This window comes from Copadichromis virginalis, linkage group LG2 (assembly GCF_057382275.1).
Source record: "Copadichromis virginalis isolate Kocher_CV1m ecotype Utaka linkage group LG2, C_Virginalis_male_GT1.1, whole genome shotgun sequence".
Classification (NCBI taxonomy): domain Eukaryota; kingdom Metazoa; phylum Chordata; class Actinopteri; order Cichliformes; family Cichlidae; genus Copadichromis; species Copadichromis virginalis.
In genome coordinates, this window is record NC_140619.1 from 2,381,795 (window position 1) to 2,446,535 (window position 64,741).

The 64,741-nt window shown below is 41.8% G+C and overlaps 2 protein-coding genes across 3 annotated transcripts in view; one reads left to right on the forward strand and one right to left on the reverse strand.

Annotated features, from left to right (window-relative positions):
• hars (histidyl-tRNA synthetase) overlaps positions 1 to 21,288 on the forward strand; it is a 22,170-nt gene extending 882 nt beyond the window's left edge. The window contains exons 2-14 of one of the 2 annotated variants that reach the window (XM_085467760.1): positions 626 to 992; positions 1,112 to 1,198; positions 1,998 to 2,117; positions 8,653 to 8,748; positions 8,992 to 9,117; positions 11,182 to 11,289; positions 11,360 to 11,458; positions 15,092 to 15,185; positions 15,448 to 15,575; positions 15,996 to 16,268; positions 16,373 to 16,489; positions 20,469 to 20,615; positions 20,721 to 21,288. In XM_085467760.1, the coding sequence (XP_085323886.1) occupies positions 801 to 992; positions 1,112 to 1,198; positions 1,998 to 2,117; positions 8,653 to 8,748; positions 8,992 to 9,117; positions 11,182 to 11,289; positions 11,360 to 11,458; positions 15,092 to 15,185; positions 15,448 to 15,575; positions 15,996 to 16,268; positions 16,373 to 16,489; positions 20,469 to 20,615; positions 20,721 to 20,777 (1,644 nt within the window). In that variant the 5' untranslated portion in view covers positions 626 to 800 and the 3' untranslated portion in view covers positions 20,778 to 21,288. The remainder of the gene's footprint in view (positions 1 to 625; positions 993 to 1,111; positions 1,199 to 1,997; positions 2,118 to 8,652; positions 8,749 to 8,991; positions 9,118 to 11,181; positions 11,290 to 11,359; positions 11,459 to 15,091; positions 15,186 to 15,447; positions 15,576 to 15,995; positions 16,269 to 16,372; positions 16,490 to 20,468; positions 20,616 to 20,720) is intronic. The other variant, XM_085467768.1, reaches the window with a different exon arrangement.
• A 9,288-nt stretch (positions 21,289 to 30,576) lies between these two features.
• dnd1 (DND microRNA-mediated repression inhibitor 1) lies at positions 30,577 to 41,679 on the reverse strand. Its single transcript, XM_085467778.1, has 5 exons — positions 41,601 to 41,679; positions 38,989 to 39,094; positions 38,172 to 38,497; positions 36,571 to 36,703; positions 30,577 to 31,329 (listed from the first exon to the last, which is right to left on the reverse strand). Exons 1-5 carry the CDS (start codon positions 41,619 to 41,621, stop codon positions 30,773 to 30,775), a joined length of 1,143 nt encoding a protein of 380 aa, XP_085323904.1. The 5' UTR covers positions 41,622 to 41,679; the 3' UTR covers positions 30,577 to 30,772.
• Between the last annotated feature and the right edge of the window lie 23,062 nt (positions 41,680 to 64,741).

Consider the following 64,741-nt stretch of genomic DNA (forward strand, 5'->3'; position numbering starts at 1 on the left):
TTTACTATTAGCAAACACTAAGACGATCAAGACATCTTCTAGGGGCCAGTGTTTGTTTTAGCCCGTCATAAATCCTCGTAGAACAACATGAATTAAAAACGTGCCCTTTGTGTTATTCAGGAATCTTCTAGACTGGACCATAGAGCATAATCTTATTTCTCAGAGAAGATGCCTTAGCCGAGTCGTTCAGACAGCAGTCTCATCCATTTCCTGTCTTTTATCTGAATTGTTTGATGTTAGTTCTGACTCGCTTTATGAAAATGACACCATAGAGATTTATTGAGACTAAGTTACAAATGCTTGCTGACAGGTAGAGTTTGCTAAATGCAATAACAGGTTAAAGCAGCAACAGTAGACATGTTAACCAACTTTTTGTGGCTGTGGACAATAAGTGAAGGAAAGCGCTATACAAATACAGGGAAAAAAAAGGAATCATAGATTTTTTTAAACAGTTCAAGAGGTGCATCTGTGCACTTGTTGTCTAAATCAGTTTTTATCACATTAGTGAAAGACTTTGTTTGCCGGGTGGGTGGGGGGCTGTTGGGCTGCTGTGATTGACTTGCTGCATCTCGTGTTCTGTTCTCCTCACTGTGGTGATGATGCATCATGCCCCACCCTCTCCTAGTGATAGGGTTGCTTACCACTTTTCTCCTGTTCTTCCTGCCTGACCTGTGGTGACCTTGGCCTGTCACACGATTCATCATCTCCACCATCTACTTCACCGTCTGGTTAACCCAACCCTCCTGACTGGCTGCTGCGGCTGGCTCTGTACAACACCACTGGATTATGCTGCACTCTTGATGCACTCTGATCTTTTTTTGGTCCTACTTTACTTTTTTTTTTTTTTTTTGGAAATCCATACCATTTTCCTGCACTGTGGAATAACCATGCTGGGCATGATCTGGGTTCGTGCCTGCTCCGCTCTGGTGGGCTTTCGGGCTCCCACATGTGTCCGATCTCTTCACTCTTTCCCTGGGATCACTGTGGCTCAGGTAGGCTGCTGTCCATGTGTTTATTTGACAAGATGTATTCATAATTTTTCACGCTACAGTTGTTAAATACAGTATAAAACCTCTGAACACTTTATATTTTGTTCTGTGTTCTCATGCAGATTGATGAAGAGGTAGCTAAACTGCTGGCACTAAAGGCTCAGTTAGGAGATGATGGCAAAACCCAATTTGTCCTTAAAACACCAAAGGTAAGATTAAAGTACTGTTGTATTTAAGGAAATACACGTTTATATTTACAGAATATTCTGTGGCACAGGCCTGGTATCGTCTGTATTAGGACAAGACAAACACAACCATTTAACTTTATGTCACATGTGTAAAGCTTATCTTACTATCTCAGCAGGACTTGGTGGAATAAAAGGAGCTCTCAATGGCAAAGTACCCGCTACCTTTATATTCGGGCACATACCATTTGATTAAAAGCTTGTTGTAAGTAGAAGCAGGCGTAGCTTTGGTTACAGAGAAGCCTGTCTGTGAGATCATTGGCACCAAGTGGCTGCATTATAATTAAAAAAATATAATAGCTCTAGATAGCTTGTTACCAAAGATCAGATCAAAGAACCCCTTCATAAGAGTGGGTTTAACGAATCAAACTTTAGTGTCGGTAGTCAAAAATGCAAGGATCAGACTACCCCAAATTGTGTCATCAAAGTACATGATGCTTTATGTGGATATCTGCTTATCCTTTAATCAATCACATCTCTTCTAGAGGACCAGAAAATGTCTGTATGGTAAGCTTTCCAATGGTGTGTTACAACCCCAGTGGCTCTAAGTTAGATTTCTTTTTAATGTAAAAAGTTACATGGATTCAGTCACCCAGGCCTAGGACAGCGACCATTTACAACCTCTGGTAGGCTGAGTGGTTACTGGTTACCGCACGGTGAAATCTGTTACAAAGAGGATGCTGAACAAAAAAATGACAACAAACAACAAGTGCATACATATTCTCACAATAGAATTATTTGATTGACAATGTGTGTTTGTCAGGGAACGAGAGACTACAACCCCAAACAGATGGCCATCAGAGAAAAAGTCTTCAACACCATCATCCGCTGCTTTAAACGACATGGAGCCGAGACCATCGACACACCTGTTTTTGAACTAAAGGTAGAGTTTGACTTAGTTTAACAAGTTTGCTGCTTGAAAAATAGGAATGGGCATCGGGTATTAGTTCTTTTAGCAAACCGGTTCCCAGTAGTTCAATTCCTTGCAATTGTTAGTCTGCCAGACTCTCAATCCCGCTTATCGGTTCCACTCGTACTTATGCTACAATTAGCTGACTACTTTCATTTTTATTGCACAAAAGAACCAGAGCGCAATGGTGAAGTGCAAACTGCATTCAGGACCGAAACAACAGCTAACTGCTAAATAACGAAGTTGTGCCGCTAACACAACTTCGGCTCTTTGCAAGCACCTATCCGGTCTTTAAGTGATGACGTGATGAATCCTGCTTCCGGGCCCAAACTACCCTGTGTTTAATGACGCTTTTGTGTTTTTAACATGTTTTAATGCTTTGTATCTTGTTCTATTTAATCTCAAAAGCCCCTAAAAACAGTCAGTGATCACTGTCGGCCTCTCTCGGTTTTTATTACCGCTATTCATTTTAAAGCTCAGCTTTTAAAACCATCGGGAACCCTCAAGTTAACTTTTATCGAGTGGAAAAAAGTTAACGTTCATCCTCCAGCTTCACTGTTTATGTTACGCTAACATAGCTGTGTCGCTAGCCACCACGTAGGACATCGTTATATACCAGCTAGCCCAACTTCAGTAACCCTACAAGTGTCACTGCTGTTTACTTTCATTTATGTTGGAAGTGACAGCAGAGCTGTACGTTTGAATTTTGTCAGAAATCCCTCAGTCAGAACATGCTACATCATGTTTAGGTGGTAAGTAGCGAGCTAACTTCCTGCTAACTTCTAACTCCGTTAAATGTATTAAATTCTGTTTTCATGGATGCCTGGATGTTAAACTTAAGGCTATTGTTAAACTGGATATTAAGAGTTTTACTCTCAGTGATGCCGCAGTGTTCGTTTGACTTTGGGCCCAGACACAGCTAATGACGTCAGGCTTAAAGGCCGGATACAGACAGTGTGCTAATCAGTTTTCAGTTTTATTTGTCATATGCAAGTTAGCACAGGGTCAACATTGCAATGACATGTATTTGACGAGCAGAAGACAGTCACTCAGCAGAATGGTACAGTAGAAAAAAAATGGTTAAGAGCAAAATATTAATAAAATATAGTAAAAGAAAAAAGATTAACAGTTAACAGACTAAATATGTATATTTTGGGGTGCAACGATACACAAAATTCACGGTTCGGTTCGATACTTTGGTGTCACGGTTCGATATTTTTTCGATACAAAAAAAAATGTTCATGCTTTTTTAATTTGTCATTTATTAAAATTATAAATATATATTTTAACTCAAAAGTACAGTTTTTAAATTTAATGTTGCTGAAACAACAAAATAATAAAAAAATAAAAAAAATCTGACGGAGAAATCACTCATCTTTGGAAAAGAGAGTTTATTACAGAGAAATGGCTCTTTCAAAATAAAAGCTCTACTATACGCTTCTTCTGGGCTATATTCTCAGCAGCATATTAAACATATCAGGTCCCCATAAGGAGAATCCTGTGCTAACGGCTGTCTAAATGACTCGGGTAAAGTTTGTAGCATGCGTGCTTGTTGTTTTTGTCTGCTTCCACTTGTCTTTGCACTAGGATGATGTCGGAGTAAATGTGCAGTCATATTCGTTGTGTTCCCACTAGTGCTGTCAGCGTTAATCTGAAATGACGTTAACGCCACAACACGGCAAATCTCCGTTAACGAGCTACTGCGGATCGCCGCGTGTGTGGGACTGGACGGCGTCAACACGTTAACGAGCTAACTGCGCTAACACACTAGCTCCCACCCATGTAATTGAGCATTGCGTGGCACATCCAACATACTGTTTTACTTTAGTCCATGACTCGCTTACCTTCAGGGTCATACGTCACATGAAAACCAAAATAGTTCCAAAGGCCAGATCTGAATGAGGGTGGGGGAGGTTCAGTTTGCCATGTTGCAAGGAGAGCTTAACTTCTGTCTTGCTAGCTTGCCCTGCGCTCAGGGAATCTGCGTTCGACTACTCCGCCTAGGCTGCACTGTCGAGCGCAGATCCACTGAGCGCTCAACACAGACAGCATCGTCGGAAGGAAAGTTGATAAAATAAATAAAAAATTTTGTATTGTTTGATACATATGGGTACCGAACCGAAAGCACTGTATCGAATGGTTCAATATCGATACGAGTATTGTTGCACCCCTAATAAATATATAAATATATGTACACACTAGTGATTAAATAAAAAAAATCTTAAATAGGAATGTGACGGGGGGGATATTGCACAGTGGCAGGAATGAGCAGCAGTACAGACTGAACAGTTGGTACAGTATTGCACATTTTCTGCCTAATATAAATACCAATAAAGTGGCGTGACCAGTGCAGATTGTGCAGAGTACTTGTGAAGCTGCAGGGTAGCTTCTGAGTGCGTCCTGTGGACTGTGTTGTGTGTGTTTAAGTGTTGTGGTTGAGGTGTCGTATGGCTTAGTGGTAAAAACTGTTTTTGAGTCTTGTAGTCCGAGCAGACAGACTCCTGTAACGTCTGCCAGATGGTAACAAGGAGAAGAGCTGATGTGCTGGGTGGCTGTGGGCCTTGATGATGCTGTGTGCTTTGCGGAGGCACCGTTGAAGATAAATGTCCTGAATGGCAGGAAGCCTCGTGCCAGTGATGTGCTCTGCTGCCTTCACCACCCTCTGTAGTGATTTCCGGCTGCTGGCAGAGCAGCTTCCGTACCAAACTGTGATGCAGCTCGTCAGTAAGCTCTCGACTGCACACCTGTAGAAATTTGAGGTGATATTCGCGTTCATGTCAAACTTCCTCAGCCTCCTCAGGAAGTAGAGTCGCTGGCGAGCTTTCCTGATAGCAGTGTCTGTGTGAAGGGTCCAGGAGAAATCCTCGGTGATGTTGACTCCAAGGAATTTGAAGCTGCTGACCCTTTTGACCTTGACACCGTTGATGTGGATGGGCTGGTCTTCCCTGACTGGTTGTTTCCGGTAGTCCACTATCATCTCTCTAGTTTTGCTGATGTTGAGAGTCAGGTTATTTTCCAGACACCACTCGTACAGCGCCATCACCTCCTCTCTATAGGCCGTGTCATCGTTGTCTGTGATGAGGCCTATGATCGTTGTGTCATCTGCAAACTTGATGATGGTGTTGGACTCATGTTTAGCAACACAGTTGTGTGTGAACAGGGAATAAAGGAGGGGGCTAAGCACACAACCCTGTGGCGTTCCTGTGTTTAGGATGAGTGATGAGGAGGTGTGCTTACCAACTCTCACCACCTGGGGCGTGTTTGTGAGGAAGTTTAGAATCCATCTGCAGATCGGTGTTCCCAGCCCAAGGTCGACGAGCTACGAGGCAAGTTTTGAGGGGATGATGGTGTTAAATGCCGAGCTGTAGGGCTGCCACAAACGATTATTTTGATAGTTGACTAGTCACCGATTATTTTTGCGATTAGTTGACTAATCAGAGCATGCATCCATTGAGCGTAAAACCTACAGCTTATTGCACCAGCAGCATCTGCTCTTATATAACTATCATTAGCTTACAGCTTGAAGTGTTTAAGGTGCTAACTAAAAATAAAGACAAGATGATAGTTTATTCAATTTTAATGAAGTTTTCAGATTGTTTCGGTGAAGTTTAATAAACTCCTTGCTATCTAAAATATAACAGGACACCGGAGTATATTCTCCAGCATCTCACACTTCTGATAATCAGCTGTCTGCTTGACGTTTATTCAGCTGTGTAAAAACTATAACTTTAATCTCAGACAAACTGATTTACTCAGGAACAAATAAAATACTGAAAAAAGCCAAACAATAACATGTTTAAGTTATCTAAGTGACTTATATATCATGTTTAACCTGAGTAGCGAAAGACGGCGGTGGGTTTGAAAACGATTTGCCGGGAGTCCGGTGTTCTCACGGCTCTAGTTAGCCTTGCCCCCGGCTAGCTATCGAGCTAGTGGGTAACAGACGTCTCCGAAAACGTCGGAGCGCTTTTGAAAATATGTGGTGTCCTGATAAACTGAGCAGATATTTGAGGTTTACACAGCTACATTCTCGCCTGAAAATATGTTAAACGTTTATTTTGTGACCCAGAAAGAATAATAAGAGTAATATTAAAACTAACTAGCTGCCGCCATTGTTGGAAACTAAGCAGGGCGGTGCTATGAATTTTGGGACACAGCTACTTCTTCTTCTTCGGGGTTTAACGGCAGCTGGCATCCTTGTACATGCAGTGCTGCCATCTTCTGTTTCAGTCCGTTATTACACTCTTAAATCCTGCTACTTATTCCTGCGTCTTTTGGGATCTAACAAAGCTTCAAACGACGCTTCGACTATCAAATTGGTCGTCGACGATTCTGATAGTCGACGTAATCGTGACTAGTCGACTAATCGTGGCAGCCCTACCTAGCTGTAGTCGATGAAGAGCATTCTTGCATATGTATTCCCTTTTTCCAGGTGAGTGAGGGAGGTGTGCATTGCCAGGGCGATGGCATCCTCTGTGGTTCTGTTTGTCCGATAGGAGAACTGAAGAGGGCCCAGTATGTCAGGGAGGGAGGAGCAGATATGACCTTTGACCAGCTGCTCGAGCCACTTCATGATGATGGATGTCAGTGCAACAGGACTGTACTCATTCAGACAGGAGACCACAGATTTCTTAGGAACGGGAATGATGGTGGATGTTTTGAGGGACGTGGGGACCACTGAGTGCCTCAGGGAGAGGTTAAAGATGTTGGTGAACACCTCTGCCAGCTGGTCGGCGCACACTCTGAGAGGCCGGCCTGGGATGCCGTCCGATCCCGGAGCTTTGTGAGGATTGACCCTTTTGAAAGACCATCTTACAGCTTCTGTTTTGAGAGTTAGTTACAGCCTCACTGTCCTCATGAGGGTAGAGGATCTGCTCTCTGTTGTCTGCATCAAAACGAGCATAGAAGTTGTTAAGCTCGTCTGCAGCTTAACAACTTCTCGTCCAAATTCCCCGGAATTTGGATATATGCGGACGGTGGTTTTAGTGATGGTATCGTCCATGCATTTTCCAATATATCCAATGACAGAGTCTGTGTAAAGTGTAAAGTGTAAAGTGTGCGTGTTAGTCCCCATAGGGAAATAGTTCCTCTGCATTTAACCCATTCACCCAGTGAAGCAGTGGGCAGCCACCAGTGCAGCGCCCGGGGAGCAGTGTGTAGGGACGGCACCTTGCTCAGGGGTACCTCAGGGTAGCCGTTCAGTGGAGTCGAACCCCCGACCTTCCGATCATGGGGCCACCACTCTACCTACTGAGCTATCCCTGCCCTGTGAGTTCATTGATGTTGCCATCAGCTGCATCCACAAATATCTGCCAGTCAGTTGTCTCAAAGCAGTCCTGCAGGACCTCCTCAGCCTCACTGTCCCATTTGTAGATGACCCTGGACGCTGGTTTTACCTGTTTCAGCCTTTGTCTGTATGCAGGCAGCAGCAGCAGGAACAATGGTCTGCCTTACCAAAAGCTGGGTCTCCCAGCTCAATAAAGGCAGCGTCAGGATTTTAATTCTCAGGTCCAATAATGATGTCATACAGTTCGTCCACAGCCGAAGCTTTATCAGCGTGTGGGGGAATGTAAACAGCTGAGAGGAGAACTGAGCTGATCTCCCTCGGGAGGTAAAAAGGCCTGACTTTAATGCTCAGCAGCTCGAGGCTCTGAGAGCAGTAAGTTTTTAAGATACACACATCTCTATCCCACATAGAGTTAACCATAAAGCACACCCCTCCTCCCCTTTTCTTGCTTGAGTCCTTCGTTCGGTCTCCCCGGTAAACAGTGAATCCATTCAGCGTGACGGTGCGGTCGGGGACGCTGGGCTCCAGCCATGTCTCCGTGAAGGCCAGAACGCAGCAGTTCCTGATGTCTTTTGGGTGTTTAATCCGTGCAGGCAGCTCGTCAAGTTTGTTGTCCAGAGACTGGAGATTTGCGAGCAGGATGCTGGGCAGAGTTGGCTTGCCGTTTCTCTGTCGGGATCGGCTCAAAACTCTGGCGCGTTTCCCACTCTTTGTTTTCCCACGGCGTCGTGCAAGTAAACGAAGGATCCCAGGCATCCACGGTGTCGAAACCTGCTGTAAAGTCCGAACTGGCTGACGAACATTGCTCCAAAAGCGTTTGTCCGTCATACGATCGCACTGTGCGCACAGAAATAGAAAGCAGTACAAAATAAATAATAACATTTTTGCTGAGATGACTGGGAGCTCTCGGCCGCCATCTTACGGCGCAACCGGAAGTCAAGTTCCTCGATTGCTTTAAAGCTTTGTGCTGTTGACTTTGTGTTTATACCTGTTGTTAGCTAGGATTTGTGTTGGTGTGTAGCCTGTAGGTTTATATTGTTAAATGTTAATTATGAGAATTATATATCACATATTCTGTGTGAGACATTATTTTTGACACACTGATCACAAGGAGGTGAAATGCCTTCAACATTCACAAACATTTGACCACACAGCACGCAATTGATTTGCAGGAATGTGGAACACATTGCACGGAAGTGACCTATTTGTCTGTTTGCACAGGAAACATTGACGGGGAAATATGGAGAAGATTCCAAGCTCATCTACGATCTCAAAGACCAAGGAGGAGAGCTGCTGTCCCTCAGATATGACCTCACTGTATCCTTTAAATAGACACAGCCAACTGTACTGTTCTCATTCATGCATTTCCACAAAAATGTTAGAAAGGATTAAAAGAGTGGTGGTACTTTAGACTGAGCATTCAACAGAGTCAGAATACGCAGTTAAATGAACGGGGCTTCTTATTAACCAAGTGCAGCTTGTGAAAAGGTTACATTGTCATGAAAGTAGCAATACATTGTTACTCTGTGGTGTTGTTATTCTTGACCCGCCCTCTTTCAGGTACCATTTGCCCGCTACCTGGCCATGAACAAGATAACCAACATCAAGCGTTATCACATTGCTAAGGTCTATCGTCGTGACAACCCAGCCATGACCCGGGGACGTTACAGAGAGTTTTATCAGTGTGTAAGTCAACTGCAGATGGCATGGACTGAGTTCTTTTTCATAGCATTAATTTTGTCTCACTATGGGAATATCTACTCTGACCTCATTAGAAGGTCAAATATCACAGCTCCCTATAGGCTGGCTCAGTGATGCCTGTGTGAGGAGGGGCGAGGGGTCCCCTATATAATCTTGATTCAAGCAGAAGCCGTTGACAGCCCTGCTGTTTGTGCTAAACTGACACTGTCCATGAATTTTAGTGCAGAACGCTCTGTTCCCTACATGCCAGTGTATAGTAGCTCACAAGCAGTAGCAATACAGTCCTGTAGGTAGTCCGGGTGTTTGGTAGCAATGCTTTTACTCCAAAGCATCGTAGCAACACTTTACTAATAAGGCACTGCCAGCATCACCAACAGGAAGCATTCACGCGTTCAACACTCATTAGCAACAGCGCTTAATGTAGAAACTGCCCAATATGCAGCAAAACCTCCAGAGAAGTAGCACTACCTTTCACTGCTAGGATTCAAAGTCCACTAGCTACCCGAGGCTACAGCTAGCTACCCGAGGCTACAGCTAGCTACCCGAGGCTACAGCTAGCTACCCGAGGCTACAGCTAGCTACCCGAGGCTACAGCTAGCTACCCGAGGCTACAGCTAGCTACCCGAGGCTACAGCTAGTGTCACTACCCGATCCGTACCGGAAACCCGATCCGTACCCCGCATGCACAAATCTTACGTCACTTCCTCTCTTTGCCAACATTGCGACATTCAATATATTTGAATGACACGGTTAGCGCCCAGTTAGCTCCTAGCATTTCTCAACAGCTCTGACTCCTTTTCGACTACCGGGACATTTAAACAATGGATAATCCGTATGCAAACAAATTCATGCTTTTCTCCTCAACAGAGAGCGTCCCCCGATTGAACAACAGCGCCGTAAAATAAGAAGAATGGCGCCTAATTACAGAGTTAATAATACAGACTTTGTAATGTGTCACGTGAAGATTCAGCAGCCAGATGAAGTGTTTACTGACAACTGACAGTGATAGCGCACATCATCATCATTATTCCAACAATCCTCTCCACACAGACGAGCATAAACACACTCGACTGTCACTAAATCAAATTTAACACACGTTTGTAATGACGCTAATTCAGTTTACAATAGGGTTTATTCGCTCAGTCAGCAGGTGGCAGTATCCTCGTACACTGGGGAGTAAACTGCCATTAAACGAAGAGAAGAAGACGAAAACCCCTGCACATGCGCGGTACGGATCGGAGAGTCCTGATCCGTAACTATCTTTTTATTTTTCGTTTTCGTCTACATTATATTGAAATGTTTCATTATGGGAAACATTTTAAGAGATACTTATTATTCTTAACATCTTAACAGATACTCTGACCCGTAACTATCGTAAAACGCTTCAACCGGAAGTAGACACCTTTCGTGCATGCGGGGCACCGATCGGGTTTCCGGTATGGATCGGGTAGTGACAGCTAGCTACCCGAGGCTACAGATGTGGAAAACTATTGTTGAGGAGTAGCAGGTGGTTGGTGTACTTTGGTAAACGGTCACTGCTCTGATGTAATAAAAAAATGTGACTGTTAAATGCTGTCCACACTCCTTTCCCTGATCGCCATGGAGTGCTTCAGAAGGGTCGTCGAGGCCCACATAAAGGATTCCATCAATGTCACTGTGGGCTACAGGAAAAAACGTTTTTGCAGATTGTTCCTGGCTCAGACTCGGGTGCAAAAAGTCTCAACCTGAGCTTCCTCCTCTACAATTTGGTCCTGGACTTCTTAACCAGCAAAATCCACAACATCTCTTCCTCCTGCATCATCCTCAGCACTGGCTCCTTCCAGATCTCTGTATTAAATCTCACCTTCCAGGTCACCCTGCTGACATATGACGCCAGAGCATCAAAGCTGTCGTACAGTCTTTGTAGATGATGCAACACTTTGCACAATACATTTTTATGTATTTTATCTATTGACTATTTCAGTTTACACTGACATCTGCTGCTCGTCACCACTGATGACTGACTTAGAAGTGACAAGGTTAACATGTGTGTTTGTGTTTGCGTTTCAGGATTTTGACATAGCAGGGCAATACGACGCCATGATCCCAGATGCTGAGTGTCTAAAGATTGTACATGAGATCCTCAACGAGCTGGACCTCGGAGACTTTCGTATTAAGGTTTGTCACTTAGTTGAGCTGAGTGCTGCCGTGGTGAGTGAGTCTCTCTAACCACATCTTCTACATGCAGGTGAACGACCGACGCATCCTTGATGGAATGTTTGCGGTGTGTGGCGTTCCAGATGACAAGTTCCGAACCATCTGTTCAACGGTGGATAAACTGGACAAGGTACTGAGGCTTACTGCAGTGAACATCCAACTCTTCTAATCACTATACTCAGTTCTCCTGACCCTCGTACTTATGAGAATGTTTTCAGTTGTCAATATTCAGAAACCAGTATTGTGGAGGTAAAAAGGAATGGCATTTTTATTTGTGACACCTCTGATGTAATCTAACAGCACTGTAAGCGTCTCCTTGGAGAGCTGCTATGTTGATGCCATTTGCATGAAAATGTTATGTGCAGCTGCTCAACAAGAAATAAGAAGTGAGATTAATCAGATGTGACTCTGGATCAGATCCGCCTCAGATGTACCACAGGCTCAGAAGAGTAGGTCCAGATCGGAAATCACTTACAAAACAGGATTGGACTGGATCAGGATGGATGAACCTCAGTGTGTGAAGAGGACTCTCCATTTACATGCACAAACTGGAGTCTATTAGATAGATATGATACAAACCACTGCAGTGCAGTACCTGTAATACCTACAGCATGTTCTAATCGCTCTAATAGGATATTATGGTCGACAGTATCGAACGCTGCACTGAGGTCTAGCAGGACAAGCACAGAGATGAGTCCACTGTCAGAGGCCATAAGAAGATCATTTGTAACCTTCACTAAAGCTGTTTCTGTGCTGTGATGAGCTCTGAAACCTGACTGAAACTCTTCAAATAAACCTCTGCAGATGATCTGTTAGCTGTTTGACAACTACTCTTTCAAGGATGTTTGATATAAAGGAAGGTTGGAGATTGGCCTATAATTAGCTAAGACTGCTGGGTCTAGAGATGCTTTTTGAGTAAAGGTTTAACTACAGCCAGCTTGAAGGCCTGTGGTACATAGCTGATTATTAGAGATAGGTTGATCATATTTAAGATCGAAGAATTAATTAATGGCAGGACTTCTTTGAGCAGTTTTGTAGGAATGGGGTCTAAAAGACACGTTGATGGTTTGGAGGAAGTAATTATTGAAGTTAACTCAGAAAGTGTTTGAGAATTATACCACGGAGTCAGGTACTTCTGATTAGAGACCTTAGTTTTCACAGGAGCTACAGTATCCAGAGTCGTACGTAGTGAGGAGGTGAAATTATTAACAAGATGATCGACCTCTGGAGCAGCGTTCAGATAGCTGCTCTGCTCTGTGTTGGTACAGGGCACTGAAGATGATAACAGTGGGTGGATTATATTCTTAGGATGTTCTTGACAGACGTCTTTGCAACCATCTAACTTCACTTAGGAAAACATTTGCACATCAAGAAAGATTCTTCTTCAGCCACTTTAAAGCCCTTTGAGTGCTCGGTCAGTAGAATAGTGCTATATAAGAACCGGTCCATTTACCATTTATTTACCAAGAACTCAAATATTTACTGATTAGAGCATTTTAATGATTTATAATCCTATCTTCCATGCACTTGAGCAGCTCCTCAGTGTATGATGAAATAGATGCTGTAAGATGAAGAGATATTAGCCACAAATGGTAAATGGCCTGTATTTCTATAGCGCTTTACAGTCATCCACCCATTCACACAAATGTCATTGATTATCACGGTTTAGATAAGTGTGTTTGCATTTGTGCAATTATTTTGAACTGTGGGTGCTGATTTTAAGTACAAGTAGCAGTGATGTCCCGTCTGAAGCTGAAGCTCCAGCGCGTGCCCAAAAAACGAACACACTGCTTCAGAAGCCCTGTGCCGAGGCGAGGGTCGTCTGAAAAGAGTCACGTGATTGATGACATCTGAAGCTTCATTTGTCAAACCCCCGATTCAGTGGTTAATGACGAATTGAAGGGAGGATAAGAAGGACAGACGCAACAACATTGTCATCCCCTATGTAGCCGGTGTATCAGAGAAACTCAGGAGAGTTTTCTCCAAGCATGACATCCCAGTGTATTTCAGACCCAGCAACACGCTCAGACAGAAACTGGTTCACCCGAAAGACAAAACGCCAAAACACAAACTTAACAATGTGGTGTATGCTGTACAGTGCAGCGAGGAATGCTCAGACCTCTACATTGGAGAGACCAAACAGCCACTTCACAAGCGCATGGCACAACACAGAAGAGCCACCTCCACAGGACAAGACTCAGCAGTCCATCTGCATCTTAAGGACAAAGGTCACTCTTTGAGGATGCCAATGTTCACATTTTGGACAGAGAGGACAGATGGTTTGAAAGAGGAGTGAAAGAAGCCATCTATGCCCACTGTGAGTGACCATCTTTGAACAGAGGCGGGGTTTACGACACCAACTCTCTGCCATCTATAATCCAGTTTTGAGATCCTTCCCAGACGCCTTAACGCCCACTCACATCCTGGGCCATCTGACCTCAGGAATTCACATGATAAGGTGGGGCCAGGTTTCACAATGAACTCACCCGAAACTCTGGCTGATTGGGACCCACACCCAGTTTACACCTTGGCTCAGGCGATTAGAGGATCATCAGGGGGTCCTTTTGTCCCTCTGTGGGGGGTCACTCCCACTAGGTTTATATCTGGGACTCTCCACCATTTGACCTTAGAACTGAAGAAGCTTCTCGGATGAGAGGTGAAACGTCTTCAAGTAACTTAAAGAAGTCCAGACGCTTTTCTTTGCAAGCTCCTTTGACTACGGTGACCTGGATGACTGAGAACCTTCACAGACATAACGAATTGAATCATTGGTGATTTTTTTTGCGACAGATAGCGAACTAGTGTGCGACATAATGAGAGTTATAATTTGTAAGAAAACACAGCTGCAGTATATCTAAACGTATCACATGGAGGCAGGGACTTCACTGCACAAGCATACTCCCAACCTATTGTAACATCGTGTTGTACTTAATTAAAAAAAACAAACACTATATATTAATACAAAACATCAAGAAGTCCCAAGCAGAGGGAGAACACACCATGGTGCATGGTTACATGAGGAAGGTAAAAAGCACCACATCAGCCCGATGTCAGACTGAACTGTCACATTATCATGTTAAACAGAAGCTGTCATTTCAGCTCTGAGTGGCCAATCATAATGCAGCACTTCACTTCAAGTTGTAGATTCAAGCTGCTCGTCATATTTTTGGCACCAGGTGTCACCAAAGAGCTCTGTGTTGAACAGTCTTTAAATACAAGGCTCAGTGCTTCGGTGCTTGGCAGGTTATGATGAGGGTGTGGCTTATCAGCAGATGGGTATAACTAGTGCGCCACAGAGCTGCCATGTTATGTTGGTAAATATAACAAACGTGGACTGTGCTGTAGTCCCGTCTATGCCTGCAATGATTGCAGCCCTGCTGCTCACGGTCATTCGTTACAAGGCTGCTGAGCGTTTCTCCATCTCTCACCTCTTTTTACTCACCGTGTGTTTATGCACCACTCTGACATTAGTCATTAGTCAAACACACAACCGGTCACAGGAGATGGACTACCTGAGAGATGGACTACCTGAGAGATGGACTACCCGAGAGATGGACTACCCGAGAGATGGACTACCTGAGCCTGGTTAAAAGGGAGTTTTTCCTTCTTCTGTCACCAAGTGCTCACACAGGGTCATCTTCATGTTGGTTTTTTTCTGCATTATTGTTGGGTCTTTATGTTACACTATAAAGCACCGTGTTGTTGTGGTTTGGCGCTATATAAATAAAGTTGAATTGAAATCCTTACCCGTGTCCTCCTCTAGATGTCCTGGGAGGACGTGAAGAAAGAGATGGTGAATGAGAAGGGCCTGTCAGAGGAGGCTGCCGACCAGATTGGGGAGTACGTCAGCATGCAGGGTGAGACTGTGCCCAACATCCACACAGCTGATGTCTGTAGAACAATCAGCGTGACCTGAACTGTCAGCTGTTCAGCGGAGGCATTTTTTAGCTCTTTTTCTTCAGCATCAAATAAAATGTGGTCCAAGCTTATGCTGCACTCCCACAGACTCAGAAACACAACATTAAACATTTTATCTTGTACCACCACAATGATGAAATAGAGCATGCCAAGGGAATCGCTTGTGCAACACACAGACTGACTGTGCTGGATGTAATGCAGGTGGAATGGACCTGGCTGAGCGCCTCCTTCAGGACCATAAAATGTCTCAGAGTAAGCAGGCCTGCGCTGGCCTCTCAGACATCAAACTGCTCTTCAAGTACCTACAGCTCTTCCATGTCACAGACAAGGTGAGAAACTGATCTTGGATTTCTCTGGTATAGGATTCCAGTATGAGTGCTCTATAGCAATGATCTGGTTTCCATGTGGACAAAAAAGGTTTTATACTGGTCATGCAACCCTGTGAAAAACTAGCACACCCTTACTGGTTTTCAGGGTTTTCCATTAGGTCATGGTACCTGGTACCATTAGCATACTAATTATGTCACGGGACGCTCGGCCATGTTGCTATAGCAACAATCACGCACTTTAGGTGGTACTCGATTGTAAGTGAAAACCAGTCGATCCGAGTTGAGTGAACCTTGGCAAGTGAATCCGAGCAGGTAAATGGAAAAGGGGCTTTTGTTTCGTCTCTCTGTTGTTTTTCTTTGTTTTTCCGTTCTTCATTCTTCCCTGCCTGGATACGGACTTTGAAATTCTGCCTTCTCTAGGTGGTCTTTGACCTTAGTCTGGCCCGGGGTCTGGACTATTACACTGGAGTGATCTATGAAGCCGTGCTGACTCAGGCAAGCGCAGTCTCAGCCGCTAATGAAGCTCAAAACGGCGCCAATGCAGAAGAGAGTGTGAGCGTGGGCAGCGTGGCGGGAGGGGGCCGATACGATGGCCTGGTGGGCATGTTCGACCCCAAGGGGAGGAGAGTCCCCTGTGTGGGTGTCAGCATAGGTATCGAAAGGATCTTCTCCATCATGGAGCAGAAGGCTGAGGTAATGTCTCGCCTGATATCTGTGAAATAAAATTTAAGCTGGAGCAGCTTTACTGTTCTGTGAATGATGCACAAGTTCAACAGTGACATGGTTTTATTGTTCAGGCCTCACCGGAGAAGGTGCGCACCACAGAAGTTCAGATCATGGTGGCATCTGCTCAGAAGAACCTGCTGGAGGAGAGACTGCAACTCATCTCTGAGCTCTGGAATGCTGGCATCAAGGTAGGTGTGTGGCAGGGGGTGTCAGGACAGATCAGGGGGGAGATACTGTCAACAACCCCACCCTAAGAGTTTGGGTACCTTGTGTATCCACCAGGGGGAGCAGTGTGGCTGCTTTATCCGGTCTTTAAGTCTGACTTCATCAGCTGTTTCTGTGTCCAAACTCTGCTTCAGCTCCCAAAGTCAAACGAACACTGTGGCATCACTGAGAGTTAAACACTGTTTAAATTCATCTTTAATCATCAGTGTTGCTGCTTTACCAGGTGTAACAATTAAGTTTAACATCCGGGCATCCATGAACACAGAAGTTATTACATTTAACGGAGTTAGAAGTTAGCAAGCAAACAATTTATTTATATAGCACTTTCAGAACAACTCCCAGCTGAACACCAAGTAGTGTACACTTGACATGCCAGAAATGATACACAGAATAAGTTAAAATAAAATAAAGTTAGCAGGAAGTTAGCTCACTAGTTTGCACCTAGACATGACGTAGCATGTTCTTACTGAGAGATTTCTGAAACAATTAAAACGTACAGCTCTGCTATCACTTCCAACATAAATGAAGACAGAAAACTAAACAGCAGTGACGTTTGTAGGGTTACTGAAGTTTGGCTAGCTGCTATATAATGATGTGCTACGTGATCGCTAGCTACACAGCTATGTTAGCGTAACATAAACCACAGGTTCCCAAAGTGTGTGTGTGTGTGTGGGGGGCAGAGCCATTGCAGGGGGGGCGCGGTATGAAAAGAAAAAAAGAACACTTGGACACTGCTAGCATCATGGACAAGTGTTTGATGGGGCGCCTACAGAAACGCAAAGCAGGAGATGAAGCGTCGCTGAATATGTTTCCAAACCAAAGACTAGAAAATATGGTGAAGCAAATCTTCCCTTTGGCTTCACCAGGATTGGTTTTCCCTGCGTCGGGAGCAGCGCTGGGCTCTTCAAATCACGGACAAACAGGATCCCACATTCTTGATCTTTAGTTCACAAACACTTGTTGTAATGACTAACTACTCCTGACATGTTGGAGATGTTTGCTCTTTATACAGTAAAGTTACAGCAGGATACAAATAACATCAGGCTGATCCTGCCACGATTTGTTCCCTCGGTTCAAACAAACAGGATCCCACAGCTGTTTATATTTTTAAACCCATTTTGCACAGAAAAGCATTTTTTGAAAAATGTATTGATGTTGAATATTATTACACAGGAAAAAACAACTACACGTAAAATAATCCCACGGTGACGCCTCTGCCTTTGTAAATGGAGGGACAGTAACTGTGTGTAAGCCTGTAAAACCTGCAGACAGTCAGATTAACAGCATTTCGTCTCTATCATTCTGCAGTTCATCTCATGTAAACAATAACGTGGCCACAGCGTGACGTGGAACAAAACACATACCTTTGGCGTTGCGTGACGAACTCTGTATTCCTCGTCCACACGTAAACACAAAAAAGGGGTTTTAAAAAATCTCCGTTTTCGGTGACTCGAAACGGCGTTTAAGTGTGGGCGAAACAGCTGCGCTTTCAAAAATACCCGTGTAGGTGCGGACGCAGCGTGACAGAGTTAGTAGTTTATTTTCTTACTACCTGCAGATTACTTGTATTTGCTTAATTGTTTACTGAATGTTTGAGGTGTGAAATAAACCGCAATGGAGCAAAATATGGGCGTGTGTGGTTGGAGGATGTGTTAGTGCGTGTGTGCACGTGGGGAGGGGGGGCGCGAACATTTTTCTTGTAAAACAAAGGGGGCCCAGCAAAAAAAGTTTGGGAACCACTGAAAGATACAAAACATGAAAACATGTTAAAAACACCACAGCCTTAACAAAGACTGAAGCAGGGTTGATATGTCATCACTTAAAGACCAGATACTGCAGTCATAATGATGATGGAGTCATTATGTTCAAGCCTGTCTTAATGAGCAGGCCAGCTGCTCTCCATCCCCACAGACTAATATTTTTTAAACTATGCAATCAAGAAATTATTAACAACTGGTGGAAGCTTTTTAAGAGTGACAATGAATAAATAAACACAACACATAAATCAACAATTTTAAGGGCAGCTTTCACAGACAGGTAAGACAGCCCGGTCATTAGCATTACAGCACATGTCCGTGTTGTCTATTGACCAGCGATCGACTACGGTGGTGTGAAAAAGTGTTAGCCCCCTACCTGATTTACTGTATGTTTGTCACACGTGAATGTTTCAGATCATCTAACAAATTTAATGTTAGACAAAAATAGGGCTGCTCGATTATGGCAAAAATGATAATCACGATTATTTTCACTGAAATTGAGATCTCGATTATTTGACGATATTTATTTAACCCTTTAAGACCTACTATAGAACCAAGTCCGCCAGAGCTTATATTATTTTTTTACATGCTGTAGTGCCATTTGTGGGAGCATTTCAAGTTGCTATACATCAATACAACTGTTATAGCCCATATTTTAATAATATGTATGCATTAAGTCCATAGTAATTACATTAATTGCAAACAAGTGCAATAAACTACAAAAAAATTGAAAATCGTTTTTGTTTTTTTACATATATTTCTACTTGGAGAAATTTAAGAGGCTTATCCCTCAAAACTTTAAATACAATAAAGTTGCAAAAAATAGTTTACAACAACAGGAAATTTATTTTGAGTCTCTTCATAGTTTTATTTTTGAGATACAGCAATTTTTATATACTGCAGGAAAAACAAAAAACAATCCTATGATGCACATTTGCAAAGAAAACAGCAGGTGCATCAAAATAAACTATTTCCAGCAGTGCAATTCGAGTTCTAAGCATCCCAGCAACTATTCAGAAAAGTCAAACATGACTTATAAAAACACTAGTATAGGCTTTTAAGGCCTACAAGTAAAAAACTAGATTTTCTGCGAAAATGACGTCACTTCTGGTTTCGGGCAGGAAATGCGACAGTTCACGTTGACGTCTTTTTCAAAGTGGGAAGTGTTAAGAACAGCTGATGGATCGGCAAAGCCTGTTTCTGGAATATTGTGTTTTTGTTGCTGCAAGTGCTTTTTATGCAATTTTTGCAAAACTTCATGTGGAAGGAAACTGTGACCGAGGACAAGCTGATGGCATCAGATGTAAGTACAACTCCTCCGGTTTCATATGCAAAACAAATTATTGCGCTAGCTTACACGGTTCAGGTTCTACAGGGATTTAAAAATAGTTACACAAAACGGAGCGTGCTGCTCTGACCGGCTTTAAAGGGTTAACAATAACAATGTGTTGAATAATGACTTTAAAAAATAATATAAAATAGTGTGCAAATACTGATAACAGTGCAAATGTTTGCAATATAAGAAATAAATGAAAAATGTAAACATCTATGTTTAGTGAACTTTGCAGTGTTGCTCTGTGGTGCAGCTACGACACCGTAGCAAAGTTTACACACTGTGTCTACTTGATCCACGTCTGACTGAACCCATAATGTTTCCACACCACTGAAGTTTTGTTTTTTTTACCTCTCTTTTCAACCAGCAGCAGTCACTCTCCTCTCCAAATAACTTCTGCTTAGCTTTCCGAGCTTCCCTCGGGTCCTCTTAATTGTTGTGACGCGTGTTCGAAATGGAGAGAGGTGCGCTTGACTTACCACACGGAGCAGCGCGAGAGTAAAGTACGAGGGAGGGGCTAATAATCGGCTCAGTCATTTTTAATGATCGTTGAAAGCCCAGATCGTAATCGTGATTAAAATTCGATTAATTGAGCAGCCCTAGACAAAAATATTACAAACTGCATTTTGTGTTTACGTATATCATCTTTGTCTAATATTTAAATTCGTTTGATGATCTGAAACATTTAAGTGTGACAAACAGGAAAAAATTAAAATCATGAAGGAGGCAAACACACCACTGTATGTGTACTGGTGAGATGACATCGGAACAGTAAAGAGCGTGTGTGTGTGTGTGTGTGTGTGTGTGTGTGTGTGTGTGTGTGTGTGTGTGTGTGTGTGTGTGTGTGTGCAGGCTGAGGTGATGTACAAAAAGAACCCCAAACTGCTGAGTCAGCTGCAGTACTGTGAGGAAGCAGGAATCCCCCTCGTGGCTATACTGGGAGAACAGGAGCTGAAGGATGGAGTGGTGAAGCTGCGTGTAGTGGCAACCAGAGAGGAGGTATGATGCACGCACACCAAGTCATTGTAATTACACACATAAAGAAATGCTCACACACACGTCACGTTATCTTGCTGCCCCCCCCCCTCTGCTGTTTGTGCACAGGTCGATATATCCAGAGCAGATCTTATCAGTGAGATCAAGAGGAGAACTGAGGCTTAGCCGCTTCCTGCTTGTTTAGCCATAAACCAGCCACGTTATCTCATGGGCTCTTCAGAACTGTGTACAGAATTCCTTCCCTGGTCCACTACAGAGCAAAGACACAGCAGCCACGTGGACTGGTGTTACACAGCATGTGGTGCTCATGAGCACAGCAGGAAGCTAACAGGGAACATGTTTAAATGAATGATGTTGCTTGTAATGTGCTTTCGGGTGTGTAAAAGATGCCTCACTCGTTGTCATTGTTCACATTGTTCAGTAGGGTCTCTGGTGAAGAGATGGTAGATGTAAATCACACCAAAACAGTCAGTGCACTATTTAAAAAAAATACATAGGAGGATAGCTGTAGTGTTTAAGACCAAGACTGAGAAAATGTTACACATTTGTTTTCTACATGAATCACGTCATGATTTACTGCAGTTACAGTTCTAAGAATGCTCCTGTCTGTATAAAATATCCTGTACTGCCCAGTGTCTCAAATAAAAAGCTTACATTTTGCTCAAACCTGGGAAAAGCTTCTGGTTTCCACATCTGTGAGAATGTGAAGGTCCTCTTGGATGAAGACGATGCTCCCACCACCAAACACCAAGCTGCCAACTTTACATGTGTCTTTTAAAGGGCTTAAAAAAGTCCAATAGAATTACTCGGCTGATAATGTGCTGGGGTTGTCCTTAAGCAGCATCATTAGAAGGCACAGCATTTCATTGCTATGCAGCTGCATTGACACCTGACGCTGTGCAATGGGCACACTGATGGTTTTGAACCTCGTGGTCAGCTCAGTACTTGGGATGCGTTTCCTCTGGGCACTCGTGTGCTAATCCTGCAGCAGTGCATCTCAAAATACGAAAATATTGTGACGCTCTATGTATTTCAGAAAGATAAACTTGATCACCACAACCTCAAGAGGCTCATCGTGAAAGTAGATCCCAGCTGTCTTTGCTAATTATGGATGTTTAGTGGGCTTTAGTGAAGGTGACAAATGATCGTATGGCCTTTGACAGTGGGCTCATCTCTGCTTGTCCTCCTAGACCTCAGTGCAATATTTAACACTGTTGAGCATGCTGTAGGTGCAAACAGATTTACTCCAATTTGGTCATGTAAATGGAGTGGTCTTCAGTTCTGTGCTAGTACCAATTCTGTCCATTACGCATGCTTTCCTTAGGCAGTATCACTGGAAGGCACAGCATATTCATTGCTATGCAGCTACCCAGCTTTAACTATTAAAGCCAGATGACACACACCATATTAGTTAGGCTGCAGGGATGTCTTAAAGATAAACATGTGGATGACATTGAATTTCCTGCTTCTAAATTCAGATAACACTGAGGTTATTGTACTTAGCCTTAAAAACCTTAGAAACATGGTATCCAACCACATACTTAATGTGGATGGCATTACTTTGGCTTCCAGTAACACTGTGAGGAACCTTTTTAGTCATTTTTGAGCTTCTTGAATGTGCATGTTGAAGAGTTATGTAGGACTGCTTTCTTGGATTTGTGTAATATCTCTAATTAAAACTGAAAAGCTTCCTGTCTCAGACTGATGCTGAAAAACTGGTTTTTGCATTTAATACTTCTGGGCTGGACTATTATAATGATCTAACATTGGACTGAAAAACTCCTTGATAGTCAGTTGATACAAAAATGTGAGAGTACTGACAGGGACTAGAACGAGAGAGCAGGTTTCTCCCATATTCTGTTAAATCCAGAATCAAATGTAAAAATCCTTCTCGTACAGAACTGTTGATGTAACTGAGATATAAATAAAATTGACTTGAAGTGCTGACAGGGTGAAGAAATTGGTCTTCTTGGGGTGTCCATTTCGTGGCCCGTCTCTGATATCCTCTGTTGTATTAAACTTGAGCTTCAGTTTGGAAATACTACTTGGTTTCGTGGAATACGAGCTTCCACGAACATCAAACACGGCTTTGAGCACAGATAAGCTGAAGTGGATCTGAGTCCATGCTCATAGGTGCAAGTTTTGCTGGCAGCTTATTTGTTTTGTTTTGTGCCCATCAAAATAAACTCCAACGCCATAGATTCTCAGCAGGGCTGAGGATTCGGCTGCCACATTAATAATTGACATATGAAATGATCTCGGGGGCCAAATGTAATTGTATAAAACAGCCCTGGTTTAGAGCCTGTTTCTACCCAATGAACCATCACACAGACCCACTGTATGCTTCTCATATGTCTCAGTTTATCTGTGTGCAGTTACCTAGAGGGTCAGAAGCTATTTCCTCTGTCACAGTTGTTCAAACAAAGCCTCACCTTTAGTAGTGCCGTGCACGGCTTACAAAGACAGCAGCTCCTCCTTCATTTCAAAGTCGCCTGTAATCCCACGCACAAAAGTTGCTAGCTGTGTTGTGTTTGTGACGTCTGCTGTCTCATCACAGTTCCCCACCCCTGATGTATACCATTTAAACCGCAGCACTCCGACGTTAACGCTGTATTCACGTTCATCCGGTTGCTTGAAAGTAGTGATGGTGACTTGAGCTGATGATGTCACTGTATCTACGTCCAGCTTTGAGATGGTGTTGGTGTACTTCAAGCACGTAGGTCTGGATGGCAAACTTAAGGCCCGGGGCCCAAAATCGGCCTGTCAAAGGCTCTAATATGGCCCACTTGATGGCTTTGGAATATATGAAGGAGGGCACGAATTTTGGACTTTAAAACTGTATTTTAAAGTTTTATCAGATTTTCCTACAGATAGAGTCCTCTCCCATTCATATTACACCAAGTAATGAATTAGATTAGATACTTTTTACTTTAGACTAAAAAAAATAAATGCATAAATAAATGAAACTGTTGAATTACTGAAGAACTCTGTTTTTTAATTACAAGTGTCCGGGCACTAAGCTAAGAGAATCTTTGCAGTAATTTTACACATTTATTTATTTGTTCTGCTGCATTCACAGAATAATCACTTACAGTCATACAAAACTGAGACATACTGTTAAAACTGCACTTGTTTTTCTCATATTAATTGCAATTAAATGTGTCTTGAAACATCTTTACACTGACAGAAAGGGCAGTTTCACTGGTTTGGCCTACTTAAGATCACAGCGGGCTGTAAGTGGCCCACGATGTAAGCTGAGTTTGACATCCCTGAAGTAGGTTATACGATGGCTGGGAACTAAAGCTGCGCCTGATGCTACACACCTAGAATAAACCAGCGAGGTAGTGTCTTATTAAACATGGAAAGCATTGTTTACAACTACTGCTGTGCTACTGAATGTTTGTTAAGGAATCACAACAAACTGAATGCAACAAACTCGTCCCCAAAAATGTGATTTTGGAACACATGGAAAGCATGGTCGAACAGACAGCGTGAAACGTTTAGTAAAGACCAAATACTCAGAGCATCATGGGAAGCCTCGAGCAGCTTCGGCCAACTAAGGGAGGATTCAAGGTCAGCTAATCCAGCCCAACTGTAAGACTCCTCTTAAAAACACAGAAACCAACCTGAAAGCTGAAAACTGTGAAAAAACTGAAGCTGGCTGCAGTGGCTAACAGAACAGCTGACGTGCAGTTAAACATAGGCTCCAAAAGGTTTATTATGACATTTAACAGATGGTGTGTTGATGGACTAATGGATGGATGGTTTTTTTCCATAGATTGGAATTAGCATTTCCATTTCTTTAAAGTGAACAACACAACCATTTTAGCTGAGGAAATATCTGATTACATTCTATGATAATCAGTTAAAAGGTTAAGTAGAGTCGTCTTAATTCACAGGAAGTGTCCAACAGATTGACAGGTGACAGGACATGATGTACATATAATGGAGCAGGGAAGATGGAAACAGTTAGAACATGTGATTTATTCTTTTAATGGATCATCAAACAGTTTTTAAGACAGCCTGAGTAATATAAATTACAAGAGAAGTAATTGAAGCATTAAGTAATAAATGCACAAACAAGCTTTTCAGTATCACTCTGAGGCAGGATGTTTCTAATTTTAGAGAGATTACACAAATGTAAGAAAGCTGTCCTACGTATTTGTTTAATGTTGGTATTTGGTATTCTCTCACCCCCTTTTGTTCATGTCCAATCATCTTTGCTTTCACTGAGAAGAATGAGGATCTGCTGCACACTAAAGAAACTGTTTCCCTGTCATAAAAATGTGCACAAGTAATTTGTCAGTCAGTTTTAATCAGGGTCCGGGCTCCTTGTGTCTGTGGTGTTTAAAGAGTCGTAATTCCATCGCTGATCTCTCTTCCGTTCCAACGCAGCTGTAAGTTGTGTAGCTGTAGTGGTGTGTCCTGCTGTAAATCACGTGATCAAATCACATGATTACCCTCTGCTGTGGAAAACGTGGTGTAGATGTTAGCACCGGTCATCTGGATGCACACTTTCTCACAGTGACCTTGTATTGTAAGCAATACAAGGTCAGCAATAACACACAGTTGGTAAGCACACACATAAAGTGGCAACTAAAAAAATCTTTATTTATACAGCGCCAAATCACAACAACAGTCACCTTAAGGCGCTTTATATTGTAAGATAGATCTTGTTTATGATGCATTATACTGCTGAGTTATAAGAAATACTGTTTTTGGAGAGTCAGGACTTTGCTTTTTCTGATAGTAGAGGAGACAGAGAGCACATCACCCCCACCGTTGTTGAAGGCAGACAAAATAGGGAGCAAAGGCCATAAGTCAGGCTCGCTAAGAACGTTTAGGCTTTTACGACTAGGTGGGGGCCACTAGAGGCTAGAAGAGCTTGAGTAACCCTCCACCAGTTTGATGTTTGCTGTGTCCCTCTGCATGCACGTCTCCCCATCCGGATGGTTTATGTTCATAAAGTGTTGAATTGTATGGAATAAAAGATTGTTGATTGAGCATTTATACACCAAGTAGTGTCCTTCCTTCAGCCCAAAGATCGAAAGAATTGGGAGGATTTAACAATTTGGTGCTGTGTGACCCGGATCTTTGATGTGCTGAGGAAGGCAGATTTGGCCTGTGGTGAGATCGTGAGGCCAGGCGAGCAGAGGACCGGTCCAAATATAAAAAGGTAAGCACAGCCTGTTGTATTATAAATACCAAATGTGCATATTGGGCTTTCCAAATTAATCTGTTCGCTGAGTTACACGCATTTTCACATTAAATTTGTCGGTGTCTGGTTTTCGGCACGAGATACTAACATCATGAGTTGAGGCTGAATTCCAGTGTCATAGGAACTGGCTCTAGCAAGATACTAAAAACATTCTATGTTGAGACTAGAGTTGCAGCCCACGTTACCCTCCACATTTAACGTTGTGTATGACTGGCTTCTGTTGCAAGAAACGGGGAGAATTTCTAAGACGCGGCCAAAGTTCAGCATATGAAATAGAGTCTGGCTTGTGGTGCGCTTGCAGTTCAAAGGTGAGCTCAGAGGTTTCTGCGTGTTTTTGCGTGTGAGACGCGCTCTCTGTGTGTTTCATTGTGTGAAATATGAACATGGTGACAGTGACGGTTAATGTGAGAATTGGAGGGCACTAGTGCGAAGAAAATATTTGATGATCTAAGGTTGACGCCTAGTGGACCTGTGGAAATTAATTTTGCCCTGGGGTTGGCTCCCCCACCGTACATTGGACGCGGCGTATGGACCAGAGGTGTCTGGAGGTCCAGGTTTATCACCTAAGAGCCCTCAAACGATAACAGAATAACACTGAAACCGCTGTGTCACAGATTCATTTTATTAACAGCTTCCCCACAGTGAGTTGCATCAGCATTCACTCACAGCACATTTCAGAAGGATTCAGATTAATACAGTGATCTTACATCCAGAATGATCCTGACAGAGTGCCACTGTGAATTATCTTTCATCAGGTCAATTTTAAAGTTCAGTATTTCAAAGCAGGATTTATGAAGAATCATATTGGAATTAGGACTGTAACAATATGTACTTACAAATGGTAAATGGCCTGTATTTGTATAGCGCTTTAATAGTCCCTAAGGACCCCAAAGCGCTTTACACATCCAGTCATCCACCCATTGGTGATGGCAGCTACATTGTAGCCACAGCCACCCTGGGGCGCACTGACAGAGGCGAGGCTGCCGAACACTGGCGCCGCCGGGCCCTCTGACCACCACCAGTAGGCAACGGGTGAAGTGTCTCGCCCAAGGACACAACGACCGAGACTGTCCGAGCCGGGGCTCGAACCGGCAACCTTCCGATTACAAGGCGAACTCCCAACTCTTGAGCCACGATCGTTATTTACTCGGGCAAAGTGTGAAAGTGTTACAGCTGCAGAGAGCTATAGCTAATAATATACGATGTAACCATGGAGACAGAGTCAGTCACGTGAGCTAGCGGTGCATGTTTACTACAGTGAATAGTGATAAGGTGATTGCGTGCACAGCGTCCACACGCTGCACAGGGTAAAAACATTACTTCAATATTGTTTTATATTTATATATACTTTCTGTTAACCATCACCTCAGGTTCACCTTTAGTTTCAGCCTACAAATGCACACTGTCTAAATATGAACACATTAAAAATACAAAATTGTTTACATTCATGTCTCAGAAATAAGCACAGCTGTTCATGGTTGTCATTATAGTTTTATTTGTAAGAAAATTATGAACTTCGTAGTGTTTATCTAATCAAAGAACATTTGACAAGTCTGAGTCATTCCTTTGCCCTATGAGAGCTGGAATAAATATATATCCTGACAATTACAGATCAGCAAATGTCAGTTGAAACAGTAGAGACAGGTAGAAATGATTAATCTTTGCTTAGTCAGACACGTCCTGTGTTCAGTCCATCATATTAAAAAACAAACAATAGCACGCTCCGTGTGATTTTGCTTCCATTTTCCAAATCATTAAAAGCAGAACATCTGAGCTGAAACCAGTCAGCTGAAACCATTAAGACAGGAACAATCATTCAATGCAGTGTCTCAGGTGGCTTAGCCTGTTACAACTGTTGATACAAGCTAAATACGGTTAACACACAGTGTCAGGGAGCTCCAGTGTGGGAACTAGTGGCTTTAGGTGTTAGGTTTTGTATTGTTGATTGTCATTTATGCTTAGAAATATTTACTCATATATGCTTAGAAGTATATAATCATTTGTAGATTGAAAGAATGTCTCATCCTAGGAGGTCTGTAACAACTCTGTGTAGCATGAAGAGGGGAGTGCGTTCACTCCTCTACAGAGTGTTCTGGCATAGATCACACCTAGGAGAGGTCGTATCTTCTCTTGTTGATATATGGTTTAGCAAACACACGTATATATCTCTTTAAGTATAAGAGCCTTTTGTTCAGATGGAGCCGCTCCTGGCACCAGCTTTGGGGAGGGTCTTCACAGGGTCACATCTTGACCTCACACACACACACACACACACACACACACACACACACACACACACACACACACACACACACACACACACACACACACACACAAATTATTGTCTTCAACGTTCCAGCGAATAGGTTCAAGCTACAAACCTATCATTAGGTTTGTAGTCATTTAACTTTCATCCATTCATTCATTTAATTCAGGAGGAAGAAATGTCAGGTTGGTGCAGGCTGGTTACATGCATTTGGTCCCATGCTGTCTTTAACTAAATGACTTGGTTCACTTTATGGCTGGGCTGTATGTGGGGTTATATCATGTTATTTGGGCAGGAGTACCTGTCCTCTGTTAGACTTATAAAGTTTCTCCATAAGTAGAGTTTCTAACTCTTCTAGCACATCTGTGGCTGACAGCTTTTTGGTGGCTCTTTTTACCCCACACTGGTTGTGAGTGTGTAAATAGCCCCACTAGTTCTTTTGGGTTTCAGTTAACTTGGGAGGAAGAGGTAGGTCTGCCATGACTAGATGAATAACAATTATCTGGGATACATAAATTTCATAATGCATGCATGTATCTCTATAAACCTGCCTGAGGGCTGCCATTTTTTACATTCAGTTATTTCTCTGTTGAATCTAAATAATGAATGTGTTACAGTTAAACTGACACTGATCAGTGTAAATGGCTCATTGGGACACAGAAACCTTTAAATTAAACCTGATATCGAGTGTCAAACAATATCAAAGCTGTAAAAGCTGTTTACAGTCAGAATTTATAAAACTATGATTGTAAATAAATTCAAACAAGTGAGCTTTTCTCTTTGTGCTGAACATCAACACTGTGGTTTCTTAGACTGTAAGCTTTACTTCAGCACAACCACTTGTAGAAGCTGCCACTCCAAATGTCTTTGATAACAAGAAAAAAATACCTTTCCAGTCCACGGCCTGAAGTTCTTCTCTGACATCTTCTGCCATCAGCTTTGTCTGCTGGTTTGAAGACAATAAACCACAAAAAGATAATTTAGTCACTTTGTCTGCATCATGCAGCTCGAATGTGTCGTGTAACGATGTTGAATAGCCGTCGTTATCCCTCTGCTGTGTCAGTAGGATTGTACTGTACAGCATCTCATTGATATGTGAGGAATGCTAATGTAAACAGACTTACATCATTAAAACATGAAGGACAGGAGATATTTAGATATTTTTATATTTATATTACATTTTATAGCTGACAGATATTACTAAATAGATAGAATTTACTAAATAGCTGGATGAACATGAAAAATATGTCTATAATAACAAATGACCATGAGAGCCAGTAGAATTAATTCAGCTGGACACTCAAAAGACGTCCTTAAACAAGCTGAATGTTTCTGTGCACGATGAAGATCAGCAGCAGCAGCTCAGCTGATCAATGAATTGACATCTATCAGTCATTTCATGAGATGAAGTCATCAGTAGACATTTGTTCTAACTGTGTGATAAATGTCAGAACATCAGGGCTCCGGTTTAGTCACTACTTGACAAGATGATCATTGGCTCATTGTTGAATCCAGTGGCCCAGTCTGACCTCTGACCCTTTGCTGAAGGTCTTCTGTGTTATCTCCACTTTCATGTCTGAGCTTTTGCTGTATTGTCCAAAATAAACATATGAATCATTTCCAACACTTCGGCAGATCTTTAGTTTGGGCAGTACAGTACAAAATAACACATATTGTACTATACTGCCCACTTCCTGATCTTTTTGGATCTGTGTGTGAGGTTGGTGAAGGAAACACATGTTCACTGAGTGAATCACTGCCATCAGGAACTAGTTTTTGATATCACAGCCTAGAAATCAGACAGGAAGTGTCTTGAAATTTATATATCTATATCTATAGATATATCTATATATATCTATCTATATCTATATCTCTATATATATAGATATATATATATATATATATTTATTTATAATGTAAGAATGAAATGGCTCTTATGTTAGATTGAAACCAAGCACACCATTGTTTTTCTTGTGACATTACCAATAAGTGTGATGTGTCACATGGCCCTCTCCCTATTGGAAAAGCAAAAGTTGTATCCAAGATGGCCGACTTCTAAATGGCCACCATGGTCACCGCCCATCTTGAGGAGTTTGCCCCCTCACATATACTAATGTGCCACAAACAGGACTTTAATATCACCAACCATTCCCATGTTGTTACGCTGTATCCATAGAAATGGCCCACCCTGTAGATCACAGTAAGTCACTTCCCAAACCATAAATCACAATCCCAACAGATCTGTTTAGACTGAATCTATCCAAACAGGTTCTCTGTAAACGTGTCTGTCAGTTTAACATAAAATGCCGAACCAGTGAGGGGGTTAGTCTCAATCCACAACTTCAAAGATGCGTTAAGGTCTGGATGAGAGTCACTAGGCTTCATAACAGCATGAAGTGAGACAAGTAATAACTGCTTTACCATTTTCCTAAGTTAATTTAAATCTTTCATTCATTTGAAAGAAATGCCGACACTTTCTTTTCAAAGCTCATTTAATTAAAATGAGAACCAATCCAGTAACACAGAACACTAATGTACAGTAAAAATCATGCATAAAACAAACCACAAGTTCTAGTCAGAGAAACAAACTTGGTGCTACTCTAGTAAAAACATGCAGAAAAAGAAAGCACATAACACAAACGAGGTGAAACAGAACTGCAGGACGGCATCAGCTGTTCACGGTGTGAGACCAGTGTTGTACATCTTCTGCAGGACCTGCTGGGCTACAGCCTTCTGAGCCTCCTCTAGCATGGTGCTGGCATTAGGACCCGGTAATATCATGACCAACCCCTTGAAAGTGGCAGTGATCCCGAGGATCTGCACCTTATAGGAGAAGTAGAGGAATCCATCAGGCCCAGCGTGGCTGTACTGCACTTCATAAAACGGCTGACCAACACCTGCTGTCTCACACAGCTTACTGAGAAGCATCACTGGGGATACTGCAAATACAAGATGGCCTTGGGTGGAGGAATCGGGGAAAGAGCATGTAGGGTGAGGGAGCTGAGGAGCAGTGGGCCCTCCCACTGCTCTGCAGAAACCTGCGGGTATGGATGCAGGGAGGGTCAGGAATGAAGGCGGGCCTGAGGGTTGTGGAGAACTGTGGTGCAGGGGCCCTAGGTGTGACGGCAACAGGCTCTTTGCACGTTTCTGAGGGCAGCGTGACTCGTCAGGGTTTGGCTTCTCTGTTGGCTGCCACTGGACTGACACACACATTGCAAACTGCTTCTTAAATGCTGGAGACACAAGAAAACAGTGAAGTAGTGAGTTTAGCAGGAAGAATGTTTCCTTCTACCAAAAATACAGTTTTTAAAAAAAAACCTAACAGATCAAATCTTAGAGATTAATTATAATATGAGACAGAACACAGCAGAATTAACACATTTAAAGGATTCAAATGAAAAGAACTGTCAAGTGTTAACAGTAAGATAGACATGCAAACTTAGAATTCCAAGTGGTTTCCACTGGAAGCCCCATCAGGCTCTTGGTTGATCCACTGGCCAAACCATTAAAAAAAGAAATTTGTGTTCATTTTTAGTTTAAAGTCAAAATTTCAACATTAAACTTGAAATAGTATTTTGAACTGTAATCTCCACATTTGGACTTTTCTCTCAAAGCCAAACGACTGCCGTGGCTCCTGCAGCCACTTCGCTACGTGCATTTCAGTGAAACAAGTTGATCAGCTGTCTTATTGTATAAGCATATTGATCGAGGGTGTAATCCTTCCATCGGTCCACTCCCTGCCATTTCATTTGCACCAAGTTGACCGACTCTTCCAGGTTTGTGCGTTTTCATCTTCTGCACCTTCTTCTGCAGCTTTCTGCACCATGACTTCAACATCCTTGTGTGTCACCACACTAAGGTTATGTCCTAAAAGAGAAATGTCAATGTAACCAGAACTGATTCTAAAGTATGATTTTGCTAACTCACCTATGCAAGTGCTTTAATCTATAGATTTCTACTTTATTCTCCAAAAGATCAATGTATGATTTTGTTAATGTGGCCCCAATACTACTCCTTATTAATTACATAAAGTATGTTATCTCGTAGATAAGGTAGACTGTGCACTTGTGTGTGCATGTTTAAATCACTTGTGCATGAGTACGTACTGTTTTAAGCCTATATGGTGGCTGCAACGATGAAAACTGTTTGGCTTGGATGCAAAAGGTTTTGCTGCTGAAAACAAGACACTGGTGTAGTTGTTACTAATTAATGATGATAATTCATTGTCCAACCTAACAGCCCAAGATGAATGGCTCAGAGTTTTAATGGCCCATGGACATTTTATTAGCCTGTGAGGGGGGGGAGCAACAACAGCTACACACTTTAATACTCCATTTTACTTTAAATCTGAAAAATAATGTTATGAAGTCCTTGAGATAAAGATGGTTTAGTATCCTCCCTTCTTGCTCAAGTCCTCACTGTCACAGAAACTGGTGAGACTGCCATCAGCCTTTAGCAAACTAGCCAATTTAATTAAACATCAGAACAAATTAAGTCTGCATTAAATGCAGCTTCTGTAGATTTTCACCATGTAAAACAAACAGCTACAAAGTTCGCTTTTCTTTGCACAACTCTGTTAAACGCATACACAGACACTGTGTTGTTATCACTTGCCGATCTATTATTAATGCCGTCTTCCTTTTGCTTGTCCACCACTACGGTGTCCTGTTGGTTAGCAACCACCAGTTTGTCCGTCCGTATCTGGAAGTCTCACAGGATCTTAGCTCGGTCATCCTTCACCACCCTGGCTGCATCTCCCATTTTGACCTCAGGACTTCCAGGTTGTACTCAGCACAGACGTTTCTGTATAGACACTTGGTTATGGCGTTCCATGTCTGCCCTGCTAGCATTTTGCAGCCTGCTGTTATGTGCTTATGTGATAGTCTGCATATCCTGCACCTGGGGTTTGCCTGGTGTGGTAGACCCCAGTGCAGATCAAACTTGTGATTAGAACTTGTTCCAGTGCTGCCATGATTTGTGCCTCTATGGCGTCTTTCAGTCCAGCTTTGTCCAGCGCTGGTAGGACTTCTCCATACATCAACCACGTCTTCCACCTGTCCTCTCATGGTGGTTCCTCTTCTTTCTTGGGTTTCTGCTACCCGAGGTATTTAGTTCTGAACATCTTCCTGATGTAACTTATGGATCTTTGTTTTTTCCATTCTGGATAGTGGTTCTGACACGCACTAGTCCTCAGCCACCTTTGTTTCACTTAGCACGCAGTCTTGGAGCGCTGGATTGGAGGAGCTTCTTTGTCTTTTAGCTTCCATCTCCTCTTTTGGCCAGATACTTGTAGCTGTCCTCAATGTGTGCATGGTTACCTTCTACACTTCTCCAGTCTTCATTATAGATCCTAGTGTTATGGATCAGTGAGTTGACGTCTTGTTCACTCCTGGCATACAGCAGTGTATACTATAAATGCATACACTATAGTTGTGTTAACATCACAAATATTCATCATGCTTGTTTCAACAGTGGTCTAATTCTTTTTGACATTACAGACCTTTAACCTCCTAGGACCTGCGTCCACATATGTGGACATCACATTTTGGGTTATTTAGAGTAAAATACTCAATTTTGCTCTATGAGGGCCTGATATCCACTTACGAGGACATTATGCTGCTACTGTTCTATCAAAATTTTAAACAAATATCCTCATATGTGGCTCTGATTTTTCTTAGAAACAAAAATAAGGTAAAAAAAAAAAAAAAAAATCTAGTAATTCTTTGTTTTTACATTCATCGGGCCCCAATCAGCCCAAATATCAAAGAGAAATTCAAAATGCATGTCGTGGAAGAGTTTGGGTCTTAGGAGGTTAAGCTCTAGTACTATTCACTGATCTTAAAAGATGAAAGTGAAAATGAAACAAATTTATTGACACCAATTAGAAAACTTAAAGCTAAAAACATGAGATTCAGTTTATAATTTGAAAAAAAGAAAAAGAGCACTTACTAGGAAGCATCTTAAAAATATATTTCTGCTGTATGTTCTTATTAAAAATATTCAAAGGAGCTTGCAAAGAAAAGCATCTGGACTTCTTTAAGGACCCCCTGATGATCCTCTTTTGTCCTTTTGTCCCTCTGTGGGGGGTTATCTCCCACTTGACTCCCATTTGACCTTAGAACTGAAGAAGCTTCTCGGATGAGAGGTGAAACGTCTTCAAGCAACTTAAAGAAGTCCAGATGCTTTTCTTTGCAAGCTCCTTTGGCTACGATGACCTGGATGACTGAGAACCTTCACAGACATATTAAAAATATTAAAACTCCAAGTGACGAAACAAAGAATGATAAAAGCATAAAAATAAGCTGAATCACATTATACGAGCGAATTTGTTGAAACTTCTCGGGGTGCTCAGAAACAATATTCAAAGGTATTCAATCAGGTCTTTCATAAGGGTCATAAAACTGTTGTTCTTCCTGACGCCATAGTTGAGCAATGTATCATAAATTATTATTTTTGATGCTTCATACTGATGAATTTCTGAAATTCAAGATGCATACTGACAGTGAACATAAAGATATATGGACCTAGATACTCCCTCTGCTCTGCTCTGTCATTGTTACGTTTTTTCATTTCAAAAAGCTTGTGTTATGTATAATGCAGGATTTAGACTTAAGATTTACTGTAGAGGTCCACAAATTTAGATTTAGCTTTGAAGGACTCACAACTCTGAGCTCTCAAAGCATTTTATACAACTGAGTTATGTTTGGACACCGCTTCATATGGACTTGCATGGATATGGATATTTAGTGATTTAGAATATAATGTAATAAGCAGTGTTGGGCAAGTTACTTTGAAAAGGTAGTTATAGTTACTTCATACACGTAACTGAGTTAAAAACTGAGTTACAATACTATAAAAGTAATTACTAGGAAAAGTAACTATTGTGTTACTTTAAAATAAATAAGTTTAATAATAAGTTGAACCCTCTGGGGTCCAGGGTATAATTGGCTGTTTCTGAGTACTTTTGATTTGACCTCTACATTTCACCTTTAAAAACTGTTTACTTCGCCTTGTTTGGTATCATCCTTTTCTGCACAACCAGTTATTTTCCCCCCATTTTGACAAACTGTATTAACACAATTTATCTAAAAATCAGACTATAAAACAAAATCAGCGTAGAAGTTATTTTACTGTAACGACCACAAACATGTTTATTGGATCATTTTCACAACTTAAAATGTAAATTTTTAAACTTATGCACAAGTTATGCAAACAACAGAGTTGTATGCAGGTATTTACCTAAAAATGTGGTGGTTTTCTTTTTTTCAACATTACAAACACACAGAACAATCAGGTGTTCTGCATCAAATAAGATACGAGAAATTATTTGTGCCACTCCAATAAGAATAATTTCTGTCCACTATAAGACAGTGGAGCACATCCCAGCCTGATACCTGCAGGCCTGACAGCAGGAGGTGTATCACTCCTGTTTTCTACCTGGAGACAGCATTTACACTGCAGTCTGTCTGGAGCAGCGGCCTCATCGATCTGACACAAAACAAAACAACTTACACTACACACTAACTACACACTCCAAACACGCTGAACATCAGAAATCTCTCTCCCTACTTCCCCCTCTTCCTAAACAACCAAACGCCATGTTGCATATAATTTTTTGATTGGTCGACATGTTACATTTTTCCACCAATAGGAAAGGGGTGTTTTTTTCCTTCTCTTTTTTTGGTCACAAGCAGAGAGTGCTTGCAAGCGCTTTCCTTAGAAAATGTCATTTCTAAGGTTTCTTCCTGCAGTAAACAACAGTATTCAGGAAAATAAAAATATTGCATATATTTTTTATAATAACTCTGGTTTTACGTGGCCGAGCAACACAATTTAAAGACTGCTATATGATCTGAAGTCCCCACTTTCTTGTCTTGGGCTTACATAGCATCTTGTTGCCATGTCATCTTAAATTGGTCAAATGATTCGTTTACCATGACTACGTTATTCTTCCTCAGCCAATCAGCAGAACTTGTGTGATTGTTTCTCCCCCCAGCTCCAAGTAGGCTGAAGACAGCTTCAACCATCTGTCTGCTGAAAAATCATAACGTGTCCGCATCGCATTCTCTTGTTAGTAACGGTAACGGCGTCGTAACGATAAAAATAGTAATTACATTACGAACACTGTTACTTTTAATGCCATTATTCTTGCAATGTGAGAATTATGCATTTGTAGGACATTTTCTAGTGTTTACCAGCTGATTAGCTTTTGGGGAGCTCCACTTCACAAATAACCATTTTACTTATTTTCATGCTACAATTTGTATTTTAATTGAAAACTGAACTGACTTGTGAATAAAATGACTTCTGACTTAAGACCTAGTTTTCTGCTCTCCATACCAAGTGATTATGAGAGTGGAGTAACAGTGCACAACCAGAAACTGGTTTGTAACCAAGTGACACCCAGGCTGGCATAGAAATGGGACCATGATCAATATTAAGTCACTCATCTATATGAACAAGAGCTCCCATACCTTCCACCAGCACTTTCTTAGCCATAGAAGCTGCATGGTGAGATGAGAACGCAACAGTAGCAGATAACCCCTCGATACCAGGTCCAGCCTTCAGGGAAACTCTCTCCACACCCTCTACCAGCACACGCAGCACCTAGAAGCAAAGCATGGTCACTCAGAAGACAACATTCATCCACACAGCAGTTAAATGACAACCTCAATACCAGATGTGACTGAAGGGCCAGACATCTATAAACACCTACTGTATTTTCATGTTTAGGTGGAAGCTAGCGAGCTAACTTCCTGCTAACTTCTAACTCCATTAAATGTAATAAATTCTGTTTTCATGGATGCCTGGATGTTAAACTTAATTGTTACACCTGGTAAAGCAGCAACACTGATCATTTTATTACAGATGAAAGAATTTCGACAATTTTTAACTCTCAGTGATGCCGCAGTGTTCGTTTGACTTTGGACCTGAACCTGATGGAGTTTAGGACCCAGATTACTCTGCGAGGCTCCTGCCTACAGTAGCTGTAATGCTCCAACAATCCATCAAGCGGTGCGGCTTCGTAGCAACCAAAGTCGTGCTAAAACAAGTTTTGACAGGTTTTTGAGCGCCGTGTAGCACATAAAATCGGTTTGAGGTCAGTAAGCAGAACCAGAATTCAGACATAAGGCGCACTGTCGATTTTTGAGAAACTTAAAGGATTTTAAGTGCGCCTTATAGTGCAGAAAATACGGTATATCATCTATAACCCTTTCAAATACAGTACATGTACTGCAGAGAGGTTTTTTTTGGCCTTCTTTTGTTTTGCACTCGTTTCCTTGCATGCACACACTGCACATCATGTCCAGGTATTCCATGGGTAGCTGACAAGTCTTTGGAAATCACCTTGCTGTTGGAAAAACTATTTTGCCCATCAAACTCTTATCATACACAGGGGAAACTGGTCAATCTTCATAGTTGATTTGCTTTTCTTCAATTACCCCACCCCACCTCCCCACCTGGATGGCTGGGTGTGTGTGCAAGTTGTGAACATGGGAAACACCTGGCTAGGATATATTATGAGAAGAAGGCAAGCCAGTCCGAGGCAGTGTAATAGTTTGGCCAGTGTTTGTTGAGAATCCTTGGGTCCTGGCACCCATGTGGATGTTACTTTGACATGTACCACCAAACATTGTTGCAGACCATGTACAGCTTTCCCTGATGGTGCCGTGTCACAATGCAAAAATGGTTCAGGAATGGTTTGAGGAGCACAACACTGAGTTTGAGGCATTGACCTGGCCTCCAAATTCTTCTGATATCAATCTAACCAAGCATCTGTTGGATAAAAAAAAAAGATCCAATCCAGTCGAGAGGCATACACACTAACCAACCCTGCATCAGAGTGGACTTTGAGTGACTTAAGACACGAACACAGAAGTACCAGCTGTTATGGGTTAACTAGCACTGCCTTTAACTTGGAAACACTGACAACCTCCTGCTCATTCACTAATGTATTGGTGCATAGAGATGTGGGTGATAGATGATGTGTGCCATTTCTTACTGGGTGACACAGAATGAATTTCACCCCTTTCCCTCGTCAACACACTCAAAACACTCCACAGTTCAGCTATACCTGCAGTATGTCTTCTTGCCTAGTGGACGCAGGCAAACCTCCAATACAAAGGTGTCGCTTCTCTGTGCTCCGCCGTACACTGATGCGGTAGCCAGGCTCCAACATGTGACCGTGCAGCTGCCGTATGGCTTCAGCAACTACAGCAGCTGAGCCATATTTGGCATACGCAAAGCCGCGGTTCTGCCCACTGAAGTTCATCATCAGCCGGAACTCCCAGAGTGGTCCAATGGAGCTGAACAGGGGAATCAGGATGTCCTCGTACGCGTCCCGTGGGATCTGGCTGATGAAGACTTCACAGCGCGGTCCTGGCGTGGCACCTTCCCACACTGACCATGAAACAGAGGAAATGGTATGGCTGATTATGCAATTTTAAAATTCAAGCTCATGCAATGCAAAATGTACAACAAATCCTTAGTGCACTTTACAAAGCAAGTCCGTGTCTTTACAATAGAGTGACATGTGAGCAAGCCGGGCTTTTCTTGTTTCAGCTGGAAATAAGATCAAACTGACTTTTAAGTCCGTGGCCATCAAGTATTTCCACATTTAGCTTTTAGAGATTTTTTTTATATATCAACCGAGTCTTTTCACAGCTGCATTTTACAAACAAAAGCAGCTGATTCATTTTTACCTTTGAGAAATCTATATCATTATTGGCACTTGGTGGCAGTGGTGAAATGTTGAAAATCTGAGCCAAAAACTCAATATTTCTTAATGCTCAAGAGAACAGGCAGTGTTGGTACTACTGCGGTGAAGATTCGAGAACAAATTCTATTATATTAAATTAGGCAAAGAAATATGGAGATGCAGATTCTCTCACCCTCAGGTGGTCCTCCATATTTCCTCTGGCCATTAACTTGAGTCAGCGTTGTGTTGGTTGCTTTCAACCAGATTTCCAGGGCCTGCACCCGTTCAAGGTTCAGCACCTGATGTGGAAACAAAATAGAACCAGCACAAGTCCATCATCTTCATGTGTACTACCAAGTGAGTCCAAAATACTTTGTTTTTTCGATTTATGATATGCAGTCACATAAAGCTGCTCATCCATTTGCCAAGTTTCCCTGATATAGGTTTGAGTGTGTTCACATGAATGAGGTATTGTTGGCAGCATCTGACCAATCACACTGATTATTATACCAGCAGCAAGGCCTCACTTTCAAATGCTAGAAAACCAGCAGACCCAGACAGTTTGGAGCCCCTCCTTTAAAAGCTGGCTGCTGATTTTAATTGCACCAGCAGTTACTTTTCTAATCTTTTGAATACCAATTTAATTCTAACCATATGAAAATCTGCTCTACTCCTGTTAAAGTTGTGGAAACTAGTGAACAGCTGAAAGACTTCCTGACTGTAAATAAGACTTTAGGTGACTTTCAGTGATGCTTCAGGGCAAATTAATGTACAACTAAAGCAGCCTTAAAAGCAATAAATGATTTCATAAATTCAGTTGAAAACAATGCTGTGCAGCCTTGACATTTGATACAGTTGATCATAAAAAGTCTTAAAGACAGCTGAATGGTTCTAAACGTCTCTCTCAGGCAGGTCTGAGAGGCAGGTCGGGGTGTATGGGTAGAAGGACTTTGTTCTAGCTTGGTTTATGTCACAACAGGAGTTATCCAGGGTTCTGTTCTTGGATCACTGTTATTCATTTTATATATAAAACAATCGTAGTAATAATATCGCTACAGCACATTCTCATTTTATGCTGGTGATATGCTGATGTACTACTTTGTACCTACTCATAGCCAGGCTCTATTTCAGCTTTCACTACACTACAGCATAACCTGTGCAGAAACGCGTTTTGAATATTGACAACATCAAACTGATGATCTTCTCAAAGGAAAACTAAACCTTTTATGTACAGTTCAGGCAACTTTAGAATAAAGTCCTGTTTGTCCTGTGAGGCAAGAATAACACTCGTTCTCCCTTTTTTCATGTCTGTACTTAATTACAATGATGTGATTTATATGCACGCATGCTCAGAATGCCTACAGGCTGGATTCTGTCCATCATGGAGCACTAAGATTTATTATTTATAAGAGTTTTAAAGCTCTTACTCACCACTCTACATCACATGTGTGGGTAACTGGTCTTCTTTGTCATGTTGTAGATTCAACCACTGGTATATTCTTATTTATGAGGTGATTCTTGGTTTGTTCCATCTAATTTATAGACTTGCATTCTTTGAAAAAAATAATAAATAAAGGGACGTTATTCTCTCAGATCCCAAGAGTTATTATAGCAGCTCTCGAGTTCATTCTGTGTCTGAAATAAGCTGTTTGGCTCACTTTAAAATAACCTTTTCCCCATTGGCAGCATCTTGCAAACAAACAATTTTAACAATAGGCTGATGATGCTCATCTGCTCCTCTGGTGTGTTTGAGATGACAACATGAGGATCATCTGGAGTGCTCCAGCCACGCTTAGTTGAGTCAGTGTTTTTAATAAATGATCACCTGAGGCTGACACAAGCTCTTGCTGTCAGACATGTCTGGTCTTGTTTTAGTATTGTGTGTTTGATATGCTCTTTGCTAGCACATGCCAGACTTTTTCTACCTTAACTCTCTTTTTACGCCAGCTATCTGCAGTCCTTTGTGCCTGCCCAGCAAGTGTGCACGTTGACCTTTATACACTAAATTGAAATGGTCTGAAACGCTGGGAAAGCAAATGTATCATATTTGCATGGGTGACTTGTCATTTCTTTATGACAAATACAGTAATAATAACTGTAGTGTAGAGCCATTTACGCAAAACCCAACGAATGAATCAAGTGATGTGAATAGTGGGCTCTACAGGTGAACAGAAAATGCTGCTTGATGACTTGCAAACATCAATGTCAAACCTGTCTTTTTCTTTGATAAATGTATTGTTGATTTACTTGCGCCAAACTCAATTGTTTATTTAAACCATATGTTGGCATTTAATATGTTTAAAGACAATGAAATTGAACTATATAGATACTGTGCCCACTTTGATACATTTTTGTTCATTTCTATTGGAATGGAAAACCATGAACCAAAATCAGGCACAAGCTTGGCATTCCCAGCCAGTACTTGAAGAAAAAAAAGGGAAAGAATGTTGGTAGTTTTCACTACAGCTGAACAAAACACTGACTGAGGCTTTATTTCTATAATTAGCTGCAGGTGGGCCCTCATCGGGGAAAACAGCAGAGCGTCACCGCTGGAAACACAAGCTAAACGAATCGCGTAAAGCACAGGAAAACGCTTCAAGCGCTGTAGCCAACTCTGCCAGCGACTTTTTATTTTAACCAAAACAGACTTGCGCCTTCATTTCTGCTTAGATGACAAAACTTTTTTTCCTTTTCACGTGCCTGCTTCCACTTATTTCCTAGCTAAACGACATATTTAAAAAGTCTAAAATCAAACAAACAGAAAAAAAAGAAAAACTTGAGAGGAAAAGGATATTCCAGAATTACCTGGCTTTGCTTGTTTTCCATCGTCTCTGCGTGGTTGTGCGCACAGCGACGCAACTTTGTAGCCCGTTTCCAACTGCAGAAGTCCTTCTATTGGCCAGCAGCTTCCACTCGACGCTGTGGCTTTAGTGCCCACTGACCCGTGGGCGGGGCCTAGCATAGCCCGTCGCTAAGGTGTGGAATGAAATTTTGTGACAAATAGCAAGAAACGGCTGTATGGAGGACTGCTTCTAAACTTCTTTGTAACCTATTGTGCATTGTCTCTCTTTATCATTTATCTGTGCCACTCTTATTATATATGTTAATTGTTATCAACATATACATCATTTCCACAATATTGTTTTTTTGTAATCTTCAAGTCAACTGACTGTGTAAAAAGGAAAAAGGAAAGTGCTTTTGTCAGTAAGACTGGAAAAGAGCTCCCACATTAATAAAGTCTGGTCTATTTAAAGCTTGGAAAGAAAGCTGGCAAAAATGCTGCATAAAGTGGTTTTTATGGGATGGCCCGTTTGCCTGCACTGAGCTCTGTTGCCACAAGGAGGCGGTGTACATGGTATGTCAGGTCTGTGGCCACCAGTGATGGGAATAACGCCGTTACAAGTAACGGCGTTACTAACGCTTTGGCACAACACCTCGAGCTAGGGGGCAAAACAATCACATGAGTGATGCTGCTTGACTGACGAAGAATAAAGTAGTCGTGGTAAGCCGATCACACGAGCACTTCAAGATGACAAAGCAACAATGTGATATATACCAGGTTTTAAACTGTGTTGATGGGCCAGTAAAACCAGAGTCATGATAAACAATATGTACGGATAGTTTCGTCACGTTTAACGTCTAAGGAAGCGCAGCGAGCACTCTCTGCTTATGAGCAAAACAACAACAAAAAAACAAACAAAAAAATCCCTGCCCGCTCGTGAAAAAATGCACCATGTCGACCAATCAAAAATCATATGGCAACATGACGTTTGGTTGTTTAGGAAGAGAGAGAGAGAGAGAGAGTTTTGAGATGTGAGAGATTTGTGACGTTTAGCGTGTTTGGAGTGTGTAGTTCATGTGTTGTCTTGTGTAGTTAGCGTGTAGTGTTGTGGATAGTTTTGTGTTGTGTGTCAGAACAATGAGGCGACTGCTGTCTCCAGGTAGAAACAGCAGTGACACACCTGCTGCTGTCACTCCTGCAGGTATCAGGCTGTGATGTTTCCTTTATAGTGGACAGAAATATTTGCAGTGGCACAAATAACTTGTGTGGCATCTTATTGAAGAACAGCTGATTGTTCTGTAAATAGTTTATTTTAAAAAATCAAGGTAAAAGGTAAATGGCTGCAAATATCTTTGCTGTTTGCAAAACTTGTGCACAGGATTTTAAAATTGACCATTTATATTTACATGTAAAGTTATAAAATATGATTCATTAAACATCTTTGTGGTTGTTACAGTAAAAAATAAAACTTTTTCTACTCGGATTTTATGTTTTTTGTCTGATTTTAGATCAGTTGTGTTAACACAGTTTGTCAAAATGAAAACATGACTGTAAATTCAGACATGTGAGGTTGTGCTGATGAGACCAAACAAGGCAAATAAATAGTTTTTAAAGGTGAAATGTGGAGGAAACATCAGAAGTAGTTAAAAATGGCCAATTGTACCCTGGACCCCAGAGGGTTTTTTTTTTTTAAAGCAATGTAATAGTTACTTTTGTATGGCTGGGTCTGAAGTACACTGGGGTGTCATCTTTGGAGAAGACTTTCCTGAGTTCCTCTGATATACCTGCTACATAAAGGATGACAATATTATTCCGGTTGTCCTTCTGATTCTCCTTAGTTGATGTCTGACCTTTTCTGTGCATCTTTGCTGATTTGATGAAAGCCCAATCGTGATAACCACATGTTTAAAGACATTTCTTTACATGCGTGTTCCTTTTCTTTCCCTTCTTCCTTTGGGGGGAACATTTTCTGCCTGGTGTTACAGGGTCCTGAAAGTTTATGCTCCAGAGGGTGGTGGGAGTCAAAGAGGAGGTACCGGTATTTGTATGTGGTATATATTCAGGTTTCCATTCTCCTCAATGTGCACAGCACAGTCCAGAAATAGCAAACTATTATCCTTTGTATCTTCGCTTCTGAAAGTTATGTTTCTTTTGATGTGATGCAGGGTGTTACCCACAAGGGGAGCAAGGATGATGGCAAGGTGATTGGAAATGTTGTAGGTGGCAGAGTTTATACTGCTGACAATGGGTCTGAGTGGGATTCCTTCTTTGTGAATGTTTGGAAGTCCGTAACTAGAGGGTATAGCATCCCCTGGGTACTGATGGGATATGAAAGGCGGTCAACTGATAACTTTCTTTTTGTTGTTGCTTGTGGGGTCCCATTTTAGGGCTTCGTTGGCATTGCTGTCACTGAGGAGTGTAGGAATTTGTGTGTGATAATCCGTTGTCTTTAGAACAACAGTGCACCTCCCCCTGTCAGACGGTAATATAGGGATGTTTTGGCTGTCACTTCCCTAATGACCTTCATTTCTTGTATTGTAAGCTAGGTGGTTTCTTCACCCATTTTTCTTGACTATCCTCAGTTGTGGTGTCTTTCTTTTCTTGTCTGTATTATCTAGGCATGAACTAGGAAATATACGTTTTTCTTTGCAATTTATGGAATTTCTGGAGTTGACTTTAACGTGTTGGGCCCGCTGAGCCTGGTTCACAAACATAAAAACTTAAAGAGGGGAGGGTGGGAGTAGGGCTGGTATTACCATACTGTTCATGGTAATACCGTGAAATATGGCGATAGAATATGGGTAAAACGCGCATGCGCAGTGCCTTTGTTTTCATACGCACATGATGGCGCCCGTTCAAATACAATTGACCTATTTAATGTCGTATACAGACATATTTCCACATACACACATTCCATGAATAAAAGTAATCATAACAAATCATAATAACTTTTGTGATTTGAAATCATCACACACATATATGTTTGAAGTATTCCACAAGATGTCAGTGTTGGATAAAGTCTGTTCTCGCCTGCAGCAGGAGACCACTCTGTGTCGTTTCTATGGGCTGAATAACAGCTGTTATCCATTTAGGTTTGACATTGATAAACATTATGAAATCGTACAGTTCTGTTCAAATGTAGAGTTCTGACAATGACAGAGACACAGCCAGTCAGTGTTTCTGCAGGCACAGTGATCAGTGAAAGAGCAAGTTTAAAGTGTAAGCCATAGAAAAATCCTTCACTATGAAAAGCTGTCTGGTCACTGAGCTGAGATCTGAAAGTTGAGGATGTCTGCTTCACCCACAAAGAGGAGTTTTTCTTTACTGCCTATTGCAGGAGAAAATATAGCAGAACTGTTGCATTGTCAGCAACACCAACATTATTTTCAGAAAGAGAATTTCTGCATTATACAGAAGCAAAATGCTGCCAAACTGCTGACTTTGATTTTCAGCTGAGCTATCTGTTTTAGTTAAACGAGCAGTCTCTGTCCCCTCTGCCTATGAGTGTGTGTGTGTGTGTCGCCTGGCTTCCTCATATTACTGCTACACACACCAAATATATGGTAAATGGACCGGTACGTATGTAGAGCCTTTCTACTCAATTTGAGCACTCTCTCCATCCAGTCACACACACTTTCATAAGGTGATTTCATCTACATCCAAGCATTCTTACATAACATTCAGACACACGCTCTGACATCAAGTGGTGGCCTACAGTAAAGAGAGCTCAGCGTAAAAGCTCACCTATCGTTCGATCACAGCTCTTTTGAATGAGATTGCAGATACAAGTGCTGGAAATGAGCTTTACCCGAAGGGTGGCTGGCTTCTCCCTCAGAGATAGGGTGAGGAGCTCAGCCATCCAGAGGCACCGCTACTCTACATAGAAAGAAGGCAGTTGAGGTGCTTTGGGCATCTGACAAGGATGCTTCCTGGGGACCATCTGGGTGAGATGTTCTGGGTGCAGACCCAGGACACGCCAGAGATATATCTCTTAGCTACCTAGGGAATGCCTCCCTGTAACTTCTGACACCACTCGTAGCAGGGTGGCCTTTTGTGGCTGGATTTACAGTGAGGAAGACCAAGATGGTGGAAGCAAGATGCATTTATTTGCCTATATAGCTCTGAGGCCATGACAATCAGCCCTCTCACAGCACAAACAATCCCTCTGCTAATGACGACTGGCAGCCTGAAATACTCTCAGCTGTTAAGGACTAAAGCGTTTATTTTCCTGGTGAGTTTTCCAACTTCCAACCTTCCACCAACAATAAACCATTTTAATAAATAAATATAGACATACATTTTACCATTTTCATATGATTAAACATTTTTACACTTTACCCTTACACCTTAAAATCATTACAAAAACACCAAAAGCCCATGAACAGAGATTCCCCACACTCCCTTAACCCACAGCCTCTGCTGGAACCTTTAAATGGTGTCCAGACCCCCGGGGAAACATTTGCCCAGACACCCTGGAGAGGACACAGGAAAGACAGGTGAGTAATCACATTTCAACAGCAACTTCTTTGCATCACCTTTACCTCTAGACTTTGCACACACATTTGCCTATTAGGTTTTCCTTAATAGTAGACCTCATTTTCTCCCAGTAACAGTTGTTTCCTCCTCACAGACAACCACCACACTTCCTGATGAGGAGCAGCTGTGCCTACCTTCTAATTATTAAAATACTCAATAAATAATTAAACCTCTTGTGTGCAAATAGTTATTGATGTGCAAATCTATTCTTAAAGTGCAGTGCTAAATAAAGTGCAAGTAAAATGCTTTTAATAAAGTGCAAAGGTGCACCCAAAGTGCTGTACAATTTATAATACCAGTAATACCAGTAAAAGAGTCCTCTTCCTTGCACTCCCCTGGATAGAGGAGGTGGCTAGAGAAGATGGAGGTCTGGGGTTCTCTTCTCAGGATGCTGCAATCACATCCAGGCTCTGGATAAGCAGAAGAAGAAGGATGGACGTGTTTACCTTCCCTTGCGTCACCTGTTTCAGTGGTTTCTCTTTCCATTTGTGCTTCAGTTGCCTGAAGCTTGTACATGACAGCACTGTAAACATGGATCTTGTTGCTTTGACTGAATTAAGTTATAGCTAGTGTAGCTTCAAATTACCTACACTTAAATGACTTAATTACTTATATAATATAATTTGGATTAAAAAAGATAAGATAAAGTTAAAAACTTAAAACACGGCAGTTGAACCGAGTTTATCAAGTTTTTTCAAATGTGAAACAAACTGGCTCCACATAAAATATTACTTAACCTACACTACCAAGCATCGTTTAGATTATGTGACCTTTTCCAGAACTTACTAAAACAAGAACATACCCATAAAGCTGCTATAATGTCACAGTGAATGAATCTATCCTAAACATAATACACACGAAAATACCTGGAGATCTCTTTCAAATCAAGAGTTTAATTGCATTAATTTCAACAAGTAACTTGTTCAACACAGTTCATAAAACCACATTTCTCAGAGACAAAGTAGCTCCAAATAGAAACATGATGATGTTCAACTAAAAGTGTCTGCGCCAAGGTGACAGGAAATCAGAAACTGACTCTCAGTGTAACCATGTCCTGGCAGATCACCGATGTTTGTGACATTATGGAAGTCTCGGAAATGGTGAGGAGTAACTAGTAACCCTTGCAGGACCACCTCGCTCACTGCACCGCACAGCCTTCACTGAAGTGATCCTGTGAAACAATTAGTAAAACAAACACTCACATTTTTAAGTTTATCAGCACACAACAGAGTGAAAGTACTTTTTGCTGAGAATAAAAAGATATTTCCTTTCCAGATTTTAATGCATTAAACATGGAGACGCTTGAGTTTGTTAGAAATGGACGCTGAATGACGTTGCAAAAAAGATGCAAAACAACGAGTCTTCACTCAAAAACGTATAAATGAACAGAAAAACATAAATATCACTTTCAATTACACAAGACCTTTTGCTTGTGTGTGTTGACGGCAGCTTGGCGTCTAAAATAGGAAAACATTAAAACTGTAACTTTTTTCCTGAACTAACAGGAAAGAAAGAGATAATTAAAAAACTATGGTAACGCTTTATAATGATGATTGTTTACATAAACCGACCGACCGACCATTTATTCATTATCCATCCTATCTAGTCCCGATCATAAGTTTAAGACCGCTTGCAAAATGGCAGAAGATCCTATTTTGCATGGTTGGCTCTTAACAAGGTTCCAAGTAGAGCTTCAACATAGAACAAGAAGAAATGAGTGAGACAAAACATTTTTTGAGCCTGTAATTTATTGATAATGAGCAGCTCCACCATTATTGTTGATCACTTCAAAAATTCATTGCGCCATACATGATGCAAACGCTTCCATGAGGTCAGTGGGAACATTTCTCCAAGTGGTGAAGACGGCCTCGTGAAGAGCATCTACTGTCTGGAAGTGTTGAGTGTTCGCACTCTTGGGCTGAGTCCCGATTGTCTCACCTGAGTTTCCTCCTCTCCTCGTCTGTTACCTCTCGGTGTTAACTAGGCCTCCCAAGAGTCTTGCTTCCATGGTTTATTCGCTGTGTATAATCTTGTTTCCTTGTACGTCTTGTCCTCCAAGATCTGTCCGCTGCTGCACTCACACAAATACTATATCAGATACCTGACTTAACTGGTATGCTAACTGTGGTCTGTCTGTCTCTACTATCACGTCTTCGCCAAGTGTGAGGAGAAGGCAGTGCTGTCTGAGTGTCTGTACTGAGAGAGGCAAGTCTTTCACTGTTCCTTCAACTCCCCATCACATCTGCACATCAAGGCTCATGCTGCTCCCACAGCTGGGTTTCAGCTGGTAAAAAAGTCAGTTAAGTCATGTCTCAAATGTTTAATTTAGTAACAGCCGTCTGTGCTTGACAGTTTGTGTATGTGTTCCAGTTTTTCTATCCTGAGAACAAGTTGAAAAAGACTTGGGATATTCCTCATTTCTGAAAGGGATTAGTTCAGTATTAGATCTAGTTGGATAGCTGAATGATCAGAATTTAGGGTTAGGTAAGAATGGGTTTGATTTATTATTATCAAACAAAGTGGTTGAAACAATAAAAAAGGCATTAAAACAGCACATTTAACTGTATGCAAAGGTAAAAAGCATATCACGTCTAGAGTGAGGATGTAAAAGAAGAAAGTGTTAGTGTTTAAAGCATCATGCTTTTTAACAGAACACAAGCTTTATGTATAAAGAACCCATTAACACTTATAAAAAAACAACTTTTTTTCATTTGTTCCAGATTAATCCTTTTGCTGCTGTAATTTTTTTTCTTAAACATAAATTGGCCTATTGAAAAAAATGTAGTAAGAAACACTACATTGTTTCAGTAAGCCATCTTTATGTTTAAGACAGACTATCACACACACTTCTCATCGGACGGACTCTGTTGCAATACATCTGTTTTGTCATGGGCCCCACCATTTGGACTTAAAAAGACTAATTCTTTTCTCGCGCACAATTTTATTTTATTCTATATTTTTGCTACTTTGGGGGAAACTTCATATACTCGAAATCTTTGTTAAAAAATGTCATAATTCTGTGTTGTTTACAAAAATCTTTTAAAAAGCTTAAAATCGCTAAAGTACTTATAAGCCACACAACTGTGTGTTTTCTGGTTTCTCTTTCATTCATGTAGCAGAGCTCCAACAGTCAGTGTTATTCTTCTGATACTAGCCCAAATTACTCATCACCTTGGTTATTACCTATTTATACTGTATATAAAGCCACGTAGGTGCTGCAAAGTGTTTAACATTTCCTTATCAGACACATTGTTACATCCGTTTTACCTGTGATGACATTCACAGGTAAAATCCTCTGCGGTGTCTTTGAGGGGAAAATGATGGGACAGAGTTTTCTACCCCTGATGATGCAGCAGTGTGTGAGGAAGAAGAGGAAGAAGAGCCAGCAATCAGCTATGAGATGGAGAGAATAGACATTTTAAACATTTTCTATAAATGTTTAAAATATATTTTCAAAATTCATGTTCATTCATTCACTTCCTGTTGTAATTACAAGGCACAGTGAAGCCAATTTTATTAAAAAACGTACTGTCACTGAATCACTGAATCGGAGACCCTGACTCTGCACCCTTGAAAAAACTGTACCTAGCCTGGCCCCTGTAGTTGGTGCTGGCCAATGTAACATAGACCCCATTAGCTCTCCCCCAGCAGATTGTCTTGAGCAGCTGGGAAAACAGGTTGGCTGCGCACTGGTGAGGAGGAAGCGTAATTCTAAAAAGAAGCCCCCGATACATCACCGACCCATACGTGGACATTCTTCCAGGGCCCAGAGCGAGCGACACTGAAGGAACCCTGGAACTGCTGGTAAATGTAGATTTGGTAAATCTATAATTCATGTCAGCAGTAATGACACTTGATTACAATCTGCCTTACAGAAAGCTGTTTACAGCAGGAGGTTATATTAGTTTACATGAATCAACACACCCCAGTTATACTATACTGGGAATCCTCAAAGCACAGGGTGAGGAGGAGGAGCAATCTTCCAGCTCAACTCATTTGAAAGCTGGACTCTTTGTCTTGTCCACCCTAGTTGGAAAACACAAAAAACAGTTTTATTTTTTGGTGTCTTTTGTCAAACTGGCACTTATTCAGAGTTTCTATATGAGTTCTCAGGTTTTTTATTCGATTTAGCGCTTAGTTTAGATAAAATAATTTATCTTTAATCATATTCTGGCACTAAGCAGTGAGAAATACTCTTCATCAGAGCAGATGTCTTTCAGAAAGCGCTGTAACTAAGTTTAAGGATATAATTCCTCCACTGTTATCTTCTTTAATGCCGTGTTCCAACTCAGTGCAGAGCTAAATTCTACTCCCACACAGGTTGCTTTTCTTGTTAATCGTGTTACTTCCTGTGTACAACTCTGGATACTGTAGCTCCTCTGAAAAAGACAGCCTCACATCAGCAGTACTTGACTCCCTTGTGTAACACCACACACAGCTCTCCCATCAGGTCCCAGCATCCTGCTTACGTAGGGGAGGCATGATTAGATGATCCGCTGTTCTCGTCAGCCTCCCCTGACACCACACCCTGAACCCACTGCTCCACCCCTTCCTTGGTGCTCCCCAGCTGAGACACAAACCGCACTCTGCCACTTTCTCCTTGGACTCTGCAGACAAGAGAATCTGCCTCTGTTAAATCCAGTGTCATGAATAAACAAATCCAACCAGTCCCTGTGGACCCGGTGCATGGGATAAGCATCAGAATCAGAATCAGAATCAGAATACTTTATTGATCCCTGGGGGAAATTATTTTTTGTTACAGTGCTCCATTTTAAACCAACATCGAACTGTGGCTCATCTTTCTTCATCACAAGAACTGTGGGGCTACACCATGTGCTGTAGGAATATGCTATTACACCCATTTCGAGCATTTCTAATCATTCCCTCTGAACAATTTGTCTTTTGTATTCAGGTAGGGAGGTGAAAGCACTGTCACGCTTGGACGTGTTTCAAAATGGTGCTCAATCAGCGAGGTACAGCCGGGCAGGGGAGAGAACATCTGCAAAATGCTGTTTTAATGCATTAACATGCACTCTCTGGGCCTGTGTAAGATGGTCATCACAGTGGAGGGAGGGGGGATTTGGCACCCCAACCTTCACCGGGCTCACCAGAGGAGCGGCTTCAGCTTCTTTCCATGCTTATAGGAGTTTGAGGTGATATCCCTGTGTGGCTGCTCCCTTCTCTGTCCGCATTAGCTCATAGTCGACGTCCCCCACTCGCTGTGTGACCATGAAGTGTCCTTGAAATTTGGTGTGTACCTTTAAACACAAAGAAGGGAATAATACAAGCACTTTATTTGCCGGTGAAAATTACCAGAGCTTGGCCCCTCTGTTGTACGGGTGCTGCTGACCTTCCTGCACAGAGGTGGGGAGTAACAAAGTATGTGAATGTTTGGGTTTAGTGCGAACAGCTGCATCCAATTTTTACAGTTGGTCTAATGTCCATCACTTGTCACCAATTCTCTCAATTCCTGTTGTTCTTCTCCAAGATCTTATTCAAAACACAGTCTGAGTACTCACAGCCCTGCCAATCGTCTATCATGTTGACCAGCCTTGTGGGATTTTGAACAGCTGTAGCTGCTTCTTGTACTTCGATAAGCCAGGTCCGAGCCAGCTCCAATCAGCCAGAACTCTGTTGTCATGAATTGGTAGCTGTCATTCAATGTCCCTCCAACGAGAGTGTCGCCAGACACACGACGCAACCGACCATCGAGTATCCGGCAGCACAAGTCTCCGCAGGACGGTCGGGCTCTCCCGAGCCCAGGAAGGTGTCAGTTCCGTTACGGGACCAGTTGATCCTGCAGGCTCGTCGGGTGCAGCGACGAGCACCCGACGAGCTGACAGCTGGCTGCACCATAGCAGACCGAGCTCCTGGCCCAGAGACCTGAGACCCAAGAACTGTAAGTCGCTCCTGCTCTTGCCTTTATTCAGCCTAGCATTTACTGTGTGTGTTTTGCATACTTCCTGTTTTACTTTGATAGTCACTTGTCTTGTGTGCAGCATGTTTTGTTTCCCCTGTTTCGTCTGTTAGATTGTGTTCAGCTGTGCACGTCTCTCTTAGCTGTGATTCCCTCCTGTGGTTTGTTCCCTCATTTGCCCTTGTGTGTATTCATGTCTGTATCTCCCTCTGTCCTGTGCCGCGACCTCCCACATCCTCAGGCTGTGTGTTCAGTCTCTTAGTGTAGTTTCCTGTACCTCCCAGTTTAGTTTTGGCCCAGGATGTGAGTGGGCGTTATGGCGTCTGGGAAGGAACTCAAAACTAGATTATAGATGGCAGAGAGTTGGTGTCGTAAACCCCCGCCTCTGTTCAAAGATGGTCGCTCACAGTGGACGTAAATGGCTTCTTTCACTCCTCTTTCAAACCATCTGTCCTCTCTGTCCAAAATGTGAACATTGCCATCCTCGAAAGAGTGACCTTTGACCTTTAGATGCAGATGGACTGCCAACCACCAATTGACCTTAGAACTGAAGAAGCTTCTCGAATGAGAGGTGAAACGTCTTCAAGCAACTTAAAGAAGTCCAGACGCTTTTCTTTGCAAGCTCCTTAGTCTACGATGACCTGGATGACTGAGAACCTTCACAGATAAAAACACTAAACTGAGGAAGAACAGAACCAAAGTCACAATAATAGAAAACACAAAACGCTGGGACCCAGGATCATGACAGCATGAGTACTCTATCAAATTAAATAATCAATGTGCATTGACAAATAGCCCCTCCACCAGCCCATCAGTCTGGTCCGGACAGACTTAAAGCCCAGTAATTTGTAGAGCTCTTTTAGTGTGCAAGATATTAATGATGTGCCTTGGTCAGTCAGTATCTCTTCATACTGCCAACTCGGAAGATGACCTTTGGGATGTCGCTTTGGGACGACTGCTTTGGGATGTCGCTTAGAGGCTGCACACCATCAGCACACATCCACCTGAATGCCCAGCCAATAAAATCAGACCATTATTCATTCCGGACTTTTGTCATTTCCAATATGCCGTTTCACGGGGTTGTAATGAGCCACCTGGAAAATAATTTCCTGGTGGCTTTTTGGCACCAGCAACTGGCTGTCTCCCTTCAAGTGTCCCACCTCCTTTGATACAGCCTATCTTTAGTCTACATAAAATGCAGGTAGGTCAGCACTAAGTCAGTGTGTACCATTTGACCATCAAGTTTTATCACCTGGTCAAATGCTGAGCAGAGAGTATCATCACGAGTTCGTTTGTTGTTCGTTTGGGTCTCCTGAGTGAGGAAAGAGACATGCCACTTTTAACTCGAACCTTTAACTACTCAATAAATTTAAGAAAATGCACTTTGGGCATAAAGAGAACTTTCATACAATGAATCTGACAAATTGGCTCCTCAACTTGATTGGATAGAAGAGAAGGAGACCATTGGAATCTGGACCAGTGGTGCAAGTTGAGCCTCAGCCTGGTCAAAGCAACAAACTGGTTGATCACTCACGAGAGAAAAAAAAAGGGGGGGTGGGGGGACCCCGAAAATTCAGTGTGGAGTATACATTGACCATAATTACAACTGTGATGAACAGGAAAGGCTTGAGCCGTCTATATTTTCGGACTCGGCTGAGGTCTGTTAACATCTGTCAGACAACGATCAGGATTTTCTGTTGTGGCCAGTGCCATACTCATACTTTCATGCTGGGGCAGCAGGCTGAGTGTCGCAGATGCTGACAGACTCCATAAACTGAAGCGAGGCCAATAATGTTGTGGGGATGGGCCCGAACTCTGTAAAGGTGGAGAGGTGGTTGTTCTCCAAGATAAGGACAATACTGGACAATATCTCCCATCCACTTGTGTGCTGGTCAGTGACACGTTGAGTGGGAGACACAGTGAATCATTCCTGTCTGTGGATAATCTCTCTGGACATCTGAAAGCACAAGTACACCCTGAATCAGATCATCTGCAGAGAAAATAACAAAGTCAGTATGATAAGAAGGGCATCTCAATCTCTAACATGTATATCAGGATATTTATTGATTAGTGCTATTTGTATTACTAAAGCTATCTTCTAATACTTTGTAATATACTATATTTTTTAATATTGTAACTTTAACTTGTTCAGTATTGTTATTCTTTATCTTTAATTTGAATTAATGCATTTGTTCTTTAACTTAAATCAATGGCCTGATGCTACTGCCATCAGTGAAGACCTTACAAATACAGAGAGTACAACGTGTGCAAAGCAGCACATTAAACTGCTATTGACAAGGTTGTTTTTGGAAAGGAATGACAATAAAAAATACCTAAGCCACTGACTGTACTTAGATCCAAGAGCCGAGTGCCATTAGTGTGCACGTGTGTTAGTGAGGTTGTAGCGCAACAAAAACATAAAAAATACTTATGAATTTTTAATTTTTTTATAATAATGTCTCTGCTGCAGTTTGAGATCATTGTACCAAAAACAAGTTGCAGATGAGAAGAAAGATTATTTTAGAAAATTCATGAGGACGACCTTAGAGCAGACTAGAACAGCCCTTCATTGTGACTGGACATGTACAACGACACAGATGGAAAGATAGACGAGAAGAAAATGGAAAAGAGGGGGGCCACTGAGCTGGGATATGGTGTTTCCTCCTATTGGCCCTTGTTGTTGTTGTGTTTCCAGCAGAGGAGTTTATCTGAAGTATCTGGGATCTAAGTGAATTACTGTAGGCTATCTCCACGCAGTAGATAAGCAGACCTGGCCTGCTTTCAGGACAATCAGATCCCCATCAAGGTCTTGGGACATTTTTATTGACCATTTGAGGGTACCTGTGGAGTTTATGTTGCTCTGTGTGTGTGCTAGTTGATTCCTGCTCTTTTTAGGTCTTTGCTAAGTTATTTAATAACTAATAATGTAATAACCAATAATAAGTTATTGTGACTGACTCTTAGGTATGGTTTGTAGTGTGCTCAGAGATCACGAGGTCTAAGGAGTTTGGAAAGAAAGCAACGGGACTTCTTTAAGTTTCCTAAAGATGTTTCCCCTCAGACCCAAGAAGCTTCTTCAGTTCTAAAACCAAATGTTGGTGAGTGTCCCTGAAGAAGGTTGTTGACCTATTACTGATCATGTGTCTCACTACGTGAGCCAAGGCGTGAAAAAGGCATGGGTCACCATCAGAAGAGGTTTCGTTTGAACCTGTTGAGACCACCTGACAGAAGAGGTGGGGGTTGAGGGGGCTGGGAAGGGATCTCAAAACTGCACTGTAGGGCAGACAGTGGGTGTCGTAAGCTATCCCCTCTGTTCAAAGATGGTCATTCACAGTGGACGTGGACTCTTTCTCTTTTCTTTCAAATCACCTGTCTTCTCTGTCCACAATGTGAACATTGGACCCAGCGAAAGAGTGACCTTTAACCTTTAGATGCAGATATACAGCCTTGTGCCATGTGTTTACTGCACTGCATATCAGATACTAAGTAAACATAAGCCATAAACAACCAGAGGAGTCTGTTCAGTGACAGGTTGCTTCTCCCAAAGACAAGAACCAACAGACTTAAAAACTCCTTTGTCCCACACGCCATCAAACTCCTCTCTGGAGGGGAGAGGGAGGGGAGACAGGAGGACAAGGGAGGGGGGAACAACTAAGCTGTAGTGCCTTTTCACTGTGCAATACTTTTGTTAATATCCAACGGTGCAATAGACTCACAACACTTGAAATGTGCAATTCCCTTGTATTCTTATTCTTATTTATTCTATTTATCCCTTTTATATACTCTGTATTTATATATGTGTATATATGGTATATTTCTGCTCACATTCTGTAACTTCTGTCGGTGCTCTGCTATTGGAAACCGAATTTCCCGGAGAAACCCACCTGAGGGATTAATAAAGTTTTATCTAATCTACTTGTTTAGCTTGTTTTCAGGAGTTTTGTCCTCAGGATGAATCAGTCTTTGTCTGAGGGTGTGGCTGGGTCCTAAATGCACCATCATGCTTGGAGAAAATCGTCTCTGATAAACCTGCTACACCTCTTAGGAGAATTTTGTGTCAGTGCTTATCTTATTTTTCTCTTTCAGATGTTGTTTAGTTTGTAGTTAGCCACTGATTTAAACGGCTAAATTAGCTCCTCAACATGTCCTGAAGTTCTCCAGAGGCCTGGTAACGAACTAATCATGTGATTCAGGCGTGTTGACCCAAGGTGAGATCTAAAACCTGCAGGACACCGGCCCTCGTGGACTGAGCTTGCCCACCCCTGGTTTATAGAGTTTGTGTTTACAACAGTACATTCAGATCATAATTCTGACTGCAAACGCTGAAAGGAAAGAGGCTAAAAATTTTAGGCTTTTACTGGTTTGTTTTTGCTGCTGCTCAAAAGTTAGGGATGCATTCATTGAGGTAAGTGTTGTAGTTTATGCACCTTGCTGAAAAGACTATCTGACTTTAGCAGACAATTTAGTTTTCCACTCCATGCCAGTAGCCAAAATCCTGCTGTAGAAGTGTCAAAATGTGGCGTGAGGAGGTGGTTATGTTTTTGTTTTGTCCATATTTGATATGGTCAAAGGTCTGAGGCTGTCCAGAAGTGTAACATTTCATAAGGTTTAAAATGAGTATTAGATGTATACACGTGTGTTGTTGAATCAGTTTTTTTAATGTGGTGAAACTTGTAAAACAAATGTAAATATAATAATTCTGTGATATTCAAAGGCTGTGTGGAAATCATTGGCAGTTTGCTGCAACATTATGGCAAAGGTTACAATAGTGCACTATCACGAAGTTGTGCAGGGTGTGTTGAGTCATTGCTGAGGTTATATTCACTCACTGAACTCTAACCTTTCATGCTGCTCCCAACTTTTTCAGATTGCTATGTAAAAACAGCCTCGTGTTTAAGATGTTAAATTTTCATGGTTTTTATGTAGACTACTTCAGCAGGTACTTCTTCCTGTTTTGCTTCAGTCTACTTCTTATTTGTAGTACTCCTGTTTACTACTATAGATGTTGTCCACCTGTATGCACCTTCCTTTCCTCTTAATACGTCACTCTATGTTCCTCCCTCTTCCTGGAGTGTGCCAGGAAGTCACACCAGAAGCTCCTTTAATAACAAGGGAAAGCGAGTGAATCAGAACCCAGCGAACAGAGACCGGGCAGGTATAAACAAATTTATTCCCAGAGGATGAAAACAGGAATAAATAAACACAATTTAAAAACAAAACAAATAATAACAAAAATGTTCTTTTATAACTAAAATCCCAAACAAATCCCCATTAAGTTATCCAAAATACCCACCAAGAAGAACATTTTAAGAGGAAGAGAAACGATTCCTGTTCTGATGTTGAAGCCGTGCCAGCCTAAATCCAGGATGACGATGAACCTCTTCTCTCTGCTCTGTCTCTCCATTGGGTTCATCGCACTACAACCCAGAGCGCAAGTCCCTGGCTCGCTGCAACCACGGCCTAACTCGTGGCACTGTGCCGTGAACAAACAGACACAGGCCAGAAACGTTGTTGAGAAGCTGGCCTAGCTAATCTCCACTGCGACCCTCCCCCTAACAGGGCTGCACCTGGCGAATGACAGTGGAAAACAGTACCTATGGATGCAGGCAGAGGTTGGCCCCTGCCCTGCTGGCAATCACACCCAAAATGGGACGCTGTCCATCTGCACACAAGCGATCAGACAGCATGTCCTCTCTCTCTCTCTGGCTCCTACGCGCTCCTTCCTCCTCGTTTGGGTGCTCAGCCAGCTTTTCTAACAGGTCCTTTCTGCAGCTGATAAGTCACCTGAGGGCACACCCACACCTCAGCAGGTGGCTGCTATTAGCCACTTCGTCCATTGTCCAGCCAAAACAATGCAATACAAATATTTAAAATACAAATCATGCAAAAAACAAACAAACAAACAAACAAAAAATATACACACTAAAATCAGGATACAACTGATTATAAAGACAAATACAAATTTCCACAGCAATTTCCATCCTTTTTGCAAAATCCACTACCATCATTCTAGACCGTATCTACTCAACATTTGTTCCCTTTACCTACATATCCAATCACCATGGTTAATGGACGGTTACTGGTCATGCCTGCTCAGTTTGAGTACTCTGAACTCTTCCCGTCCATTCACCCAATCACAGACACGTTCTCTCACCAAGCAAGAACCGAGATATGACTATGGCTGCACAGAGACTGGAAACAACTAAATCTAAACACACACACTACAAGCAGTTACTGCACAGTTTACTATAACTGCTTGATAAAGGTAACATTTTTATCAAGTAGATTTTTTCCAGCAGAGCGACGGACAGTCATATTAATGAGTAGCTTTCCTTGCTCATAACTGCTTGGATCAGGCTTGGACAGCAGCTCTCATGTTCAGCTTTAGAAGGGCATGACCCATTCTCCACCTCTAGCGACACTGTCCACCACTTTATCCAACTTACTCCTTGTTTCCTTTTCTATCTCCAACATAGAACAATCTTAATCCATCTCCAGTACTCCTGGCCTTGTTTTCCTTCTCCGTGGTCTCACTGTAGTACACTAGCTTGTTTTGTTTAAGGTTTGCTAACCCTAACCCAGTGTGCACTTTTTGCTCCCAGTCCTTCTTTAGTCTGTATTAGCTCCAGCTGTGTTCCCACCAGGCAGGAGCAAAAGAGAAAGACCACAGAGGAAGTTCATATACGAAGGACCAGGCCAAGAGTCTGCTAGTGGAGGCGTGAGATGGACGTGTTTCCTAAATGGACCAGCTGAAAGCAAAAGCAGAAACAAGAAGTACACTATGAACGCACATTTATTCTTGATGCTACTTTATTTTTTTTTTTAAATAGGTCCTGTTCACGTCTGCTCTGTCCTTGAGGAACAAGTGTTTTCATGGAAAATCTACAACATCCTTGGAAATGGTGTTTATCAATAATACTTGTTTTATTAGTCTTTCTATATTTAGCTGAAAACAATAAAATAATCCAAAACTCAACATTTACATGTGTTAACAAGTTTTTATTTCTAAGAATATTTTATTAAAACAACACCTATCAGCATGTTTATGTTGTTCTATGTGAAGTACTGCACCATAAAGCATAATTATAAACATTTATTGTCACAAGTAACAACTAAACTTTGTAAAATAAAATAATAATAAAAAAAAGTATAAAAATAAATATTCCACTGAGTATATTTACTTTTTTTTAAGTTGTGTGTTCATTTTTAGTGTTAGGGTACCTGGGTCTGGTTATGGATTATCTATATTCTGTGATTTAGTGTTTCCACTATTTAGTTTTGTATTTCACGTTCCCCCAGTTACATTTAATATACAGAAAACATGCAGAGAAAATAGAATTGGGCTGAAAGGTCTATTCAGGTTGTGCATCATGTTTTCAAAAAGTAACTAAGTAAGAAAGTAAAGTAATTAGTAAAGTAATGGGATAAGTTTTTGGAGAAGTAATCAGTAAATAGTAACCAATTACTTTTGTAAAGTAACTTGAACAACACTGGTTATGTTCAGCTTTGCATCGTCTGTGTCATTGTGTGTTGTCAGCCCCAGCTGCTGTGGTGTGTTTCCTGTTTCCTTGTGTATTTAAGCCCTTTGTTTTCTTCCGTCCAGCATTGCGTTCCCCCCCATCCCTCGCTGGTGTCTTTGCTTTTAGTTATCTTTGCCCCTGCGAGTCTGCATTTGGGGTCTGTAAATCACCACGGCAGACCCGATGGCATTTTCATGCTTTCCAGCAGACTTTATTCATGGTTGCTGTTTTAACAATGCCCGGTTGCAGCTTTGCAGCTCTCAGCCACACACATCACCAACTACAACAACACATGCAGAGCACAGGTTACAAGCTGGCGAGGCGTGATTGTAGATGCACATGTGCATGTGTGTTGAGTTTCCTGTTTTACTTTGAAAGTCTGTGTGTTATGTCAGGGTATTCAGGTTGCGTTCTCCCTGTCTCATCATGCTTATTAGGTTCAGCTGTCTCTCCCTTCTGTGTGCAGTTTCCTTGTTTCCCGTTGTGCTTATACAGTGTGTGTTTTCTCTTGCTCGTCACTGGTCTGTCTGTGTTACCTCCATGCTTCTCTCCCATCTTGTCAACCCCCCGTGTTACCTCTGCTCTAAGTCAGCTCACATTTCAGGTTTGTTGCTTCTGGTTCCTCGTTTCTTAGATTTCCCAGTTTAGGTTTTAGTTTCTGTCCATGCCATCTCCGTTTCTGTTTGTATCCTCACCTTGCAAATAAAGCTCACTCGCATCACAGCCAGTCCCTGCATGTTGGGTCCTTCACTCATTACTCCACACGTTTGCTGCCGCAGCCGTGACAGCAATTCTAAGTGGCTGTATCTGTATCAGGACCAATTTAAAGCTCTGCTGGAGGACATTATGTTGCTTGATGGAAAAAACAAACTGTCTTCTGATTTAACTTTTTAGATTTCAGAACCAACCCATGCAGTTAATGCAGTTTTCTCAATCAAAGAAATTAGCATGATTTCTTTTAACACAGTCAGTTTACATCAGGGATGAGGTGCCGGGTATCATCACTGATTTGATTCTGGTTCGAAAAGTCCCGATTTGATTGAATTCAATTTGGACTCAGAAGTCTTGTAATTATGATCATTTATCAGTACATATCCATATTTTATATAAAACAAAGCTGACACTTGTGAGACTTCATCAGAGGTGTAAGCATCAAAGCAGATGCCTTTGTGTCAAAGTAACTGGATACATTTAAAAATGGAGTTTTCATCTAAAAATGCTCTGCGTCCACACTACCGTTTTCAGTCGTTTCCAAAGAGTTGTTCATCCACACTGCAGATGACACTGCTTACCCCCACAGTAAGAACGACCTCACAAAACTCATAATTACAACAAAATTAAAGGCTATAAGGCTTAAGTACAGACACGCGGTAGACTCCAGATGGAAGAGTAGCATGCCTGTATTTTGAACCTTGCGAATAGCACTTCTCCTTCGCCCTGTAGTTTTTGCTCCAATCTCCTGCTATAGCCAGTCAGGACTAGTCTACAGAGACTCAACACAGACGTGACAGACGTGACAGGCGACGTTGTCATCATACAGGCAAGAGAGGCTTAAAAGAAAATTATCAAATGAAGGACAGGTTATTACACTTGCACAGGAAGATCTCAAGCTGAGGAGGCAGACTTTTGAGAGAACGGAGGCTGCAAACAGAGAGTTTTCTGAAAACACTGGCAGACTGACATCAAACATTGAAAAACTTACAAATTCAGTTACAGAGGTATTTCAGCGAATGAGACAATCAATGGCCCAGACTCCATTTGTTGCACCACCACCACATTACACCTCAACCTCAGCAGCATGGTTACTTCTCTGCTCCAGTTGTTGCCTCTGCCCCCTCTTCAGTAGCAACTACACCGACACCACCACAGCACCATGAAGATGCTGAGTATCTTTACTCTGACAAACAGTAGTCATGTCTTTAATAAGCTAAATTGCTTGTTAAAAAGAACATTTATTTGTTATTGTTGGTTTAATTCTTTCCTGTAGCCATGGCTACACCATTAGCCCTGTGTTAAGGTTGTTTTATGGACTTTGGCTCTTTTTTGATGTTGTTTTCTGACAGACATTTAAAGTTCATATAAAAGTGAAAAGTTACTTTTCGAACATTTTTAGTTCGTTCTGGTAAATTCCTGCTGACACTGATTTCATTTTCACTTGTTTGTTTGACAGAGTGGATTTTTCAGCAGTAACACTTCTGCTGCGTATGTTGATGTTCACAAAAAATACATTACACAATAAATGAATGTTTATAAGCAACATATAGTTTGTTTATTTCTTCACTGTAGTGCTTTATACAGTTCTGATATGTAACAGGACTGAATTAACACTTTCCAGTAGCATAACACTCGAGATATTGTTTCATGTTCACAGAAAACTGTAGTTTAATCACACAAGCTCAGTGCCATCCAAACTGGATTTTGCTAGTTATTTGTCTTGAGTATAATGACTGTCACAATCTTTTTTGCATTAACACTTTTCAGCCTAAGCACTTAACAATACATAACATTAAGCTTGTTTGACTGAGCTTGTGTCAGATTGCATTTACAGTAAATGGAAACATATGTGGGTCCCAGGTGAAATGTGATAGCCCTGCACACTTCTCTGATTATTTTTAGACACAGTTTGTCCGGCTAATCCAAATGCGTTCGCCGTTTTCCGCAGTCTGCCTTCATCACTTAAACAGTACAGCGAGCAAGAAAACTTTGTAACAACGTCCACCGGTGATCTTAATCGTGTTGTCTGGCCTTGAATGTAACGTTGTAACAGTTCACTCAGATGATACAGTCTCTCGTCATTCTAAAGTTCTCCCGCCACTCCTCGAGCACAGCAGTCCCACACACAAAGTTATCCCACCATGCACAGCTCCAGATCCAAATAATGCAGAAAATAGAGATCTTTCATGGTAAACTGGTCTTGAAGTGCAGTGAGAGAGAGCTGTGCAGAAAGTGTGATTTTATTGTGATAGAAGCAAAACAGTGAAGGTGAGACAAAATTCATAACAATGTTTTTCAAACGTGAAGCGTCGTTTCGATCTTCTTCTGCTGCTGTTTCAGTGAATTTTTTGTTGGAGTGACGAAACCTGCAGCTTCAGAATCTGTGAGATGTCTAGTGTCAGCACCCAAGGGCATATCCATGTACGTGACTCGAGGGTCAAGCTTTGTGTTTACATCTTTTTGCGAAATCTATCAATCACATCTTAAATGGACTCCAGAACGCCAAGATAATGAGCCGCAGGTGAGTGATGATTTGCAGGCGTGCCGGCCAGAGGCAGGAAACTGCAGTGAGGTCCGCCTCAGCAGGAGAGAGAGAGCAGAAACAAAAACAAACACTGACGTGTCCGAGAGACACCGGAGAGGTACGGGGACCATGACATGGATAATATTATGTATAATATTTTATGTTATAAGGCAAATGGTCCCACCATTTGGTTTCACACCACAGCTCAGGTTTTCAGGGATTCTTAGTGTACTCAACTGAATGGCCAAACACAGCGGTGTTTCATTCAAAGAAACTGACGTGTCTTTGTCATCTAAATAATCTGCTTCTCCTCAGGCTGCACTGCTTGTAGATATGTGCACCAGGTGGTTAGAGAGCTGTCCTGTTTTCTCCTCTGTCACACATGTATGTAAGCATCTCCCACATTCTGTCTTTGTGTTTATCAAGTCTTTCAGATGAATTCTTTATCATCATTTTCAAGTACATATATTTGTACAGGATATGAAAACATCTATGAGCATCTTGGTTTTTTCCCCCTCAGAGTCAAATTAGTTTGTAAAAAATCTGTCAGTCTGTCACTAAGAAGTGAAAGCTGCTTGCTGACAGCAGATCCTCGGCCGCAGGGCCTTGTTTGACACACACACACTCACAGGCCAAAACTGTAAGAAACACACAGAATGTGGCGTGCATAACATCTGTGTGTACATGTTTGCACGGTATGCTTATACTCTGCCACACCCCCTCCACACACAGCTGTGCTCTTTGCTTCCTTCACCTAAACATCAGTGGGGGTGATCTGTCTTCTGTAGTTTTACCTGAGGGTGAGCTGCAAGCGCCAGCAAGCTGTTGGCTGTCACTCCCTATCACTTTTCAATCCTCATTCCCCTCTGATACACACAAACCAAGCCAGGCTGCGCCAACTCTTTAAAGACTTTAAAGTCATCAGACTGCAGTTCAACACCTGCTCCATAATGAATGGATGTTGATGTAAGGATACCTTGCATGTTTTTCATCTTTATTGCCCCTTACTTTATTTTGTAATTACTTCTCCCTTTTTGTTTTTAATAGGAAAATGTTTCTACTGCAAAACTCCTTAGCCTACCTAACACGACATGTTTCAGAATAATTTAATTTAGTTCAGTTTGATTTTGTTTATATTGTGCCAAATCACAACAAGAGTTGCCTCAAGCTGCTTTATAAATACCCTACAATAATACAAAGGAAACAAAGACAAAACACCCCAGTAATCATAAAACAGCAAGAAATCTCTAGCAGAATCAGGCTCAGCAGCTCTGAACACCACATCCAGAACACTTTGGATTTTGTGGAGAAGGTGAGAGACATCATGGAGGCAGATGAAACCATGGTCTTGTACGATGTCACATCTCTCTTTGCCTGTCTTCCAGTCACTGAAGCATTGAAGGTAGCTTGTAAGAGGTTACAGGATGACCCCGACCTCAGCAACAGGCCCACTCTCAGCCCAACCCAAGTGTGTTTGCTCTTGGAACTGCGTCTTCATTCCAGATATTTCACATACAAGGGTCAGTACTGCAGGCACAAACATGAGTGTGCCACGGGCTCCCCAGTTTCACCCACTGTGCCCAGTTTGCACACGGAAAAGGTGGAAAACAGGGCTCTGTTATCCTACCCTAGAAGACCACCATGTATGTGGATGACACCTAGATGAAAATTAATTCTCAGGATGGACCGTAATTCACTGATCACATTAACTTAGTAGACAAACACATCAAGTTCACCAGGGAGGATATAAATAGTGACTAGCCTTTATAGACTGTGAGATTTCCATCAGTAATCGGGTACATTTAAAAGTTGATGTGTACTGTAAACCAACCCATATGGATCAGTATTTAAGGTTTGACGCTCATCATCCACTGGAGCACTAAAACACCATCCCCACAGGCACAGCAGCCAGGGAAGGAGAAGAACATCACATCAAAAGACCCTGAGTAAATG

Excerpts from the sequence above, each read along its gene's own strand:
- dnd1 (XM_085467778.1), bottom strand. The coding sequence starts at position 41,621 with ATGGAAAACAAGCAAAGCCAG. Across the intron at positions 39,095-41,600 it reads TGGAAAACAAGCAAAGCCAG|GTGCTGAACCTTGAACGGGT; the intron begins GTAATTCTGGAA and ends TTTCCACATCAG. Across the intron at positions 38,498-38,988 it reads ATATGGAGGACCACCTGAGG|TGTGGGAAGGTGCCACGCCA; the intron begins GTGAGAGAATCT and ends TTTCATGGTCAG.